General features: G+C 41.6%; 2 protein-coding genes across 4 annotated transcripts in view; both read right to left on the bottom strand.

The window, feature by feature from the left end:
- The window catches only part of TMEM168 (transmembrane protein 168), a 30507-nt gene extending 6195 nt beyond the window's left edge, over nt 1-24312 (bottom strand). The window contains exons 1-4 of one of the 3 annotated variants that reach the window (XM_068169953.1): nt 24203-24312; nt 19492-20758; nt 6457-6599; nt 2312-2586 (exon numbers count right to left, since the gene is read on the bottom strand). In XM_068169953.1, coding sequence (XP_068026054.1) covers nt 2312-2586; nt 6457-6599; nt 19492-20628 — 1555 coding nt within the window. In that variant the 5' untranslated portion in view covers nt 20629-20758; nt 24203-24312. Of the gene's footprint in view, nt 1-2311; nt 2587-6456; nt 6600-19491; nt 20759-21795; nt 22223-24162 lie in introns of those variants that run through there. The other 2 variants (XM_068169969.1, XM_068169959.1) reach the window with 2 other exon arrangements.
- Nucleotides 24313-25541: 1229 nt separating this feature from the next.
- SAMTOR (S-adenosylmethionine sensor upstream of mTORC1) lies at nt 25542-70214 on the bottom strand. The gene is made up of 5 exons (XM_068169944.1): nt 69987-70214; nt 54869-55010; nt 39840-40013; nt 34475-34589; nt 25542-29045 (listed from the first exon to the last, which is right to left on the bottom strand). Exons 1-5 carry the CDS (start codon nt 70168-70170, stop codon nt 28416-28418), a joined length of 1245 nt encoding a protein of 414 aa, XP_068026045.1. The 5' UTR covers nt 70171-70214; the 3' UTR covers nt 25542-28415.
- Nucleotides 70215-72089: the final 1875 nt, after the last annotated feature.

The following is a 72089-nucleotide window of genomic DNA, read 5'->3' as shown; positions in this document are numbered from 1 at the left end:
AAATTACAGGGCTACAACTTCTTCAAAAAGATGCAAACCTGGAAAATTTAGTACCAAAGAAAATCTTAATATACAAACCTACAGCAATGCCTGCATGTGGCACATGACCCCCAAACTTCTGTAGTTCTTTACACCAATTATTTATATAGAAGCAGTTCCCCTTTTCTAGGTAAGCCTTTTGTGTCAATTTGCAGCAAAAATTTCTTTACTTGTTCCCATTTTAAAGGCTTATAAACGAACTTGATGTTAGCATACCTGTGGGTGGGGGGGTACGGGTGATTTCAAAACAGTACTGAATAAAACTACCTAAAGAAAACCATCTCATCCTTCATACACAAACACATACTCGGTTTCTAACCCTACTGACCTCAAACACATAGATTTATCAGCCAGCACAAGGTGTGTAAGAAATCCATGCATCTAGCCACATCCGGCTCTTTGGCAGGTGTCATAGGCACTTAAGCTGACACTTTGAACAACAGAGACAAAGCTTCATTAGCCCAGCTCTTGCCTTTGCCTTCACTCAGAGACCATGACCTCCCAGGTTGCTTCACTGCTCATACTTTATGCATGACCAGTTAACAGTTTCTTGTATATACCACTGTGTTCCATTTCAGCTTCCAACAACAGAGAAATATCTTTAGTAAACTAGTAAATTCAGTAAGCCTCCTTTGTAGGGTGTCATTACAAAGCGAAGGCTACACTGTGACTGCTGAGCCATGTCAGGGCATAAGCCAACAGGAAGACACTACTTTTTCTATTAGCTCTGAATGTTGTTTTTCACTGCTGCCATCTCTGTCCATTCTCTCCAGGGGTCAGAATACACTTCTGGAGCTGGTACAATTACAAAATTAAACAGCCTGTATCTTTTCCATTTATACTTTAAATCACATTCCAGAGCAGTGCTACCTGTATCAGGTTACACTCCTTCATTTATCTAAAATTAATGACAAAAAGGGATGAAAGACATGACAGCTGCCTGTTCCTCTCCTTTATGTGACTACATGTATTTCCATCAGAAACTGAAGATCACAGAATACATCCAGTTGGAAGAGACCTCAAAGACCATCCAGTCCAGTCTTCAACTCAGCACTGAAGGGTCAACACTAAATCATGCCCCTAAGCACCAGGTGCACATGCTGCTTAAACACCTCTAAAGATGGTGACTCTACCACTGCCTTGGGCAGACAAGTCCATTGCTTGATAACCCTCTCAGTGAAGAAGTATTTCCTAACATCCAGCCTAACCCTCGCCTGGTGCAGCCTGAAACCATTTCCTCTAGTGCTGTCACTTGACACCAAGGAGCTCTGTCACGACAGCTGAATAACACTGCATTTACACACAGTAGTTTTCAGCACAGAAACTTTATTTTAAGGGTTACCTTGGCTCTTATCATAAAAATGAAGACAGACTGTAATTAGGGTGCAGTTTCCTGTAGAAGAGACCTGAGCTCCCAGGCTAGCATTGTTCCTCAGCACTGAAACAGGCACTTGGCCTTCAGATGAAAAATGACCAGCGACTGAACATCTCAGCATGACCACATGTAAAGCTCAAATCTGTCTGCACTGTGCAAGAGCACATATCCTGGAGAGACCCTGCTGGCCAAGGACCAGGAGCTCACAGGCAGAATTCTCATCTCACACACATTAACCTCAGAAGCCCAGATCCATACAGAAGGAAAGCAAGGCTAAACTGACGAACGATTTGAAAACTTGAGTAGGTTTATCAAAGAATACAGCTGAGATACAACTGATAAAGAGATCAAAAATGGGCCAGAAAAAGAGGAAACATTGAAGTGAATGCCAACTGTATGACAAGACATTAAACTGTTGCTTTATATATATATATATATATTTATTTATTTATTTATATACATATACATACATACACACACACACATATATATATACACATATATATGTGTATATATATAATGTGTATATATGTATATATATGTGTGTGTATATATAGACATTTATATATATACATTGTAGTCTTAAGGCTACCCAGGGCTTTCTGCACTTCTCCCTTCTCTCCACCAGCAGAGGTAGCCAGCCTGCAACCTTGCCTGTTTTGATGACTCCTTGTATATTACCCTTTCTTTTCTTTCTTTTCTGCCAGCAGCTTATACAAACCTGTTCTCCAACGACTGATGGCTCTTTGCCATTCTAGACTATCATATAATAAAGATGATAAAGATGAGCAAAATTCCCAAGTATTTATAATATAGCATGATTTCCTTAAAGAAAGATATTTAATTTACTTGGAAAGTTTATGAATACCAAAACTATTAATAAAGACATCTCCAAACCTGCCAGTGCCCATTCACCAGAGCTATGTGAGTGACCACTGTAGTATAAAATGTAGGTATCGTGTCTGGGTCCATCTGCTGTACGAAGCTCAAGAAAAGACTTGATCTTGGAGTGAAGGGTATCAAAGGTCAGCCCGCTTGTAGAGTAGTCACAACCGTATGTCTCAATCATGTGATATGCAAAGAATCTTTGGATGGCATTAAGCATGCCAGTAGACCTCAGATTTAACTCTTGCACATGCTCAGGTGGAAGAAGAGTTGGTTGGCCATCAGGACTAAAAAGAAGAAAAACAGCTGTGATTATGATTTGCAATTATCTCATGCTTACAGGATTTCTGGCAACTGGGTAGTTTTCCCCTGTGCATATCCCCTCTGCTATGTAGTAGGAAACAGACTTGAAATGTACAGCTGATAAACAAATCAAAATACTGGAATCTGAGTGAGGGACCACTATCTCCTCTCCCCTTCTGTCACACTTCTTCACTTCATAAAACAGCTCTTCCTCAACCACATGCTATTCCTGCAGCTGAGACACAGAAAGGGAGAGAAAGGAACTTTGACATGAACATGCCAAGTAGGCTTCAAGCAGTTCATTAAGTCCCCCTAAGAGAACACTGCCTTCAGACAGCACTTTTTCACACACAAGAGGGAAGAGCAGGGACAATGAATGCTCTGCACAAAGTATCATGAAAACTGATTTCCAACAAAGACTGAAGAGAAATCCAAGTACACATTTTGCTCACGTATTTGGAATTAATTTCTCTCTGTTCCAAATGAGCCTTTATTCAACACAGTACTTGCACAAATACAGTAATTCTTACTTGTGTGTGCTGTTCAGATGCTGATCTTTCAGCATGAGAAATGTGTTTCAGATCATAGTATCACAGTATCAGTCAGGGTTGGAAGGGACCACAAGGATCATCTAGTTCCAACCCCCCTGCCATGGGCAGGGACACCCCACACTACATCAGGCTGGCCAGAGCCTCATCCAGCCTGGGCTTAAACACCTCCAGGGACGGGGCCTTAACCACCTCCCTGGACAACCCATTCCAGGGTTTCACCACTCTCATGGTGAAGAACCTCCTCCTCACATCCAGCCTGAATCTCCCCACCTCCAGCTTCATTCCATTTCCCCTAGTCCTATCACTACCTGAGATCCTGAGAAGTCCTTCCCCAGCCTTCCTGTAGGCCCCCTTCAGATACTGGAAGGCCACAATTAGGTCACCTCGGAGCCTTCTCTTCTGCAGAGTGAACAGCCCCAACTCCTTCAGTCTGTCCTCATAGGAGAGGTGCTCCAGCCCTCTGATAATGGTATTCACAGATTAGGAAAAAGCTACAAGCTAGACTTGGAACAAACCAGGTATATACAGATGAGTGTATGTATGTATATGAACATGCCTATTTAACAAGAGTACCTAACTTACAAAATGCATTTTATTTGTATTTATATATGTGTGTGCTATATAAAAATACATTAATAAAGATACATATATATATGTACACAAGAATACATATGCTTTCCCTTTTCCAGTCTACATGGCTATTCATTAATCATGACAACAAGAGATTTGTTCTTGCAAGACACCCAGTTATGAGAGAGCTCCTCAGGATGTATTTTTAGAAAAAGAAATGAGTTCATCAGTCTTCAGCCAGTGTAATAATGGTACTGATAAAGAATATGACTGATAGCTGTAACAAACTCATCTCCATTACTCCACTAATACAAAACATGACTTCTGTTTATATATTCATAGGTATATATATATATTTTTTCACGTATTTTGTTTGCAAGTCAGTATATAAAGCTACCTGGTTTCTTTACTGGTCTAATTAAATTTTGCACCTCCTCGTCTGCCTTAATGAAGTCAAATATTCCATTACTATAGCTGTATCAAATATATGGTCATTACTGTTTGTCTCAGCAAGTGAAGACACTGACAGAGCCAAGCTTTGTTAATAAGGAAGTTTAGTTCTGTCAGGTCCTCGATTGGATGGCACTAAACCTCATGTCACAGTATCACAGTACAAGTGGGAAGGGACCTCAAGAAATCTGCCAAAGCAGGAAGGTCAAGAGTATCTTATCATTCAAAAATTAGAGAGAACTGCCAGAGACAGAGCAACACAACAGAACATAACATAAAACATAATGTAACACTAAGCATAATACAGAATCTAACATAACAAGATTTGTAACATAACATGGAACTACATTTTTGCCATGAAAAAAAAACTACGTTGTACGGAATGTTGATATATTCTTTTTTATCCCTAAGAACAGAATACAGAAAGTTAAACAATCGTTAGACTCAATGATCTTAAAGGTCTTTTGCAACCAAAAGGATTCTATGATTCTGATAATCACATATATTAATTTAAGAGTACACAGTCAAAGACTGTAGATCAGCAGCTCAGAAAATTTGTTCATACAGTATTTTATACAAGATCAGTGTGCTAACTTCTGTTTCTTTGCTCATTTTTTAACCTCATCCACTACACATTCTCAAGTTGGGCACCTTTCATAAAATTAGGCAATTCTAGTTTTAAACCTCTCATTTCAACTTACTACTCTGCTTCTCTTGTAACTCAAATATGTAACATCTTTGTGGGTGCCATGGACAGTGGCATTGAGTGCACCCTCAGCAAGTTTGCTGATGACACCAAGCTGTGTGGTGCAGCAGACACGCTGGAGGGAAGGGAGGCCATCCAGAGGGACCTTGACAGGCTGGAGAGGTGGGCACAAGCCAACCTCAGGAGGTTCAATAAGAGCAAGTGCAGGGTCCTGCATCTGGGTCGAGGCAATCCCAGGCACAAATCCAGGCTGGGCAGTGACTGGCTGGAAAGCAGCCCTGAGGAGAGAGACTTGGGGGTGCTGGTGGACAAAAAGCTCAACATGAGCTCTCAGTGTGCACTTGCAGCCCGCAAAGCCAATCAGATCCTAGGCTGCATCAGGAGAAGTGTGGCTAGCAGGTCAAGGGAGGTGATCCTCCCCCTCTACTCAGCCCTGGTGAGAACCCACCTGGAGTACTGTGTCCAGTTCTGGAGCCCCTATTACAAGAGGGATATGGATGTGCTGGAACGTGTCCAGAGAAGGGCCACAAGGATGATCAGAGGGCTGGAGCACCTCTCCTATGAGGACAGACTGAGGGAGTTGGGGCTGTACAGTCTGCAGAAGAGAAGGCTCCGAGGTGATCTAATTGTGGCCTTCCAGTATCTGAAGGGGGCCTACAGGAAGGCTGGGGAGGGACTTCTCAGGATCTCAGGCAGTGATAGGACTCGAGGGAATGGAATTAAGATGGAGGTGGGGAGATTCAGGCTGGATGTGAGGAGGAGGTTCTTCACCATGAGAGTGGTGAAGCCCTGGAATGGGTTGTCCAGGGAGGTGGTCGAGGCCCCATCCCTGGAGGTGTTTAAGACCAGGCTGGATGAGGCTCTGGCCAGCCTGATGTAGTGTGGGGTGTCCCTGCCCATGGCAGGGGGGTTGGAACTAGATGATCCTTGTGGTCCCTTCCAACCCTGAATGAAACTATGATACTATAACTTAGATAGTTCTTGTTTATCATTTACAAAAAAGACATGGACACATAATTTTAATTATATGGCTAAAGTAACATTTGCAAGCTTAAAGCTTGTAAAAAAAAAAACAACACACCAATGGGCAAATAATAATAATAGCACAATCCCTCCACCCTGAAGTATTTCTCACACAGTGACCTTTACATTGGAACAAAAATAAGCTGCAAATTCACAATACCAGTAACTGACGTGTAGTCCACCCACAAATTGCATTTCAATATCCTTTAAATGTAGACACTAACTCATTTAATAGAATTAAAAAACTGTTTTGAAGTCATCTGCCTGGTTGATTAAATCCCCTCATGTGATATATCTGCACTTGGTCAAATGCCCCAATCCTCTGTGTGAGTTACAGACTGTAAACTGCCTATGCATAAAGCATTTGTTGGCTTTCTAAGATTAAAATAAACACGTATACAAAGGTGAAGTTGGAGTTGCTCATTCTTTTTTGAAGATGAGCAAAAGGGGAAAAAAAATCAAAATAATCTATTATTTAAATTTGTATTTCATTATTGAAAAATAGAGCAACAGCACTGCATCACCTCTACACTTACATGAAGGTAAAATTATACCTGCAAAAGCTGGTGGGAATCACAACGGCATATCCAACGCACGTTCCTCCCAGGCAGTTTCCCAGCTCATGGAAAAGCCCATGAGCCATGGATTCCAAAGGCAGAACGATGAGAAATGCACTCATGAAGATCCCATTGGTTGGCTAAAAAGAAAACAGATTTAGGTACTGCATGAAAAATCCTTCCTGTCTCTTGCATACATTCTTATAACTAATGCCCTGTGTTTGATCAGATACAATTGGGTCCCGAAACACGTAAGTTATTGTACCTGTGGTGTACTTAATTTTTCACATATTCACATATTCCTGGAGGAGACTCAGGGGTGACCTTATTGCTGTCTACAGCTACCTAAAGGGAGGTTGTAGACAGGCAGAAGTTGGTCTTTTCTCCCAGGCAGCCAGTACCAGAACCAGAGGACACAGTCTCAGACTGTGCCAGGGGAGGTTTAGGTTGGATGTTAGGAAGAAGTTCTATACAGAGAGAGTGATTGCCCATTGGAATGGGCTGCCTGGGGAGGTGGTGGAGTCACCATCATTGGAGGTGTTCAGGAGGAGGCTTAACAGGGTGCTTGGTTGCATAGTTTAGTTGGTTGGGTGGTGCTGGATGATAGATTGGACACAATGACCTTGAAGGTCTCTTCCAACCTGATCTATTCTATTCTATTCTATTCTATTCTATTCTATTCTATTCTATTCTATTCTATTCTATTCTATTCTATTCTATTCTATTCTATTCTATGGTGAAGTACTCTAAAGACAAATGAAAGGCTTGGGGAGAAAGTGGCTGGTAAAGCAGGGGTCACTCTTCTAAATGGAATGCATCTAAAACCACCAACAGCACAGGACTTAAATTTGAAAGCTCTGATCACAGCTTGGTTTTGCTATTTAAGCAGGAAAATCAAATGCCATCAAACCTCTGTAAGTATCTGCAGAGCGGGAAAGTAAAGTACAACACAGATTATTATGCATACTATATTGCATCATTAAAAATAGAAATTGAACTATTCTTGCTTTTTAATGCCAAGAGTTTTTAAAATATTCTTGGTGGAATATTATGTATCACACAAAAGATGACTTCTGAGAACATTTACGAACATAATTGCAATTAAAAAGACAATTCTTTATCTGCTACATAAATATCAGATGGGAAGGGACATCCACTGCAGCACTTTGCAGCATTCACGCTGCTAGTACCCTACAGTGAGCTTTCCTGTTTTGTAGGGAAAAGGCAGTTTTGGAAGAGATGACACTCACTGCTACATAGATGGTTTCTGTAAAAAACCCAAGAAGCTTCAAAAGTTAAGTCTCAGCCAATAGTATTAGTAAAACAAAAATGGACTTACGAAACGCCAGCTGTCAGTGAGAGGCAGAACAGGTTAATTTTAATTGTTTTAATGTGATGTGAATGGGTTTAATGAGGCATGAAATGCTTTAGGAAAGGTAGAAACAGTATTATGATGCATAATTAACCAAGATTTTAATATCCATGGTGCAGTTATTAAATATTAATGTTTGTTATATAGCAAAGGAAATAAATTCACAGCTACAGATTTCTGTCTTGAGAAGAGTCCCGTGGCTTCTGACCACATCTATTTTTCAGCTGTTTTCTTTGCACAAATCTATAATATTAATAGTTTTAAAAAAAAACTGGATAGTTCCTTATTGTTTAATACTCATTAACACACAGACAAAGCTATTAAGACTATGGAAAGTAAATTATATATGAAAAAATTACACCTTAACCAACTCAGCTCTTATTGGCACGTGGCACCAACCCAAATATATTGTTTTTAAACACATAATTATATTCCTTAGTCTGAAAGAACAACTTCACCCAGCTAGTGTGCTTCCTGGAAGAACATTGCTACTTGTCCCATTTTTTAGAAGTGTCCCATTATACTTCTGACCTATGTGCCCTTGAAATGGTGAAAACAATACTTCTAACCACAAGCAAACACCAGAATCTGATATTAACTGATAACTAGCTGATACCATTATTAATTGATAGCACTATTATCGAATAACTGGTTCTTCTTAACTGATAGCACCATTCTCAGATGCCAACACGTGAGTGAAACCACTAATAAACTGCATCCAGTTCCTACTATATTTTATCCAATTCAGGACAAATTAAAAGTTTGTTTAGAATAAAATAGAATACAATAGAATAGAATAGACCAGACCAGACCAGGTTGGAAGAGACCTTCAAGATCATCGCGTCCAACCCATCAACCAATCCAACCCACCTAAACAACTATCCCATGACACCAAGCACCCTATCAAGTCTCCTCCTGAAAACCTTCAATGATGGTGACTCCACCACCTCCCTGGGCAACCCATTCCAATGAGCAATCACTCTCTCTGTATAGAACTTCTTCCTAACATCCAGCCTAAACCTCCCCTGGCGCAGCCTGAGACTGTGTCCTCTTGTTCTGGTACTGGCTGCCTGGGAGAAGAGACCAACATCTGTCTGTCTACAACCTCCCTTCAGGTAGTTGTAGAGAGCAATAAGGTCACACCTGAGTCTCCTCCTCTCCAGGCTAAGCAATCCCAGCTCCCTCAGCCTCTCCTCATAGGGCTTTTTATTATTTAGCTTTAGTTTATTTAGCTTCTAGTCTCAAGGACATGACATTGAGCAAACATCAAACCATGATACAGAGAGCTTCCCTTTACCCACAGCCCTGCATGCCTTATTATAGAAGTGCAATTAATGTGCTCATTGACTTGCTACAGAACCAGTTCAGATAGAACCAGTCCATCAACAGGTAGTAACACTGGTGTTAACACTACAATCAGACTTCACATGCTGTAGTGTAATTTGATGTTTTGGTGCTAACAGATTGAACCTACAAGAAGCAATGCATGCCTATGCAGCATACTTATTGGAGGTTCACAATTGCTTTTTATATACATCATTTTCTTAGAATATAGAATAAAACAGATTGGAAGAGACCTTCAAGATCATAGCGTCCAACCCTTCAACCAATCCAACCCACATAAACAACTAACCCATGGCACCAAGCACCCCATCAAGTCTCCTCCTGAAAACCTCCAATGACGGCGACTCTACCACCTCCCTGGGCAGCCCATTCCAATGGGCAATCACTCTTTCTGTATAGAACTTCTTCCTAACATCCAACCTAAACCTCCCCTGGCACAGCCTGAGACTGTGTCCTCTTGTTCTGGTACTGGCTGCCTGGGAGAAGAGACCAACATCCGCCTGTCTACAACCCCCCTTCAGGTAGTTGTAGAGAGCAATAAGGTCACCCCTGAGTCTCCTCCTCTCCAGGCTAAACAACCCCAGCTCCCTCAGTCTCTCCTCATTGGGCATGTGTTCCAAACCCCTCACCAACTTCGTTGCCCTTCTCTGGACTCGTTCCAGCAAGTCAACATTCTTCCTGAACTGAGGGGCCCAGAACTACCTCAGGAGGCACTCTGCATCATTCCAGATGATTATACATATTCCTTTCCACATCCCAATCTTGCCTAAACTCAGTCAGGATCCATGATTGAGTAAGCAACTGCAATGTATTCAGGACAAGTGCAGAGAAGCATTCACATAGTGATTCTCAAGTTTTGTGTCACAGAATAAGGATTATCAGAGTAATCTCCCCCAAATCCATACAATTACTTGAAAACACCATAAGACATGAAAGCTGAAAACACTGTAACAATTATGGTACAACCTCAATTTGATTTGCTGTCAATAAGGAGAGAAACCCTAAATATTCTGTAACTGAGACAATGTAACTTTTGTTCCAAACGTATGAGTTTGTTAGAACAAACTGCTCCTACACTGCATTAGTGTTTTGATCATAGTGAGCATATTACAAAATAAAACCCCACAATTGCCACGCTGTTCTAAGCACTGCCTGCATTTCTCCAGTCCCCAACACGCAAGTTACAAATGCCACAGTGTTCTGCAAAAACACAGCTCGAGATTAACGCAAAGATGAATCTTTTCCACTAAACATCTGATTGGGCCCACCTACTGAAAAAATCATTATGTTTGTTGAAAATCTTCCCACTAATATGAAGGTACTGGGCAAGAAAATTCACAAGTACTTGTGAGAGATAAAGCTCCTCTCAGCAATCCATCTTGCTCTGCATCCTGCTTTGAGTTTGTACCAGATATTAAACAGGAATGGGAAATAGGATCTACTGTGTTATGAATAAGCTCAGATCCATCTGAAGTTTCAACTTTGCTTTCATTTAGGGGTCATTTTATATCATGGAGGAGGAAAGTATTGTTAGCATAGATATTTTATGTTTATAGACATCTATCTACTGTAAGGACGCTGATACTTGCTATCAATGCTTTTTTAACAACTTCAATTTAGAAGATCACTAACAAATGTAAGAACGATTCATGATGTTTAGGATAGCTCCGTAACAGGATGACAAATACAAAACAAGTTCAGCACTGCAAAAAAAAATGGCCAGTGGCATTTTAAAATACCTAAACTATAAGAACTCAAAATAGCAAAACATAATTATCTAATTAAGGTAGTAATGACACTAAATCTGATGAGAGGTTCTGCTTTTAAGGTAACAGCTAAGATGCCAGGTGGAGCCTGTCAGTGCTTTACTAAATCCAAAAACTTGGATGGCTGGTCCTTAATGGAGCAGATGGCCATGGATGCGTAGACAGAAAGGGATTTTGATCTTTCATCTGTTCAATCCACTGCCAGTGCACTCAAAACCAGACTGAAAATCTCAGCCTGCAGTACATGCCTTTACTCTGAGCGCCCACTGATTCCAGACGTGCTGCTCAAAAAGCAAACAGACCATCTTGGCAATCCCACTGACAACATGAGAAACCATTTTATCTCTTCATCTTTGTGGGGGTTTTGCCTTTGTCTGTGTTCTTCTAAAGCAGTACTTAGGAAATAGAGTGTGTTCTCATTTCAGATAATGCAGAAAAAGCAAAAACATGAAATCATTCTTGCCTCTGCTGACTGAAATGACAGCCAACAAAAGATGAGTGAGATTCACTGTTAAAATACCTGAAAAATGTAGAGGTAATTTACAATTTTATATTAATGGATAGGACAACTCTAGTACCAAGGACTAAACCGCTGTTGAAAAGTGGAACAATTCTGCAACTGTATTTAAGAATGAAGTACCACTGACATGAAAATAATGAGGAGTTGGAACAAAAAACAACCAACCACAAATACATTAGCTTAAATTGAAAGCCAGATAGAAAGATCTACAGAAGAGCCTTTCTGACATCAACCAGAAATAAATTCCTAAACAGATGTCAACTAAGATTATCACAGAATCACACCAAATGATCGAGATTGGAAAGGGGCTTCTGAAACCCGCCTGATCCAGCCCCCAGCTCAAGGAAGGCCACCTAGAGCAGACTGTCCAGATTCATATGCAACAGACCAAAAACTGAGGAAGCTTAGAATGACGTCTTTTATTCTTTATAAGCAAAAATGATGCCCTTATCCATTACCCAGGTTGAAAAATATTTACCTGTTTTTAAACATCCATATAGACACAGAAGTAAGAAAATATCAAGAAGTTCAGCCTCACCCCTCTGCAGCAGTTCAGAGAAAGCAAAGAAGCGTATGCTCTGTGACAGCAAAAGCTCAGAGCAAAAAAGGGTAATGTGATAACTAATCTAACAAGTATTTGATGGATAGCTTATTCCAAATGAAAACAAGATAGGCATATTACAGGTAAAAAGATGATTAGAGACAAAAAGATGAGTTTTAAAGTTAGAATGTAGATCAACTGCCAGAGGAAACTTCCTTATAAGAGAGCAAAGGAATACTCTCCAGAGAACACTAAATAATCCATACTTCTGACTACTAAAACAGCCCTGGGAAAATCTGGAAAACAGTTTGCAGAAAATAGCTATCACGTTCAGTGGCAGAGAGATTTGATGTGTTATGTTCCCCATCCCTGGCTCCTGTTCAAACCATGGGATGACTTATGCTTTAGTCCACATGCTTTTGCCCCAGCAAAACCAGCAGTGGTTGCTGTCAGGGTAAAAGCATACTAAATGAATTTCTGGTTTTTTAAAAAAGTAACAATATCTGAATTATGAAATTAGTGAGACTTCAACAAGAGGCTTAACACAGAAATCACATTCTTTAGACTAACAAGGAATACTTTATCTTGTCAACTGAGATCCCCTTCATGATCTAGAGCCTCTGAAGTGGGGGTGACAGCAGCAAGGTGTGCTGCCACTGTGCATGTGAGCAGGCAACCTGATGTAGCCCTTAGGACAGGACTGGAGAGGGGGAGAGCCAAGGAGGGATGAGCATCTACTACAGAGGAAGATGGGCAGCAAAAATAAACAGTGAGTTTGAAAAGAAGTTACGAGCAGTGAGCAAGGGGGATGTAGGATCAATCTTAAGAGACGATGAAACAGTTGGAAAAGAGCTGGTACAGATGAGTTGATAAACAGTGAGGCAGAGATATGCAAGTCAAATAGGCAAAGATGGGAAAAACTGATGGTGAGGAAAAGGGGCAACTAAAGATATCTAGACAGAGAAGAAAAAAACCCACAAAACCAGAAGTGGCATGGCTATTTGCAAAGACATGGAAAGAGGCCAGAAGATGTAGCAGGGTCTCTGGGAGTAAAAAAAAAAAGAAAAAAGAAAATTAAACTGGACAAGTAAAGCCTGAGGAGGGCCTGATTTTAAAAATATAGGCCAGAAAGAAAAGCAGGGGAAAATGAAGGAGAAAACCAGGATATGATTTGCATTCAAAATTAATTTGTGCTGTTAACAAAACTATATGGAAGTAAGCATAGATGTTGCTTAAAATTTTTCTTACTATTCAGGAAAAAATAATCTTATTTTTAAGAGCTGTTTTAAAAGTCATTACCTTCAATTTTTTTAAGGCATTGGAAATAAGAGCAAGTGCAGGGTCCTGCATCTGGGTCGAGGCAATCCCAGGCACAAATACAGGCTGGGCAGTAACTGGCTGGAAAGCAGCCCTGAGGAGAGGGACTTGGGGGTGCTGGTGGACAAAAAGCTCAACATGAGCTCTCAGTGTGCACTTGCAGCCCGCAAAGCCAATCAGATCCTGGGCTGCATCAGGAGAAGTGTGGCCAGCAAGTCGAGGGAGGTGATCCTCCCCCTCTACTCAGCCCTGGTGAGACCCCACCTGGAGTACTGTGTCCAGTTCTGGAGCCCCTATTACAAGAGGGATGTGGACATGCTGGAATGTGTCCAGAGAAGGGCCACAAGGATGATCAGAGGGCTGGAGCACCTCTCCTATGAGGACAGACTGAGGGAGTTGGGGCTGTTCAGTCTGCAGAAGAGAAGGCTCCGAGGTGATCTAATTGTGGCCTTCCAGTATCTGAAAGGGGCCTACAGGAAGGCTGGGGAGGGACTTCTCAGGATCTCAGGTAGTGATAGGACTAGGGGGAATAGAATGAAGCTGGAGATGGGGAGATTCAGGCTAGATGTGAGGAGGAGGTTCTTCGCCATGAGAGTGGTGAGACCCTGGAATGGGTTGTCCAGGGAGGTGGTTGAGGCCCCATCCCTGGAGGTGTTTAAGACCAGGCTGGATGAGGCTCTGGCCAGCCTGATCTAGTGTGGGGTGTCCCTGCCCACAGCAGGGGGGTTGGAACTAGATGATCCTTGTGGTCCCTTCCAACCCTGAATGATACTATGATACTATGAAATTGAGCTTACAAGAGACACCATGCAATCACACCACAATCAAGACTACAAAATCACTAACTCTCCCCAAAACAAAACATACTCATACATATAATAAAGCGACTTTTGTTCTATGAAAAAGTTCAAGTTCAGTAGTACTGGTAATTTAGGCACAAGTACTCAAGCATATAATTAATACTATTATTTTACCAACCCATAAAATCCACGGAGTTCAAGAATAATGTACTGAAAGTACTTCATTCCATTACTTGTCTCTGAGACAGTTCATTTTTCTCTCAGTGATATTAGATACAAGTCTTCCAGGGATAATAACTCTCTTTGGCCAGTAATTCAGAAAACTTGTAGCTCTCTTGCTATAGAGCAATTAACAAAATCTGATTTTAAGCTTCTGAGAAAGAGAGTCTGCCAGACCTTTCCAAGACCTTAGCCTGCAAATTTCAGGACCTCCATCTGAAATGTTTTCATCATTTTATTCGCTTCTGAAGGAAGTAATGCTTGAGTCATTTGCATGACTTTGGCTGGATCTTGTCCCATCTAAGAGCCTAATCACAGACAGGCATGTGAGTAACTGCTGAAGTAAGTTAAAGAGTACTATCAATCTGACCAAAATTACTCACACAAATATAGAAGCAGGGGCAGAACACTTCCTGAAGTATTTCTACAGACAGCTCAAGACGTCTTTCTACCCCAGCCAAAGCAAGGATTATTCTCAGACACAGAACATGCCCCAAATAAAACATGTCCCACTGAAAAGCTGTGACTTTATATTTTAATGCAGATATCATTAACAAATTTCTTTTATGTTTCTTGTGCTTCCTCCTGCTCATCTTCCAGTTTCCATCAGATACCATGACCTAATTGCGGCCTTCCAGTATCTGAAGGGGGCCTACAGGAAGGCTGGGGAGGGACTTCTCAGGATGTCAGGTAGCGATAGGACTAGGGGGAATGGAATGAAGCTGGAGGTGGGGAGATTCAGGCTGGAGGTGAGGAGGAGGTTCTTCACCATGAGAGTGGTGAAGCCCTGGAATGGGTTGTCCAGGGAGGTGGTCAAGGCCCCGTCCCTGAAGGTGTTTAAGCCCAGGCTGGATGAGGCTCTGGCCAGCCTGATCTAGTGTGGGGTGTCCCTGCCCATGGCAGGGGGATTGGAACTGGATGATCCTTGTGGTACCTTCCAACCCTGAATGATACTATGATACTATGATGAGTCTGCTCTTCACATTTAGAGCTTGGTCTCTTGAAGAGAGATTCTGCCTTCAGAAGCAAGAGTTGTTCACAAGCACATACTGAAGCAATAGGAGCAGTGACTTTCCACCCTCGCTCACTGCAAGGGCTAAGCTCCCCACAAAGAAAGGTCCTTGGCTAACAGGACTTCCAGCCTCAACAGTTCTGCGTGAGTCACAGAATTACTGTGTGTGCAACCATGAATTAATTGACCTCACTTTAAACACCCTTCCACAAAAGAACATTTGATAGTTTTCTGGCAATTTAAATCAAATAGGGTACTTCCAGGCACTAATTAGCAGACAACTGTCTCTTTGGTTCTTGACCCTGCACACAATTGCGAATGATACGATTCAGACACTACAGTTATTAAAAACATTTAAAAGGCATATATAAATGTGTCTGCAAAGGAGTTTTCCATGAAATAAACCCCGTCCTTTCCATTACCCCATTTCTGGATATAACCTAACATACATACCTGAGCGAAACTTTTATTGATAACACATGCTATGCTCATTATCTACAGCTCTTAGGAAGCACCTTTCCAAGGCTTAGGTTTTAAGTCAATTCTGTTCATTGTATATGAGGTAGAATAGGATAGGACCTGGTTGGAAAACACCTTTGAGATCATCAAGTCCAACCTACCATCCAACACCATCTTACCAACTAAACCATGGCACCAAGTGCCTCATCCAGTCTCTTTTTAAACACCTCCAGTGACGGTGACTCCACCATCAACTGCTGTATCATTAAACAAACTTTCAGTGTATCTTCAGATTGGTGAGAGGTCTCGAGCACAAGCCCTACAAGGAGAGGCTGAGGGAGCTGGGATTGTTTGGCCTAGAGAAGTGGAGGCTCAGGGGAGACCTTATTGCTCTCTACAACTACCTGAAGGGAGGCTGTAGCCGGGAGGAGGTTGGTCCCTTCTCCCAGGCAACCAGCACCAGAACAAGAGGACACAGTCTCAAGCTGTGCCAGGGGAAGTTTAGGCTCGAGGTGAGGAGAACTTCACTGAGAGAGTCATTAGCCACTGGAATGGGCTGCCCAGGGAGGTGGTGGAGTCACCATCCCTGGAGGTGTTCAAGAGGAGATTGGATGTGGCACTTGGTGCCATGGTTTAGTCATGAGGTCTATGGACAGGCTGGACTTGATTATATTTGAGGTCTCGTCCAACCTTGGTGATTCTGTGAGTGAGGAAAGGTATAAATATAAAATGCTTCACCTTCCACGTGACCCTTAGCAAATTTCAAATATAACTAGCTCTCGTTAGAATAACTGCATACTGAGTTGAAATGGTAAAGGCTGAAAACTACTGATCATACACAGATGAAAAATGTTTTAAACAATTTTAAAAGAGCAAAGAATTTTAGGCACTAGTGCCTGAGGAATATGTGGGCATTCCTAAGAATGCAAAGGGAAACAAGTATCGAAAACTTAACTTAAAAAATCCCCATAGTATAAGGACATGAGTGGCTATGCTAGGTTGCACCAAAGACCCCTCTAGAAGAATATCTTTTCTCCAAGCAGGCCAGGTAGATGTCTAGGAGACTATATGGAGAGGCCAAGCATATATTTCCTGAGTACTCCAACCACTGATGGCTCAAGGACTCCCTGAGCTAGAAGTGGTTTCCATATGGCACATAAAGCCCAGTGAATTTGTTCCCATGAACTTGTGCAGCTTCCTCCTGAGCCTCTGCAACCACTTGGTGCACATAGCATGCCCCAACACATAGCCCCTAAGCTAACCCAGTGCTGTATGGAAAACCGTTCTGACCTGACTCCAACTGCTTCCCATCAACTTGATGCCCCTCAACTTTTGCACTGAAATGGATCAGTTAATGTTTCTTACACTTACTTTTTCCTCATATTATGCATATTTTATACAGTCATGATATTCTCATTATTTTTCCTGACTGAAGCACCCTTCCCTCAAAGTAAAGTCTTTCGTGTCTACAACTAATTCTGTTACCCTTCCCCAAACCTTTGCTTGTTTTCTGGTCTATAGGATAGCAAGTAAGAGTTGCAGTTGCTCAAAATGTGGAAGTTATGGATTTATCCAGTGGCATAATGATATCTCCAAGCCTTTTCTGATAATTAATTTGCTTTTTTGATGACTAATAAACACTAAGCTGATGTTTTCATGCAAAACATGAAAGCCCTAAGATCTCTTTCTGCCATGCACTGATGTTTCTTGTTTTCTGCAGCAAAGTTTTCTTAAAACCAAAACCAAACATTCCCCTGAAATCCCAAACCATTAAGTATTTAGGAATAACTATTACTTTTTAAAGAGGACCAGTCTGATTTGTCTCTTTATAAATCACCATAAGGAAAGCACATTTTCACTGGAGAAGTTTGCTTGCTGTGTCACTTTTGAGCTGGTAAGACCTAAACCACATGACTCAAAACTCCAGCAAATGATTCTGAAGCAGTCTTAAGACCTTGAATTCCCCCTACAAAGGAGAAAAACCTTAAACCTCTAGAGAACAAATACTCTACAAAAGGCTAAACTGCATGCATATGAATGAGTGCTTCCTTATTTCCAATTATTTTGAAAACTGACACTATAAAGAAAATACATAAAAGGCCACCGTTTCCTGCAATCACTGTAACAAATGATGCATCCATTCATTAAATTATGTTCTGGCCAGGACTGACAAAGCATTTCATTTGCTGACAACAGATGAAAACAGGCATTGTGGTCACAGAATGCTAAAGGCTGGAAAAAACCTCAAGTCTAACCACCAACTCAACACCACTATGCCCACTAAACCATGTCCTGAAGTGCCAAGCCTGCAGGGTTTTTGAACACTTCTGGGACAGTGACTCCACCACCTCACTGGGTAGCCTATTCCAGTGCCTGACCACTCTCTCAGTGAGGAAATTTTTCCTACTATCCAACCAAAACCTCACCTGGTGCAACCTGAGGCCATTTCCTCTCAATATAAAATGCATGAGGCAAACATCACATCTTCTGAAGTAGGCATTATTTTACTTTGAGACAACTGTATCTATAATCTTATTACTATAAATGCATGTTGGAAAAAATATAAACATTAAATGTAATTATCTATTGAAACTAAATCACTACAATAAAAAACTTAATTTCCTGACAAGTTCTGATGCTTTTCACTTTTGTGAAAAGCACAACTAATCCAAAAGCAAATGGATTATGTAAGTAGATAAATACTTTGCATGCTTTTTTCCCCCTGGAAACATTTAACTCTTCCTATTCTGCCAACATCAAGAAGCTGCTAAGTTCCAGTTGCCTTAACTGGCTAGTGCCAAGGCAGCATGAAGTGATAAATTTGAAGAGCACGCTGGTGAAAGCCAAGGCTTCCAACTTTTTGAGTTGCTGAGCCACAGTACACCATCAAATGTCACAGGAATTTTAAGGAACCAACAATTCACAGTATCACAGTATAACCAAGGTTGGAAGAGACCTCGAGGATCATCGAGTCCAACCTATCAACACAGACCTCATGACTAGACCATGGCACCAAGTGCCACGTCCAATCTCCTCTTGAACACTTCCAGGGACGGTGACTCCACCACCTCCTTGGGCAGCACATTCCAATGATGAACAACTCGCTCAGTGAAGAACTTTCTCCTCACCTCGAGTCTAAACCTCCCCTGGCGCAGCTTGAGACTGTGTCCCCTTGTTCTGGTGCTGGTTGCCTGGGAGAAGAGACCAACCCCCTCCCAGCTACAACCACCTTTCAGGTAGTTGTAGAGGGCAATGAGGTCACCCCTGAGCCTCCTCTTCTCCAGGCTAAACAATCCCAGCTCCCTCAGCCTCTCCTCATAGGGCTTGTGTTCAAGGCCTCTCCCCAGCCTTGTTGCCCTTCTCTGGACACGTTCAAGTGTTTCGATGTCCTTCTTAAACTGAGGGGCCCAGAACTGGACACAGGACTCAAGGTGTGGCCTAACCAGTGCTCAGTACAGGGGCACAATGACCTCCCTGCTCCTGCTGGCCACACTATTCCTAATGCAGGCCAGGATGCCATTGGCCCTCTTGGCCACCTGGGCACACTGCTGGCTCATATTCAGGTGGCTGTCTATCAGTACCCCCAGGTCCCTCTCTGTTTGGGAGCTCTCCAGCCACTCCGACCCCAAATTCACAGGAGCACACTCAAAAGGGAGACCAAGATGCAGAGATGATTACTCACCTGCCAAGAAACAGCCCCTAAAACAGCCGTGGCGACAAGGCTAAAAAATACCAGCTGCTCCGAAATTAAGCAGAAGTGACGCATGCCTTTGGACGCCATAACTCTGTCAAGGCTGTTGTCTTCTGCACGGTGGGTATAGTATACCTTGTGACAGTCATTGAGTTTTGTGTGAAACCCCCAGAGAGTTATAAAAAAAATCACGTGACAGATCATCCAGAAAATTCCAAAAATAGAAAAGCCAGGTATCACAAAATACCAGAGATCCAAATCACGCAGTTTAAAGGCTGCAAGAGTAAAAAAGGTCAGCTCGATGACTCCAACTAGGATGACAGAAATCCTCCTGCAAAATTTACCACGGAATAAGTAGGGCTTCCATCGCTCAGTGACTGAAAGTCCACTGAAGTAAATGTCGAGAAGGGGATCAGCAATCAGGCAGCTGAAGAAACAGGCCAAGGCAAATGGATTTGTGGGGATATGCAGCGATGGGAAGAACAGTAGGGATGCAATGGCTCCAAAAATTACCAAATTTGGTATTGCCCAAAAAGACTTCATACGTAAGTCAATTATCAGCACAGCCAAAGCTATGACCAATAGAATAATGCTCATAGATTTTTCTACCAGCATAGTTGTGCTGGCAATTGCAAATCCAACCAGCTCCAAAAATTCCACTGTTGTCAGCAGAGTCGGTCGATGGTGAACACAACCACAAATTCTCTCAACCAAAGCACATAATATTCTTAAAACAATGGCAGACAGGAGCAAATATTTAGTAGCTTCTTCTTTCACATCTGTTTTAAAGGCAGAATTATTAAGAAAACAGAGAAGGCCAAGCAAAAAACCAAACCAAAGATTGGAGAGACTCAGACTTGCTGTTTCCATTGAAAAATAGTAGTACAGTATGCTGGCAATTCCAAGAACAAAGAGCCCCAGAATAAATATTACCAAAATCAGTGCATCTGCAGTTTTTTCCCATCTGACATAAAGGCCCATACAAATGGCCACCAGTAGGTTGAATCTGGCAAGATAGCCAAGGTATCTGACTGATGAGTGCATGTTCACTTCTTTGTTTGCTTCTTCTAGCCTTGTCATTGCTGCATAGAGACAATGACTAACACAGTAACGCAGTGACCTACACATGTAAACTGCAGTTAGGGGGTTTGACCTACTGGACTGCAAGTAAATGTTAGGGTTTCATTCAACAAACGTAGTGCAGTTGCTGCCTTCTGCAATATCATTTCAGTAACAGTGGTCCAGAGTCACCGAAGTCCTGGAAGAAGAATAAAAAAGTTATCAGTGGCAAATAACTCCTTTTAATCATACACAGCAGAAACATGACACATCCTTTCTCACCAAGGATTTTTAACATCTGAATTACAAAACACATGATAAAGACCAAGTGTGTTGATAAAGATCATTCAAATTGGGGCCATTATTAAAATACAAAATGGGTGCTGCATAAATTTTAGTTCATTGTTTGCACGAGAGGAAAAGGTAAATCAAACCTGGCCCGATCAGTTCCTCCACAAAACTCATCCGTTAGGTATCTGTATTAGATGTGTCTGGGTACCCAAAATATTCCTGTGATATCTATTCTCCTCTAAAATGGTTTAATATTGTTTTAATCATACTTGACCATTACAAGCATATGCTTCACCAAACAATATATTTCATCTTTACATTCGCTAAGTTCTCACTTTACACTAAACCTTTTCGGGACACTTTGTGAGGCTTCATTTTAGTAGTTAAATAGCTACAGGATTTACAAAAAAAGAACTTCACAATCAGTTAACAAGCTTAACCCACAGCTGATAGTGAACAAGGATATTATCACTACCTCCCATTTCATGCAAAGGTACTGGACACATAGATGTATCCACTGATAGGACATTTTCATATACTTTTCATAATCAAAGCCTTCATTTTCATTCCTCCAAGCCACCAATGTGGCAAGAACACTTCTTTTATCAATAGTGCTGGGGCAAGTATAGACACCTTGACTGAAAATCAAACCTTAGACTTTAATCCCTCTTGATTTTTAAATTCTCATTTTTAAAATGGTGGAAAACAAAAGGTAAATGACTGATTTGCTCATAAGCTTTGGTTCATTTGGAGACTGATACCCAGTGCAGAACCTGCTTGAGTGACTGGTGTAGAAACAAACTAGGCCTAAGAAATTCTACTGCTTAAATTACTGAAGTTCAGTAGCATATTTTTCCAAATTATGTTAAAAACTTAACAACACTGCAGATATTACTTGGAAGAACTAAGCAGTAAAAATCTATTTAATTTAACTAGAATACATACCATATAATCAAAGCAAGTGGTCATTACATCATCCCATTGCAAGCTAAAATTCTTTGGACTTCAACTGTGCATTTTCATAGCATCCATTATTATTAACACTTTATACATATAAACTTAATTCTGAGTTGCCTGTATAATATTTCTTCTCTTGCTTCGTAATATACTTACTATTGGTCTCAACCTTTTGTTTGTTTCTACTTCATGTAGGTAACACAGCCCAAAATTAGCTATCATATTCCAGGCTACAATATATCCAGTATCATAGCACTATCTGCAGTCTCACTGTTTCTGGCACTACAGTCAACTTTCTTTCAGGGAGTCATTCATTTCAACTCCTATATGCCCTCCCCATGCCCCTAGTTACCTCTCATTCAAGCCATGAATACAGAAGAACAATTTCCTGTCTCTTTCCAATCCACAGCACTGACATAGAAATCCTCCTAAACTGAAACACATCTGCTGTGCCATCCTGTTATCCCAATTCCTAAGCCTTTCTGGAACTTCTCCAAGCCAATGGGCTAATACTACAAACATTCATTTGGACAACAGCCTCAGAAAAGTCAGCAGGCTGGCCTGTATGCAAAGGGCAGAAGCTCCTGCCCAACTGGCTTAAACATTTTCTGTGGTTGCTAAATGATTTTCTGGTGGGATCATTACACCAGCAAGCTCCCTTGCAGGCAAGCAGTCACTCTGACAAAAAACTACTGACTGGTTCAGCTCATGCCAAGTGGAGTTTTGCTGCCATCACATCGTGAGAAACATGAAAGAGAAGCTCCTCTGCTGCCACCCCACGTGCTGCACCGTGCGCCAGGGAATAGTGTGTGTTAGCAGTGGAAAGTCAAAGTCTTCTCCAGAACAAAGTATGACAGTTCAGAGCACGAATGCAACCTCCTCTTCCTGGCTACATCTTCCAGCCAATTAGCAAAATGGTGTACTAGTGAACTACACTTCTAGTCATGAGCCTTTTCTAAGCAAAACACATTGGCAGCTTCTAATGAAAAGAGGAAAAGGAACATTTTCATGATTAATGTATATTATCACACAGATATTACAAAAAACCTAAGACAGCAACTCAGAGCAATTGTATGAGAAATTTCAGTATCTGAGCTATTATTTTAAAACATGGCTATTTCTTACTTGTTTCTTTTAACACTTCAGTTGTTTAGATAACTCAGGGGTGTGTGGTGTTTGTTTTTTAAATTAATGACTTACAGGAAGGCTGGGGAAGGACTTCTCAGCATCTCAGATAGTGATAGGACTAGGGGGAATGGAATGAAGCTGGAGGTGGGGAGATTCAGGCTGGATGTGAGGAGGAGGTTCTTCACCATGAGAGTGGTGAAGCCCTGGAATGGGTTGTCCAGGGAGGTGGTCGAGGCCCCGTCCCTGGGGGTGTTTAAGAGCAGGCTGGATGAGGCTCTGGCCAGCCTGATCTAGTGTGGGGTGTCCCTGCCCATGGCAGGGGGGTTGGAACTAGATGATCCTTGTGGTCCCTTCCAACCCTGAATGATACTATGATAAGTTTCAGGTTGCAGCATCTGAGTTGTGTATTTGGGCAAATGTCACTTATGTATGTACACCCAGTAGTTTTAAACCACACCAGGAGCCTAGCTATAGACACTAAATATATAAGAACTAAAAATAATAGAATTCCCAAAATGGTTTTTACCATAATTCGTCTAAGAAAGTAAATTTGGTAGTCTAACTGTAGCTGACTTAAGGCCCTAGTGAGGCCTATCTGAAATACTGGCTCACTTTCCTCCAGTTTTATTCTTCCATTTTAGTGCATATTAAAAACAGACAAAAAAACCAAAAAATCCCACCCACAACAACAACAAATCCTAAAACAAACAACATCCCAAACCACAAAAACCCCACACTAAAACCCGGAGACCCTTTTCTTAAAGCTACAAGTCGTACTTAGCTAACACATTATTACAGTAAGCCTTACGGATGAAGGACTCCGTTAGTTCTCAAAAGTCAATACTGAACTCCTACTACGGATTACCGCTCTCACACATGTGAGAAGCGAGCACACGGCCGAAGCACCAGTTGCTGGGCTGCAACGGCCAGGCAAGTTTAATGACGGCATTTGGCCCCGGAGGAGCGGGCGCTGCTAGCCGCGGGGCTACCGTGGCACTGCCGCTCCTCATATGCTCCTGAAGCTTCTCTAAGCAGCCGGCCCCCGCCCCACCAGGCTCTGAGCCTACCCAGGGAGGCCGCGTCCCCCCCGAGGCTGTCCACCGGGCCGCCCCGGCTCCCCTTGCCCCCCGCCTCGCCGCAGTGACAGGGCTCCGCTCCATGCGCATGGCGCAAGGACAAGCCCAGCCTAAGTCCCCCGGAACCGCGGGCCCCCGCCCTGCTCCTGACCCATGAGAGGTGGCCCAGCAGCGGTCTCATCCGCAGTCACCTCAACAGGCGTCCCGGAAACTTCCCGTCCCAGGCGCAGTTCCGCCGCCATGTTGAGACTGAAGGAGGTGTCCCCGCTACGGGCCGCGCCGAGGCTCAAACGCCGCCGCGGCCGTCTAGGTTCCCGCGCCTGCCCTGCACCTGCGCTAGGGGTCGAAGCCGTCGGTGTGAGAGTAGCCGCGTCGATCGGCCAGAGTAGCGGTGTAGCAGTGGTCCTGTCTCTCTCCCTTTCAGGGATTTCAGCAGCATCCAGATGACAGGGCAAGAGTGAAAGCACGTTCTCCCCTTCCCCCCATTAGAAAATGCAAGGTTAAGAGGCAGGAAGAATGGAAGAAAAAAAAAAAACCAAAAAAACCCCAAATAAAACCACTCCCCCCCACCCCAAACAAAACCAAACCAAACCTCCAAAACCCCAACAAAAATACAAACCCGAACTTAGAAACACTGTCAAGTGGTGCTTAGCAGAGATAAAGCTGTGCTTCTATTAGCACTGCAAGACAGACCGGGCGCTCGTTAGGCTTCCCCATCATTTGCTAGCAGGAGTGACCTTCTCTGCAAAGGACTCCCATCTCAGACTTCATATGCTTCCCAAAGGCCAGTTTTCACCACCCTTGTATCATACAGAAAGCGTATCCACACTTCACGCTTGAAATACACGTTTTGTGTTATCCCTGGCAGGGTCATGGGCAAGATCGGGAAGTTTGTGGCTGCAAATAGGTCCATTGCTTAAATGGGCAAAACAAGGGTGGGTGGAGTCTCAAACAAGGTTTGACAGCTACTGCACAGGGGCTCTTTGAACTGCTAGAGCACCAGCCTGTCCTGTATTCCTGATTCCTTCATCACAACCCCCCAAGCCAAGAAGCACTAGAGCTGACTGGCAGCAGCTGGATGCTCAAAAATCAACTTTGGCAGTCTTTCCCTGTTTCACAAACAGGGAAAGAGGACTGTTGCTGATCCATGGAGATATAATTAACAGACTTAGAAAAATGACACTTTTAAAGAAAGTGGGCAGTCTCCCTGGAGCAGAAGAGGACAGAAAGATTCTGCAGAAAGCAATACTGAGAACAGCTGTAACATCTCATTTTCTATCTTCATTATCAAGTATGAGAGCAGAATACTTAACATAGTGTAGAAAAACACAGCAATGATCTCAGAGGGCCAACATAGTAGAGAAGAAATTAAGAACATCTAGAAAGAGGGAAACTGCATTAGAGAGTGGCTGCATCATAAATGGGCAGGCAGAAAGCATTGTTCAGGATCATCTGGAGGAACTCCAACATCCCTTCTATAAAGCAAAGGCCACAACTGAGATGCAGAAGCTGAAACTGAAGTATCATATTTAACACCTTCACTATAATTGTTTATAAAATAAACCAAATTACTTCACCCCCCAGTAAGGAAAATAACTATGTACTGGTTACACTGGATTTCAGCATAAATTAATTGCACAGGGACAGAAAAATGCACATTCATACTCCAAAGAAACAATGTTTAAAAGGTTTTCAGGTGTGGCATTTTCTTTTTTTTTTTCTTTAATAAATGTGCTTTGTTCACAAAAAGTAGTGACATAAAGACAACAGAAATGCAAATACACCCCTCCTTTTCCTCTCCAGCACCTTAAGAACAAGAGATCTCTTGCACAGTCATAATTTTCAAATATGACAAAAACATCCTTCTTGCACCAAAGCCAAATATTCAACAACTGCTGGCATCACCATTTTATTATTCAGGGAGGTATAAGTCTGTAAATCCCACTTCCTTCCCCCAACACAATCTACTGTCCCTTGGAAAGAAAAAAAAAAAAACAAACCCAAAACCAAACCCCAAACAAAACAAACATAGCAGCAAGAAAACCAAGCTGGACAAATCTCAGGTCCCTTAACCACAATGTTGTTACCAACGTGCCAAAAGGCTTAAATTTGAAGCGTTGCTTTTTTATTTTGGGGAATCAATTTTGGTATGAATTGCTTTTTGTGTGTGTGTGCATCACAAACCAATTTGCATCAACCAGTGCCAACATGTTAGCTGGCATGTAAGTTTTCAGAAGTATCAGTTAAAATGTTAAGTACACACAGATTAAGCTTTTATAATCAGTTGAGTTTATAGCACCAGTATTTTATCTTCAACATGAGCACTGCTGGAGTCAGTAGTTAACTGGGAAGAAGAAAGGCTTTGAATGACAAATATTTTAGTGAAAATGAAGTGGTAAAATACTGGTTGCAAATTCTGACTTAAAACTGCTCTAGGTGATCATGCTCTGGTAGGGGGGTTGGACTAGATGATATTTTGAGGTCCCTTCCAACCCCTAACATTCTGTGAAAACCAATTTTGAAGCCATTGTATATTTCATTAGAGGAGTATTCTCTAAACAACTATGATACTTGGATACTTTTATATCTAAACGTGGTTTGGGTTGGTTGGTTTGTTTTTCACACATCAAGATGTTTGGTTTGTATGCATCATTCAGATTAAACAGCAAATTTGAATTGGGTATTGGGGGATGCTGTAAGTTTAAGGGAGACACAAAAAAACTTGTGCTAAGGAATAAAGCATTGCAGCCCAGACAACTTTATGTAGGAAACTCTAAAAGAACAACAGGTAGGTCAGACTGTAATACTTGCAGTGCAAAGCTTAAGTGGAAGGAGTAAGTTCCATTTTTGTAGCAATCACTGAAATCCACACTGGTGTCTGGTAACTTCTGTATTATAAATACAACACTCTGTCAATATGATGTAAGGTGTGTATTTTCATCACAACCACCTGTGAAACTTCCATTTTCTACCTTTTTGCTGAAGTCAGTCTTTCAAATCATGACATGGCACCTAGTTTGAACCATTTTTTATTAGGCACTTACATATAGATTTAACAGCCTAACATACAAATCTGAAAATTCTGGCCTTTATCTTTAAATAGAGGGAAACCTAAGCTAAACTAATACTGAATCCTCTATTTTTACCACTGAATAGAATTGCCTTTTTCTTCTTTATTTTCACCTGCAAAGCCTCACAGATTTATTACACAAGTTCAAAAAAAAACTTAATAGATGTAAAACTTCTGCTCCATCTCCTTACACTGCAGCCCTCTCTTCAGGCAGCTAGGGAGTTTTTATTTAACCAAACAGAAGATTTTGGGGTCCAAATAAACAAACAGTGTATATTAATTTCACTTGTGTGGTATGAATACATGGCCTTGTGCAAATGTGTGGTAATCTTGGAAAACTCAGATACTATAATTATGTTCCTCTTTACAAAATTGGTTTGCAGTTACCATGTAACCTGGGAGGTCTACAAATAAGGACCATTAAAGGAAAAAGGTTGCTTGTTTTTAAAACGCATAAATAAACTATTTTAAAACATGACAAAACCCCCAATGTCTCCCAAACCCAGAGTTTGAAAAGAATACACATTGCCACCACTGGGGAAATACTGTTACTTGTTAGTGCTTGTACGCTCATGAGACTGCAAAACATGTTCCAGCTATGAAGTGAAACATGATTGTTTAGACGTACCATACCCCTCGGGGCAGGGGTAACCTCTTCAGAAATCTCATGTCTAACTGCTATTTATGCAACAAAATTACACAGTATGTATAACAATGGATTAATAGTCTAGTGTTTTGGTGTTCTCAGTTTGCTGTTGTCTCCAGAGGGCTGCAATAAAGAAAAATCAAATGTGCAAGTATTACAGTTTCTCCAGCCCAGGCTCACCGAGAATGAAACAAATTTGGGAAAAAGAAGCTTTGTTCCATAAAAAGGGACATGTAACCACATGTCTTAACCTATCTGCACATTTAATTATAAAGTGCAAGTTATTTCTTCCTATGCATACTTCTCAGAATCCCACCAACTCCAGTGCCTTAAGCTCAACCACATTTGGTTAAAATATCAAAACACCATTTAGCAAATTAAATAGAATTCACACTTCACAGCACTAAAGAAAAGAATGGTACCTTTCTGGAAAACAAAAAATTAGTGATACAAATCTAAAGAAAGTAACAGCAATTTATGCTATGACAGGAGTCATTTGCATAAAACTTGTATTTTTTTCACTTTCATACAAGAATAAATTTTAAAATTCAAAAGTAGAAAAAAATAGCAAACTCTGTAAACCTTTGCATTTTCTTTATGCAAACCATTTTTGTGTGTTGAGCCCGTGTTAGTATAGCAAAATTAGTTAAGCAAGAGAATTGACTGAAAGGGCATTTCAACAACTACATTAACTTAGAAGCAATATAGGATCTTCTAGCTCATAGAAAGGAATTGAACTAGACTGGCTTTCTCCAGAGTCTGAGTCATAAGGAGCATCAGGTAGCTCCATAAAACCGTAAGCTAGCTGTTCGTCTTCTGTATCCGATCGAACATAACAGGAAGTGTTTGAATAATCTTCATCTTCTATACTGTTGAAATCCTGTGGGATATACAACATTCCAGGATAGTTCCTGCTAACCAAGTCACTTGTTGTTTGCAGGGAAGTTTTCCTAAATGCCATCAGGTGCATATGCGAAAACTTGGAATACTTGAAGCGTTTAAAACCTAAAGACTCTATGGCAATTTTCCAGCTCTTCATCATCATAGCCCGGCGATTCTGATGGGATGAATCAGGAGTTATGACAAGCAACAAGCCATTTAATACGAGCAGTTCATGTGCCTTCTTGCAGCATATCCATCGTTGATAGGGTGATGGAAAGTAAGAAAGGAGGAGGGAGAAAACAACAACATGGAACAGTTCTCCAGGTAGAGAATCAATGGGATTTTTCAGTTGCTTAAGAAAGGCGTCTATAGCATCTTGTGCCAGCTGGAGAGGTTGCTGAATTTGAAGATTTAAGAAGTCACATTTGTATACACTCTGGTGAAATATAAAAGAAGAAAAAAAGGAAACCAAACAAACATCAAGGTTAGTTTTCAGAGCAAACAACAGGTGAAATCCACAGAAAAATCAATGACAAGCTCTCTGCTCCCTTGAGAAAATGTCAAGCCTGATGAACACACTTCCTGCTATTAAATCGCTCTAAAGTAACAATTTAACACCTATTGCTAGCTTTCAGTCACAAGGCAAAATGATAGATGTGTAGTAATTTACTACACATTTGATAGCTGAGAACTGGTAATTAAAAAAAAGACAGACATTTAGCCCAAGCAGAACAAAGTTTCAAATAAACAATCTCAACAAATGATCTAAGAAGAAATTACTAAGAATAATATTATGCTATTCACTACATTCAAGTTTTGCTGCTTTATAATCATCAAAACCTGGGGCCAGGTTGTTTCCTAAAAGGTTGTAAGATACAAGGTTTTGACATGCTAGCAACAAAAACTGCTACTGATGCCTGGAGAACGTGCAATGAATGACAGATACTCTAAACAGGTAAGAGAACACATTCTGAGTAGCACATTTGAAAGGCAGATTTCAACCTGTTGCATTTTCATACCACAAAAATATTTACAGCACATTTTATGAAACAATATTGTAAAAAAATAATCACTGTAACACTATTACAAAGGCAATCAAAAGCACTTGCTATGCAGAGCCATTTCCAAGTAGAAGCAAATGTTATTCCTGCTTATATAAAACCACCTTCTCTTCCAAAAATATGCAGTAAATTAGAAAAAGCAATCAATCTTCAAAAACATCTGTGATTTATTTTTTAGTAGCTTTCCATCTTGGCTTCCAATATGCAAAAATCCAAAGTGCTGCAATATTTGGCTATACTCAAGAAATTTTACTTGCAGCCATTGCACCTGCAGGGCTATATTCTGCTTCCTTGTAACACTTTCAACAGAAAATGAACAGTAGTAATATCGTTGTATCCTCTAGTAAAAGGGCTTTGAAGAGTAATTTTTCAGGATAACATGCTAACTTAAAGTAAAAAGGTTATACATATACAGTCATCTAGAGAAGGGCCCCAAGGATGATCAGAGGGCTGGAACACCTTTCTTATGAGAACAGGCTGAGTGGGTTGGGGTTGTTCAGTTTGGAGAAGAGAAGGCTCTGAGGAGATCTTATTGTGGCTTCAAATACCTGAAGGGGGCCTGCAAGAAAGTTGGTGAGGGACTTTCTAGGGTGTCAGGTAGTAATAGGACTAGAGGGAAGGAATCCAAGCTAGGAGAGGGGAGACTTAGATTAGCTATCAGGAAAAAGTTCTTGACGATAAGGACAGCAAGACACTGGAACAGGCTGCCCAGGGAGGTGGTGGAAGCCCCATCCCTGCATGTTTTTAAAGCCAGGCTGAATGTGGCTCTGGGCAGCCTGATCTAGTGGAAGTTGTTCCTGCCCACAGCAAGGGGGGTTGGAACTAGGTGATCCTTGTAGTCCTTTTCAACCCTGACAATTCTGGGAAAAAACTGAAGTGAAGTATTTCTTAGTAGTGAAAAACAAAATAGTAAAGTAGCAGTAACATTAAAGACAATTTCAAGACTGAAGTATAGTTTCAATGGAATCTGAACTCTGCAGGCAGTTTTAAAACAAACTGTTGCTGAACTGGAAATTGATACTAAACTCTAGGTATACCATTCTTGAGCTAATGGTAAAGTCCTTCTCAACACTGAAACAGCAGACATTTCAGTGCATCCACTGACATATTCATACTTGTTTATTCTGATTTTTAATTCTGGTACTTTTGTTTCAGACTGCAATTACTCTAATACAGCAACTGTGGCATATTCAGCATGTCTTGCAGCAGTATGAACCTGTATTTAGATTTTCTCACAGTTCAGATTGTCCCTTCATTCCCATTTTGCCATCTTTGCCCCCCCCCCCCCCTTTTTTTTTTTGTTTGAAATTTAGATAAATTAAACTCCTCTAAGAAAATAACTACTGCTAATTGAGCTCTGGAATATCTGTGTTATGAGCTGAATGTTTGAAAGAATAGTCAACAAAACACAGTGTTAAGAAGGAACCTATTCTGCTTATCCCAATTTTGGTTTCCCTCCTCCTAGTTTCTAACACTGCATGTTTACCCTCAGTGTACCTTACACAGACACTGAAAATGAGTGAATTATGATAAAGAGCATACTAATATTTTCTTGTTGCAGTTCCCCTCCCGCTCAAAACAAAACCTTTTAATGGAAATATATCTCCATATTTGTATCTGTTAAAGTTTACATTCTTTTATAAAAGAAAGACTCTAAATATTTTGAAGACATCCATTTTTTTATTCCATAACTAAGATTTCAGTTCCTCTCCTAGTTTTTCCACATCCTTATTCCTCAAATTAGCTGAAGTATTTTACTCAGCCACTTAGTCTATATCCACAGAATTTCTATATGCAGGAAGTGAATGAATCTGTTTTTACTGAAGAAGGAATTATTTAATCCTCTACTCAACATTATTCAGGAATTTGACTTCCGAAGGAGCGCCTATGCTTGAATGCATTTCAAAATGTATCTTGGTGTCTTACCTAAAAGATCTGCTAAACAGGAGATTTTACCAGTAGTTTTATTGTCAGCTTCTACCACTAAGTTATCAGATCAATTTTTTAGGTCAGAAGACAACATTAGCTACCATAAGAACCCTCTGGCTGTTATTCTGAAATCTTGTATCAGCCCAGGCAACTGCTGGCCTAAAGAGAAATTTATTCAGGACGTTATGGTGCTGATGCAGCCACAAGTAGTCATCTTGAATACACCACAGCTTACTAAGCCTGTTTTGAAGCTGGGCCTAAACCAATTGCAGCAGACGTATTTGAGTGCACAAACTGTACCCCGCATCACTCCCAAGAATGCTTGCTAGATAGGTTGCAAAGTGCCCTGGACATACCAAAGTAACCAAGAGAATGGAAGTAAGAGAAGCTGGTGAGCCTGAGACAGGCCTCAGAATAATTACTTTGGTCTGCATAGTAGTGCTCTATGGACTTCCTGTCATCAAACTATGGCACTATGACAGATGACAAGAAATCAATTATCACTTCCTAGTACTGAGAGCCTGAAGAACTGGCTAGTACACAGAAATTGTGCATTGCACCCTGTTGTCTGGCCTGGATAACTCTCATTCCTCCGTTACATCTACAGAAGTCACTGTATGTTTAAATTGATTTTCATAAGAACAAAAGTAATTTTCTTATGAAAACAGCAAATTAAGAGTAGACAGCAAAATACTAGCTATGCACCCCCCCAAAATAAGTTAGATTCATCTCACGTAACTTCAGGTGCCTAGACTCCCATTATAGTCACTGAAGAGCTAGTCAACACAGCCCACAAAGGTCAGAACACAACTGCTCATTATGAAACATCAGATGTTTAGGTGTCACTGGCTATTTGTAATAGATCTCCATTGACTGTAATTGCAATTTAGAACCCCTGGTCTAAACACCCACGATCTATGCATATTAGCTGAAATGTACTGGTAATTTAGTACCATTTTAAATGCCACAGGCTACCACTTTAGTCGTATGTATCTCCTTTACATCCTCTGTCACATTCAACATCCCTATGCAGACATCCTACAGCCTTTTAAGTGACGGAAGGCAATCATGTCTGGGCAACTGATGCCTGTCCTTCAAATTGGACAAGATGGTGTCACAGTATCAGTCAGGATCGGAAGGGACCACAAGGATTATCCAGTTCCAACCCCCCTGCCATGGGCAGGGACACCCCACACTAGATCAGGCTGCCCAGAGCCTCGTCCAGCCTGGGCTTAAACACCTCCAGGGATGGGGCCTCGACCACCTCCCTGGACAACCCATTCCAGGGTTTCACCACTCTCATGGTGAAGAACCTCCTCCTCACACCTAGCCTGAATCTCCCCACCTCCAGCTTCATTCCATTCCCCCTAGTCCTATCACTGCCTGAAGTGTCCACTTTTAAGGTTTTTTGTGTGTGTGTGTGTTAATTAAACCTAACACTGCATTGCTTTAAACAGCAATTTATCAGGCTCAGATTTTTTTCAAGAATATCCTTCATTACATCTAAATGAACCCAGAAATACAAACTGTTAATGGACTAAACCTGGTAAACACAACAAAATACTGTGCATTTAGCTAGTGAACCATGCTGCAGGAAACAAGAGAACATTACTTTCAAGCTAAATGTATTACTGTACACTTCTCAAATCTACACTTCCAAAGAGGATTACCTCAGGCCACTGATTTTTAAACTGTAACTGACCGAGATGTGAAGATGTGTATGGCCAAAGGTTTTTTTTCCCCTCTTTTCTGTCAGAAATGTGATCCTTTCTCTATCATTTCATTTCACTGTCATTTTTCTTGGTTGAAAAATGCTAATACGACTGACAAAAGTTTGTTAAAGATAGAACATACAATTATAGCAGAATTAATGCATTTCAGAACCTTACTATCTAGAGAAAAAAAAATGAAGGAATTTACCCCAGAAGTTCTGAGGAATTTGTCCTCAGGATTGCAGAAGTTCAGTATTTCTAGCAATACACAGAATTACCACCTTACAGCACACTTGTACTTACTACAGCTCCTCAGAAAAACTCATCATATTCAGTCACTGATTATTTCCTTCTGTCAGTGAATGTAGCTTCTGAGACACCCATGGCCTAAGTATAAGCCTACTCGATTTTCATTTATGCCTTTTAAGATGCAAGGATTCATCTGAAACATCATTAAAGGTGGCTCGAGTACTGTGTCCAGTTCTGGGCCCCTCACTTTTGGAAAGATGTTGACTTGCTGGAACAAGTCCAGAGAAGGGCAACAAAGTTGGTGAGGGGCTTGGAACACAAGCCCTATGAGGAGAGGCTGAGGGAGCTGGGGCTGCTTCACCTGGAGAGGAGGAGACTCAGGGGTGACCTTATTGCTCTCTACAACTACCTGAAGGGGGGTTGTAAACAGGCAGAGGTTCAGAGTTTGGTCTCTTCTCCCAGGCAGCCAGCACCAGAACAAGAGGACACAGTCTCAGGCTGCGCCAGGGGAAGTTCAGGCTGGAGGTCAGGAGGAAGTTTTACACAGAGAGAGTGATTGCCCATTGGAATGGACTGCCCGGGGAGGTGGTGGAGTCGCCGTCACTGGAGGTGTTCAGGAGGAGACTTGACAGGGTGCTTGGTTACATGGGTTAGTTGATTAGGTGGTGTTGGATGATAGGTTGGACGAGATGATCTTGAAGGTCTCTTCCAACCTGGTTTATTCTATTCTATTCTACATTTTAGAGCCTGTTCATAGGAAAAGGTGGAGGGTAGGAGTGCCACAATTACTATTAAAGCACAGGTATTTAGGATACATACTTAAGTATTAAACATACTTTTATTTTTTCCCCACAGTCACTTTGAAGCATTCTAAAATATTTGAGAATAAAATGTTAAATTCAAACATTACATACCTCAACAGCTGGAACAATATCTATGCCAACTGTCAGAAATTCTTCAAACTTCAGAAATGGATTAAAGCAGCTACCAACATCAAGTAATCTGATCTTCCCCAAGGAGTGGAGTAATCTAAGAAGCAGCAAAAACCCAGTTTTATCAATATTATTTTTCAAGTTATAGCCTGAATTACCATTTCAGATAGCTAATGCAAAAAAATTCTCACAGAGCACCAGAGTAACAACCCATAGAAGCAAACACCTTATCTGAATTGCTGGGACACCTATAGAACTGAGCTCCAGAAGTAAAGCAGATGGTCCTCAAGTGGAAGAATTGTGTTCAGAACAGCTGTACTTGTAATAAGAAACTAAAATGGCAACTTGCACATTCACCAGATAGGCTTTGTGTTTCCTACTTACCTTTTTTGTGGTATTTATTGCCACTGGAATCACACAGGTCACCAGAGTTAAAAGTTTCTAAGTTTAAAAGAGAAACTGGCAACATGATGACTCACCTACTTTTAAGTCCCATTTTAAAGGGCATATGAAATCAAGTGCTAGAATTGGTTTAACAAAGACAAAAGAATATAATGATATTCCTAGGTCAAAAAACAAAAGCTATCACCCCCTTTCCTGCCCTCCATTTAGCTATTCCCTACAAAAACTCTAAAACAGTTTAATTGCTTTATGTTAGCTAATTATTTTTTTTTTCAGTGAATGAGTGCTGGAGATTTGCTTCAACTCTAGTTTTAGTGGATGCTGTGAAACAATTAGATCAGTGCATGAAGAGCCACAAATCGACTGCTCAAGTTATGGGGAAGTTATTCTAAACATCTAAATGAACGGAAGTTTTCCCTCAAAATTACTTGTGAAAAACAGTCTATGCCATGTCAGGCAATCAATTTACTTCTGTAGTATCCAAAAGGTTTTTAATGAGAAATAGTAAAAAATAGCCACGCTCTTGAACTCGAACTGTGCAAGAGCCAGAAACACTTTTCCACACTGATGAACAACAGATTGAAGGCATTGTCAATACAGTGCAAACTCACTCTGACAGGTATGCCACATCCAAGGAGCCTTGTAGTCAAAGTTCAATGCAAATGTACTTTGAAGCCTTAAAAGTGGCAACGATTCAGATGCTCACTTGTGTCTAGACTTCCTGTTGCTTGTCACGTTTTGCTGCCTCAGGTGCAATGAATTGCTTAGAAGAAATTCTCAAGTTGCCAGTTATCAGTACTAACAGGACCCTAGTTAGGTGCTTGAAATAATTTTGAAGCTCTTCAGAAGCATTTAGATTCAGTCACTGAATGTATACAGAGAGCACAGAGCACCAATTCAGATGGCCTGAAGATCACTGGCCCAGATACCTACTTTTTCAGTACTGTAACACCTAGGTCAGATTCCTCAGTGAGACTGTAACTGTATAATCTAGGTGACTATCACTGATCAGTGAGCCAGTCTCTTTGAAATGTAGTCTTGCTGAATTCATTGATAATCACCCCTGTTTCCTAATGACTTTCAGTCAAAAGGGAGCAAGGGAAGTTCTTTGCCACTGGATGTAATCTTCCACGTACATCTTGAATCCACAATTCTTCAATGCAATAGTGTACAGACAGAAGAAGAAAGTGGGAATATTAAAGGAACTGTTAAAGCAGTGTACATAACCTGGGAAATGAGTGCATTTTATATATATATATGCAACACTTGGTTATTTCAAGAACTTTACTAAATGAACTGCAGCTCTCTATTATCCATCTTTAAAAATGCACTTACTACTCAACTAAATGCTGTGCAGGTAAGTGTTATTTTCTCTTGGAAGTCTATAGAAATAGAGCAGTTACATGATCATAAGGAAAGTCATTTTATCTCTGCAATTAATCACTTTCAGTGCTGATCTCCTAAGTTTACAGTTTTAAATTACTCTGTTATTTATCAAGGATGGGAGGGGGAAAACATCCAGAAGCCTTATGCTGCTGTCAGAAAACCAGAACAAAGCCATGCATCTGGATTCTCAGTAGTAATGCTGGTATGCCTCAAGAAAAAATAATACATACCTAATATCCAATGGGAAGGTCTAGCCTGCTCTGATACATATAAAAGTAAGAATGTTAAGTTGTACCTTAAGAGACAGTCAAACTAACACCTGAGAAGGATCCATACTTTTTGCAATGGATTGTGATGCAGTTGTGTTTTTTACCATTGCAGAGCAAAAGCAAGACTGGTTAACTTGGTGGAAGAAGAGGAGAAACAATACTTAAAAGAAGAAGAAAGAATGGACCGATTTTGTTGAAGGGAGGAACTGTTAAACAGCAGATAAGAGCCACTTTTATCTTGCAAGACTGAGCCACTTTAATGTCCAGCTTCACAACAGCTGCAGTTGTAACATTAGAGACGTAAGAACTCATTCTGGAATGGAAAAAAGTACTGTGAACAATATATTACTTTTTCATACAGATGAAAGTGAAAAGGGACTGCTCACATTAGTTATTTTTGTAATACTCACCAACGTTCATTTGCCAAAGAGGTGAGCAAGAGCAAATGGGTTCAAAGCAGGTGTGTGACTTTCTGAGTTGAAGTAAACTTTGCACTTCTGATTCTTATGTTTCCTACCTTTAAGAGCTGGCTGAGTGCTTCCTACTTCTCTCCTTATCTTCCAGCATCTTTTTTATTATCTCTGGAACTTTTTATTCCTAAGATAGCTTTGCTTTTTACCAAAGTACAACCTCTCTAAAATGGCTTGCCAGTAAACGTAAGCTCTGACAGAGCTGCTCCTACTTAAGAAATCTGTTTTTAATACTGCTTGAGAAATTATTATATATGGGAAGAACAAAATTGCCTTTATACTTACTGAAGCAAAACAAGAACTAACTAATCAATGCAAGCACAGTAGAAAAGTATTTCAGGAGGGAAATATGCTTTGTGCAATACACAATCCATTTTCATTCTGATTCTATAAACTCTGTAGTTTCTTCTCTAAGGCACAGAGGAAGAAAATGAATTTTGATTTCTCTGTGCAGTAACTTAGAAGAGCTATGCCTTGATGCTTTACAGCCTGTACAGCTACTAGAAACCTTACTACCATTTGTTGCTTACTCAGGTAAATGTTATAATTCTTGCCTTTGCCAGCTATGTATTTATAGTTAAATGTAAAGTTTAAGAATGAAGATAAAAAAAACCATCATGACTCACTCTATTAACAAATACTCCTATAATTATTTAATAAAAACTTCTCTATTAACTACTTTCTATATACATTAGTCAGAACAAAAGGTAAGGCTACAGACTACTGGTAGCAAGAAGAAACTCATGTGAAGTTAGCTTTGCAATGGCCATTATAAACTGTACAAAGTATGAAGACAGAGCATGTGCAAAGAGAGAGCTAGTGCTTTATCATGACAAGGCCTCACACTGGAAGACAAATCAACTTCAGTGTATGATCAACAAACCCTATTGATTTTAACAAGGAAGTGCCAAACTGCTATTTACAGTAATGCTAAAATTATGTGTTAACTAATGCCAGCATTATTGAGATGTTACAAGGTATTAGTATATCATCAGCCCTTTGTGCAAAAGCACCTAGCAGTTCTCATTATAAAAGGTATTCATTTTGAGGCTGACTTAGCAAAATGAGGACTGAAAAGGAGTCTCTAGGGGAAGTCAGTTTCTGAGAAGCCAATTATGTTCATTTTGGAACCATCTGTTTTGCCTTGTCATAATAGGACAATGAGGAAAACATTCTCATTCTGCAAGTAACTATTCATCTACATAGGCACTGGGAATCTTAAAGCCTTTTGCAAGTTACTTTGCAAACATGAGAAACTACAAAAGATACCAGCTCATAAGGGAAGACACATCTGCTCATAATACTACTAACGTTTGTTTCTTTTCTAACCAATACGATATCTTAAAAACTAAGCACCCATTACAGAAGACATGCTACAATAATGAAGAAGGAAAGTAAAAAAATCACAGAACAGAAGATAGACCACACTACTGCAGACAGTTGTAAGAGATGGTCTATAAAGAGTTACAACTGTTTCAGGTTAAGGACTAACTGCCCTACCATAGAGATAAAATTCCCCCAGAGGACCAGAGAGCCCAAAGGGGAGGGCAGTCTGTCCCAGAGGGTGGACACAGGATATTGTAATTTGTTATTCCATCCCATAATCCTGCATCTCCCTATATAAGGAGACCTCCCAGCCTGTTCTCTCTCTCTCCCCTCACTCCCACGCAGCAGTCACATGCCTAAGGCCTGGTGGGTGGGAATCTATTTCTTGCTGTGTAGCCAAAGTCTGCTTTGGGCCTGTCTTGGTGGGGGCAGTGAATGTTACGGGGGAGGTTTGACTGGTTGAGGTCTGGGGGGCCTAGCTTGGGAGCTAGGCCTGAGCTGATTTTGATTGTGTGTGTGTATATATATCCTTTTGCCCTTGTACCTTTTGTATTTGATTTACATTTGTAAATAGCATTTTTATTTATCCTCCAATTCTGTGCGAGTGTGTTTTGCTCCTTTGGGGTAAATTTGTTCTGTCCTCAATCCAGAGCTGTCTCAGCTCAAACCAAGACAATGATGCAAGCCATAAGTGTGAAATTTAATCATAATAGACTTTGGCATTCGTTATTCCATTATACTTGCAAAATATTAAATTCTTTCCATCGCACATGGAATAGCCATAAACATGATCCAGCTTATTTAGACCAAAAAATAAAGGAAAGAAAGAAAGAAAGAAAGGAGGGTGTGACTGTAACTAAAATAATAAAGCTACCCCTGAATGCCAAAGATAAAATTCTCACTTGAGTGAAGGTTAAAAACAAAATTAACACTGTTGTTAGGAAAATACCTCAAGGATACGATAATTTCTGCAGAGCCAGTCATCAGAAAGCTAGCACATTTAAAATCAAGAGTTATAATTCAAAATTGCTTTTAAAGTGTGTAATTGGAATCAAGAGTTTCTCTGCAATTATTTATGAAGAGAAAGTTTTAAGTACCCTGATATTTACATTTGGCACTTCGTACTTACATAAGCAATTGACTTCAACAGTGCTGAACAACCATTAGACTCTAACTTAATTAACGTCTCCCTTATTTCACCTCAAGGTTTAATATAAATCGCATTGCACGCCAATGACATACTGCAGTGAAATTACTCTAACACTTAAATGAAGATGACTAAGTTGTCATTCTCAAGCAAATTTTTAATGGCATCCACCAAAATATACTACAACATAAATACTACTTGAAATGTATATACTGTCATGAAAATGCCCTTTCTCAGCTATTAAAAATACATCAGATTGATCTAATGTGCAATGGGAGAAAAATGTCCAGGTAAGTCGTATCACACAGAGCAGGGGAAAAGAAGTCTGGAGAACAAGTAGAACTTACTCTTCTGTTATAGCTTCATGATTTGTCAAGCCAGCATCTGGCAAGGGATCTTCAATCTTGGGAGCCTGGGGAACATTTAAAGCTGGAGTGGTCTTAGAAGCAAGAAGAGCTCTTTTTTCATCTTTCTCAAGTGCTTTTCTTTTCCCACCGTTCTGAAAATATTCTCGGCATACACTGAAAAGACAAAAAGAGAAATTTCCCAGAAGAGCAGAATGCTGATTTTTGTCATTAATACAGATAAAAAGCAAGACAGAGGTTTAAGAGATACAAGCACTGTCAGCTTTTAAACAAATCGATTTTACTGCAACTTTGGTAAATCAGCTTTGGGAAAGATGTGATACACCCAAAGACACACTTGATGACAAGTGGTATTTTATTGCCAAAAATTAGGCCATAAGTCACAGCTGAGTAAACATCCAAAATAGCTCTGTCTGGATAGGCCTTTAGAGAAAACAGCAGAAGTCTTGTCAGAACATCACCAGAGGATAAACTTCAGCTGCCACCTGAACACCACAGGTCTCCACTAAGGTGCAAAGATTAATGATCATAGTGGCTTTTGAAACATCTGCATCTTGTAAAACATGTAATGTGGGGGAAATGAAACATAATCCTTGCTAATGAGATAGCTTACATACAACAGTTCTTAATATTAATTAACTCTGCCTGGAGTGTTTATTGGTTTTAAGTAGCAGATAATTGCAGTGCCTGTACTACTGTAGAAGATTACTTTAGCTTTCAATTTTTTACCCATTTTGCTAATAGGAGCCAGAACAAAATAATCTGGTCATACTTGAACAGAAACACTAACCACCTTACACAGATGAATGGTATCAAGAAAGTTAAATTGCAGCCAGCAGTCAGCATTAGTGTACAAAAACCAAGCATCATTTGAGAGAACCTGAACTTTGTCCACAAAATACACCTTGAATTGGAAATAATTTGTGGCCGTGAAATTAGAAAGCCTGACTCACCCTGCACAAAGCAGTACTTTTATTTAGATATGCCAACCCAGTACTTGAGTGGAAAGGCTAACAGAAAAAGCACTCGTTTGAATGACGGTGTTTTAACAACCTATTTTATGATGCTTTCTTAGAGTTCACTAAATTTTCCTCTAGCAAAGCTGCAGAAGTTTGAAGGAAACATTCCAGAAAACAAATTCAAGTTTAGTTTTAATAACACCTTACACAAAGCAGGATCAAGATAACATAGTACTTCACATCACAGACTCGGGAAAGGATGCCTTGGTATGATGCTGCATTTAAACCCGCGAGACAGACCTTATATATGGGTTGGTCGTATTATAAGCACCAAATATATCCAGCCTCCCCACCACACAAGATGTGAAGAAAAACAAAAAAGGCATTTGAGTTGAGTTTCTTAAAGCAAAACAAATACTATCAAAGGCATAGAGGCCAAAGATGCTATACTCCAAGATGGTAGCAAACGACCACCTTGAGTCAGTAAATGCATAATTACAGTAGCACATTATGTCCAGGTTACTAACTCTTGCCATGAGGGGGAAAAAGTAAATCACCCTGCACATATTTCTGTGCTGACAGACTTACAGAATCATAGAACCAACAAGGTTGGAAATGACCTCAAAACCATCAAGTCCAACCTGTCACCCAAGACCTCATGACTACTAGACCATGGCACCAAGTCCCACGCCCAATGCCCTCTTGAACACCTCCAGGGATGGCAACTTCACCACCTCCCTGGGCAGCCCCTTCCAATGGCTAACAACTTTCTCTGTGAAGAATTTTCTCCTCACCTCAAGCCTAAACTTCCCCTGGTGCAGCTTGAGACTGTGTCCTCTTGTTCTGGTGTTAGTTGCCTGGGAGAAGAGACCAATCCCTTCTGGCTACAACCACGCTTCAGGTAGTTGTAGACAGCAATAAGGTCTCCCCTGAGCCTCCTCTTCTCTGGGCTAAACAACCCCAGCTCCATCAGCTTCTCCTCATAGGGCTTGTGCTCGAGGCCTCTTGCCAGCCTCAAGATTAAAACTGACCTAAATCTCAAAGCACAATCAAGTTTTACTTGCTCAAGCAGGCCCTAAGCATTCTTGTAACTCAACATAAAAAGCCTAAAATGCAGATAGTATTCTCAGAGAACAAAACTCAAGCTCTATGAAAAATAAACTCAGTAAATATCAGATTTATAATCAACAAGTTTAGTTACTTGTTCCTCAGTAACAATCAACAAGCTTAGTTACCATTTCTCAGTAACCAAAGCTATTTTTAGACCAAAGAGAAGCTCAGTGGAATATAGAAATAAAATCTGCTTCTTAACATTATGGAGTAAGATCACACAGAGAGGCATGAATAGCCAGCCAGGCTGCAATCCGCCTGGACACATGCAGCAAAACAATACCAATTCCATCCATTAGAGAATGCATGCATGGAAAGACAACAGTTCTAAAATTAACGAACTAGCAGGAGCTGGTCACTTAATAAAGAGATCAAAAATAGGAGCGCAGCCATTTAGGTTGGGTGCCTCCATAAAAGAAACCATAGAGTTGAGACCTCCAGTGTCCAGACTGCCCAGCCCAGTGGGTGGACACAGGAAATAGTGTATTTCTACACTATTGTCTTTCTCTTTCTTCCCTCTGTGCTCCCATGGGAGAGACACTCTCTTATCTGGCAATGATGGGGAAGGATCCCAAGCCTCTTTGGCCTGCATAATGTTTTCTTCCTGCACAACCTTGGCCTGTTTAGGCCTAACACCAGGGTAAAAAGAGGGGGCAGTTCAAGACTGGCCAGCCTGAAACCAGCCTAGAAATGGGGGAGAGGAAAGAAAGAACCCTGGGGGTTTTGGTGAACCCCAGGTGGGGAGAAGGGGAGTGTTGGGTTTTTGGTCTGGTGTAAAGGAACCTGGCTATGCTCACCACTATGCTTTATAGTTTTTATAGTTTTTGTAGTGTATGAATCGCTTTTCCATTTAAACTTTCCATTATTATCCAATCCATTTGTGTGTTATTCTTTTGCCCCTTGTGGAGCAATAGAGCAATCTGTCTCGCTCTAATCTAGGACAGTCATTCAACAGAAAAGACCCCTGTAAAAGCATCTGAATTATTGATGGTATGCTAATAAAAGTTTACTTCACACTACATGGTATTATTTGTTTACAAGCATATGCTCGGTTTAGAGCAATTTAGTAATGTGTCATGTAGTCAAAGAAATCAATTCAGAAAAAAGGTATTATTTTCCTTACTGTCTGCTTCCTTACTACTTTGTTAGCATCTCCCACTCTATTTTTATTCTTTTTTCTCATTACATTTCTTAAAACATCCAGAATCAATGGCAGTTTAAATAGTGTTGCACTGCCATTGAAGCTAATATGTAAGTCAATGTATCAGGAAGTTCACAACCTTGGGAGAAAGTATTGGGGTTTTTTTCCTCTTCAAGTATTGATGTTATCAAGCTTTCAAATGACTAGAAGCTGGTATCTTGCCAAGATTAACACTTCAGAGCTACTGCAGAGGAGAACCACCTGCCTGTAAAGCGAAGTGTAATTCTTGTCACAGAGAAGTCATTTCCTCCTATTTTTGGTACTGGTGAAAATAGTGAAAGCCCTGATTCTTTCTACCTCTGTCTATCATGTCAACTGAGTTGTTCTAATTCTGTGTTCTCCTTAACTGACCTTCCTTGTCTGCATGTAAGACACTAAAGTCAACCATGAGGAAAAGCATCTTCTACTCCTGGGTTTTCACTGGTGGACACAGGGATCAGAGCCACAGAACTGCCCAAGATTGGGTAAAAATCTTCATATTCAGAGCCCAGTCTACGTGCCAATGCAGTACCACAAGGAACTAAAAGAACCCAAACAAATCCACCTAGTCAGACAAAAAAACCCACAAAACCAACACAGAATATTGCACTCATTACCATTGAGTCTTGTCTCCATTTTATACCTTTTTGAAGTTACAGTGATTGGAGCAGGATTACTACATGCTGTACTTTTGGCTCCCAAAGCCTCGGAAGAGCTGTTTGTGTATTCCCTTTATGGAAGCCACCTCACACCTACCATGGTGTATCAGTGAGCAGATGGGCTGTCACTGCCAGTAGCTAGCCAGAGGCAATGCGCTCTATGGTTTACTCCATGTAACTTGTTGATGTGGCCATATTTGACTTCACAGCCATTAAAAGCCATCACTGATCCCACTGTGGCTTTGAGCATGCCGTTATGTAAGGTTCTACACTTAACTGTCTCAAACAAGGAGCACAGCATCTTGGAATTATCTACAAACTGACATTTTTAATTGACATTTAATCATTCAGTCTTTGATGACACAGTATTAGCTCTACAATTACCATGCTCGTTTGTAAAGGACAGTGCGACGTAAATGCTGCCTGAGCTAACACGCGCTGCGTGCTAACACAAACTGCAAAACAAACATTTCAGGTCTAAACTGTTTAAGTTTGCTGGCAGAGTTAATTGTCCAGTTCATGGCTTTGCTTTTAAAAAAATAAAATAATTTAAAAACGAAGATATCATCTAGGCATTTCCTCAGTGAAATTTGTTTTCCTTGCTTCAAATCTCAAACAGTAAACAACCTGTTCAAGTTGACCCTCCTGCTCTGCCATCTGGGCTGGATATGTGTAAGAAGTTGCAGCAAAATCCAGTGTGAATACATATTTATCTTTTAATACTTTCCAGCAATGGAAAAAGCTTCATTTTCCAATACAGTGACCAAAATCAAGGGTTTCAATAGAATACAAAAGAAAATAAGGGGAGGGGGATTTTGGAATTGCCAAAGAAACATCATATGAAATGTAAGGGGCATGATAGAATCAGTAGTAGTTCTTGTCAAGTAATGAAAAGCAACTAAATTAAAGCTGGTGTGGTCAGCTTTTATCATGGCAGAAAAGAGTTTCTGATAGCTTATGAATGCTTGATGCTTTCAAACAGCCAGTTTTGCAGGTTAAGAATTGACACAGTCCATCTCTCTCCTCTTCTGTTTTGTAATGAGGAAGAGGGGAGCTTCACTTAGGATCCTTACAATATTTACTAACCAAAATTTAGTACTGAAGTTCAGTGAAGTTACAGAAAAATAAAGTCTGGTCTTCTCATCGTGGTTTCTGCATGCAAAATGTTTCTCCCCTCCTCCCACACAGTATGGAATAAGTTTATTAATGTCAACAGACAGAGCTGCTGGCCAAAAGGAAAAAAAACCTGTAGACCTCTCCAAGTTTAACCCACCTGCACCCAACTCTCAAAGAAAAATCAAGAAAGGGGGAATTCTCAACTGTGCATGCAGATTAATTATACCTAGAACACAGAATAGTTTCCTGTAGACTGGAAAATGTTTTGTGATTGTCATGCATAGCCAACATCAAGTAAAGGAAATCTGTATTTGGCAGCAGGCTTCTCAATGTAAAGAAGGGATTTCAAACATTATTTCATTCAATAATGCAAACCCAAACAGAATCAGTTGTATCAGACACCTTCTATTCTTGAGGATCCTCTAAGAGATTACTCAGCCATCTTCTTTTGACTAGACAACTCTAGTTTCTAGAAAAAAAATCCAAGGCTTTTATGGGGGGTGGGGAAAGAAATTAAATCAGTTCAGCTGATGTTTGGGGTTTTTTTTATGCAGTGGCCAAGGTGGCATTTAGGCTGAGCATAATGCTAAATAAACTCAGAGAAGCAATTTACATATCTTGTCGACAATCTCCAGCATGTTATTTGCCTGTATTTCAAAAGCATCCCATGACTGTTTCATATTCAGCTTGTGGCTGAACCCAAATGCTTTTCCAGAAGACTGACACAACCAATTACTCCCTGGTCTGCATTTGTATGGTTGACAGTATTTAGTACATTTAGCAACACTGTTAATTTTAATCCCACTCTCAGAGCGACAATACTTTTGTTTGTTCTCATTTGTCAATTTAACAAACATTCTGGCAAATTGCTAATAAAAGTATTGATTAGTAATGATGCAGAGATAGACAACTGATAGGAGTCCTTCTCAGTAAATCTCATTTTTAAGAGAAAGCAGTACTGAAGAAAAGGACTTGGGGGTGCTTGTAGATGAGAAGCTCAGCATGAGCCGCCAGTCTATACTTGAAACCCAGAAAGCCAACCGTATCATAGAATTGTTAGGGTTGGAAGGGACCTCAAGAATCACCTAGTTCCAACCCCCCTGCCATGGGCAGGGACTCCTCACACTGGATCAGGTTGCTCAGAGCCACCTCTAGCTTGGCCTTATAAACAGGTAGGGATGGGACTTCCACCACCTCCCTGGGCAATCTGTTCCAGTGCCTCACCACCCTCATGGGGAACAACTTCTTCCTAACATCCAATCTGAATCTACCCATTTCTATTTTTTTATTCCATTCCCCTAGTCCTATCCCTACCTGACACCCTAAAAAGACCCTCCCCCCAGCTTTCTTGTAGGCCCCCTTAAGATACTGGAAGGCCACAATTAGGTGTCCTCTGTGCCTTCTCTTCTCCAGACTAAACAGCCCCAACTCCCTCAGTCTGTCCTCATAGGAGATGTGCTCCAGCCCTCTGCTCATCCTTGTGGCCCTTCTCTAGACAAGCTGCAGCATGTTCAGATCCTTCCTGTAATAGTGGCTCCAGAACTGGACACAGTATTCCAGGTGGGGTATCACCAGAGTAGAGGGGGAGAATCACCTCCCTTACTCTACTGGCTATGCTTCTCTTGATGTAGCCCAAGATGTGATTGGCTTTCTGGGCTGCAAGTGCACACTGGTGGCTCAGGTTGAGCTTCTCATCCACCAGCACCCCCAAGTCTTTTTCTTCAGGGCTACTCTCAAGCCAGATGCTGCTCAGCTTGGGATGTGCTTGGGATGGCCCTGACCCAGATGCAGGAGATTGCACTTGGTCTTGTTGAACCTCATGAGGCTGTCATGTATCCTGGGCTGCATCAAGAGCATAGACAGCAGGTCAAGGGAGATGATTTTTTCTCCCTCTCTGCTGCTCTCATGAGACCCCACCTGGAGTACTGTGTCCATTTCTGGAACTCTTATTACAAGATACGGACGTACTGGAGCATGTCCAGACAAGGGCCAGAAGGATGATCAGGGGGCTAGAGCACCTTTCTTATAAGAACAGGCTGAGATAGTTTGGGTTGTTCAGTTTAGAGAAGAGAAGGCTCCGAGGAAACCTTATTGTGGCCTTCCAATATCTGAAGAGGGCTTACAAGAAAGCTGGTGAGGGACCTTCTAGGGTATCAAGTAGCGATAGGACTAGGAAGAATGGATCCAAGCTAGTGGAGGGGAGATTTAGATTAGATGTTAGGAAGAACTTCTTCACCCTAAGGATGATGAGACACTGGAACAAGTTGCCCAGGGAGGTGGTGGGAGCCCCATCCCTGCATGTTTTTAAGGCCAAGCTGGATGTGGCTGTGGGCAACCTGATCTAGTGGAAGGTGTCTCTGCCCATAGCAGAGGGGTTGGAACTAGATGATCCTTGTGGTTCCTTCCAACCCTGACAATTTTGTGATTCTGTGAATAGAAGCTTCTAACATCTATTCCCTGGGAGTTTTTCCAAATAGTCCTGCATTCATCTGACAGTAACTTCATCACATTTTGCTTGTGAAACAGTCAAAAAATGAACAAATCTATAGATAGATGAGGTCTAGATTGTGCTTTTTCATGACAGTTAACTGTGCAGATCTGGGGTTTTGTTATTAAAAACAAAAAGCCAAGTCAACACAAGTCTTAACACAGATGCAAAGGCAACAGAAAGAAGCAAACCTGCTGGTCCAGCTTATTTTGTTCTAGCTAGAACCAGAACAGGCTGGCATTCACTGTTCATACAAAGGTTCACCAGCCTACCTATGCCAGCAAAAACTGAGAGTTAGGACAATTGTTCATGGTAAATATCATCTTACCCTGTTTTGGTTTACAGTATAAGTTTTGTAACTTAAATGAAAGAGAAACAGAAGTGTTCATTTCCATATATCACTTGCTACTCTGTATTCAGTTTTCTAAAGATATAAACAGAGAGCAAAGGAAGGAGAGCCATGTTGCCCAGGCCCTTTATACCACTCATAGGGACACTAACCTTCATCCATTAGGGCTAGAAGTTTTAATACCAACTCTCCTCACCACTCTCCACAATTAATAGTTGTATAATGCTGCCCTGACACAATAAACAAAACTGGCCCTGTACAATGTGTGGGATAATTGACACATTCTGTCATGTACTGCTTTCCCTTTTGAACAGTTTCTAAAGCTCAGATCTGTGCTTGTTTAATAACTAATGAAGAAGCAAATTATGACATCTTAGGCCATCTGATTTAATGTCAGAACAAGCATTATTCTACTGTCTTCAAATAAATAACTAGAAAGACTCTTGAAAGAAGAACACTGCAAGAAAAATGTTAGTCTTGATCCTGAGAAGTGCACATGGCTTCTCTAGTGATTATTCAGCATTCTCTAACATACTTTATCAGGTACTAGCCCATAAGAGAATACTGGGAAAATGAAGGAAATAAAAAAGGTTGTTAAAAAAAATCAAACCAAGCCAACAACAAACTTCTCAGTTTCAGACCTCTGAAAACATGTCCCTTCAAATTCAAACTAAAATCCAGCCCATTCTTTCTTCAGGAGGGATGCACCAATGATTCTAAATTATTTTCCAACATTCCATTCCATAACTAAATTTCATCCAACATATCAGCCACCTTTCTGCTGTCATGGTGACACAGCTAAAGCATTGAGAAAAGCTTTCACAGAAGTCTCAAGTTTTGTCACATGCAGTTATGCTCCCAGACACAAGGAGGAGTAACAACAATAGAACAGAATAAACCAGGTTGGAAGAGACCTTCAAGATCATCGCGTCCAACCCATCAACCAATCCAACACACCCAAACAGCTAACCCATGGCATCAAGCACCCCATCAAGTCTCCTCCTGAAAACCTTCAATGACAGTGACTCCACCACCTCCCCAGGCAGCCCATTCCAATGGGCAATCACTCTCTCTGTATAGAACTTCTTCCTAACATCCAACCTAAACCTCCCCTGGCGCAGCCTGAGACTGTGTCCTCTTGTTCTGGTAGTGGCTGCCTGGGAGAAAAGACCAACATCCGCCTGTCTACAACCTCCCTTCAGGTAGTTGTAGAGAGCAGTAAGGTCACCCCTGAGTCTCCTCCTCTGCAGGCTAAGCAACCCCAGCTCCCTCAGCCTCTCCTCATAGGGCTTGTGTTCCAAACCCCTCACCAACTTCGTTGCCCTTCTCTGGACACACTCCAGCAAGTCAACATCCTTCCTAAACTGAGGGGCCCAGAACTGGACACAGTACTCGAGGTGCAGCCTAACCAGTGCAGTATACAGGGGCAGAATGACCTCCCTGCTCCTGCTGGCCACACTGTTCTTGATGCAGGCCAGGATACCATTGGCCCTCTTGGCTGCCTGGGCACATGTTCAGCCTGCCATCGACCTGCCATCAGTCTGGCCCACCACTTGGCCCTTTGAGAAGGTAAAAAAATAAATAAATTGTAGTACACAAAGTCAGTCTCACATGTTCTGGTGTATAGCCCTTCAGGTCTTGGTTTAAACCAAGCCACACAGAATTGTTATGCATCCCTCTTTCTACTGATGTAAAACTCCTGACCCCTTGTCTTTACAGACTGAAAAGGTACACACTTTAATTGAAGTTTTTTACTGAGAGCATTTTAGTATCTCTTACAGAGTGGATTGTACTATTGAGTTCATGATGCAAGGCCCAAACTGGACACTTACATAATCACACAATAGTAGGAGAATTGGAAGAGACCTCCAGAGATCATCTAGCCCATGCCCATGGCTAAAGCAGGTATGCCTAAATGCTTAGGCTGCAAATCTTGTAGGAACTATAAACAGAAACCCAGTGAGACAGAGTCCAAAACTTTCACTACACAGGCCACTGACTGTTCCTCTCCTGTTCACTAGGAACATTATCCTACAGGGTAACTGGCAAGCTTGCCACACACTAAGGAAATACTGTTTAGCTTAAATAAAATTAAATGCATATAGAATAGAATCACAGAATATATATATTGGGGGATCATCCAGTCCAACCCTCCACCCAGTAAAGTAGGGTCAACACTAAACCATGTGCCTAAGCACCATGTCCACACTGCTTGAACACCCGCCAGGGACGTGACTCCACCGCTGCCCTGGGCAGACCATTCCAATGTTTGACAACCCTTTCCATCAAGAAACATTTCCTAATATCCAGCCTACAAGTCCCATGGTGCAGCTTGTAATCCTGTCACTTGTAATCAAGAAGAGGCTGGCCCCCTCCTCACTCCAATTTCCTTTCAGGTAGTTGTTGAGAGTGATAAGGTCTCTCCTCAGCCAACTCTTCCCAGACTGAACAACCCCAGGTCCCTCAGATGCTCCTCGTAGGTCATGTGCTCCAGGCCCTTCACAAGCCTCTTACCCTTCTCTGGACACACTCCAGCACCTCAACATCCTTTCTACAGGGAGGGGCCCAGAAGTGAACACAGTACTTAAGGTATGGCCTCACCAGTGCTGAGTACGGGGGGATGATCACCTCCCTGTTGCTGCTGGCCACTGTATTTCTAACACAAGCCAGGACGTTGTTGACTTTCCTGACCACCTGGGCACGCTGCTAACTCATATTCAGTCAATTATCAACCAATACCCCCAGGTCCCTCTCCAAGTTGCAGCTTTCCAACTGCACATCCCCAAGCCTATAGCTTGTCGGGGGGTTGTTGTGATGCAGGTGCAAGACCTGGCACTTGGCCCATCAGTCTAACCTGTCCAGACCCCACTGTAAAGCTTCCCTACCCTCTATCAGATTGACATAGCCACCCAGCTTGGTGTCATCAGCAAACTTATTGCAGATGCACTCAATGCCCTCATACAGATCATTAATAAAGATATTAAAGAGGACAGGCCCAACTACTGATCTCTGGGGGACACCACTAATGACTGGGCACTAGCCAGATTTAACTCCATTCACCACCACTCTTTGGGCCTGGTCATCAACAATTTTTTTTATCCAGTGCAGAGTGCACTTATCCAGGCCTTGTGCCATGAGTTTCTGAAGGAGAATGCTGTGGGAGACAGCATCAAAGGCTTTACCAAAGTCCAGGAGGCAATGTCCATAGCCCTTCCCTCTTCCACTAGGTGGGTCACCTTATTGCAGAAGGAGATCAGATAAGTCAGACAGGACCTGCCTTTCATAAACCCATGCTGACTGGCCTGATCACCTGGTTGTCTTGCAAGAGCCATATTAATAGCACTCAGGATGACCTGTTCCATAATGTTTCCTGGCACTGAGGTCAGACTGACAGGCCTCTAGTTACCTGGATCATCCTTTTGGGTGACAAATGCTGAGGCAGCTCAGCCTTCTCATTGTCTTTGGTCACCAGGTTCCCTCTTACATACAGTAGGGGGTGTACATTCTCCCTAGCCCTTTTACTGTCAACATACTTATGAAAGCACTTTCTGTTCTCATTAATGACACTGGCCAGACTGAGTTCTAGTTGAACTTTGACCTAATTTTCTCCCTACATATCCTTGCAAGAGCTTTGTACTCTTCCTGAGTTGCCTGCCCCTTTTCCCATAGCCATTCCTTTTCTTCACGAGTTCTACCTGAAGCTCTTTGCTCAGCCAGGCCTAGTTTTACCTATTAGCTGACAATCAATTTCTAAGAAAATATCAGACAGTGTGTTCTGTGGGAATCTGCCCTGGGTCCACTGCAATTAGTTTTTTTCCACAGATAACCTGAACATGGGAACAGTCAGTACTCCTCTTAACTGATCTGCAAACAATGCCAAGCTGGGGGGCAGGGGGAAGAGGTGCTACAAGAAATGGCAGTATTAGAACTCAGTATGATTCAAGGGAGTGTAATTTAGTGAAAAGAAACAAATGTCAGCGTTTCCACAGAACTGTTGAATAGCACAAATACAAGAAGACAGCTAACAACTGAGGAAGCCTGTAAAAAAGAGGCAGTTGCAGATCACAATCAAGCATAAATAACACCACATCAATAATTAACCCTTTAAAAGCAAATTTCAAAAAGGTACAGAAAACTCAAACAAGGTGAACAGTATATTGAGGTTATAGTGAACTCTCATGTAGTATTTTTTATTTATCCCTGACAAGGCCATGGGCACTTTGGAATTCCTTACAAAGGATTCACCACTCTTGTTACTGGGACAAGGATACAAAAAAACATATCCAGAAAAGGGTCTATAACAAAAGACTTAACTATGTGGGCATTTTTAAAGCTAAATGGTATTAGACTGATATATAATAATTGATATTACATCCAGTTCTGGAGCCCCTATTATAAGAGGGATATGGATGTGCTGGAATGTGTCCAGAGAAGGGCCACGAGGACGATCAGAGGGCTGGAGCACCTCTCCTGTGAGGACAGACTGAAGGAGTTGGGGCTGTTCAGTCTGCAGAAGAGAAGGCTCCAAGGTGACCTAATTGTGGCCTTCCAGTATCTGAAGGGGGCCTACAAGAAGGCTGGGGAGGGACTTCTCAGGATATCAGGTAGTGATAGGACTAGGGGGAATGGAATGAAGCTGGAGGTGGGGAGATTCAGGCTGGATGTGAGGAGGAAGTTCTTCACCATGAGAGTGGTGAAGCCCTGGAATGGGTTGTCCAGGGAGGTGGTCGAGGCCCCATCCCTGGAGGTGTTTAAGCCTAGGCTGGATGAGGCTCTGGCCAGCCTGATGTAGTGTGGGGTGTCCCTGCCCATGGCAGGGAGGGTGAAATTAGATGATCCTTGTAGTCCCTTCCAATCCTGACTGATACTATGATAAAGGAATGGTTTTCAAATATTTAAATCTATGAGAGAAAAAGAGACCTGCTTGTTATTACTTGCTCCATTTCCAGAAGCCATTGAACAGCTCATGCTGCCACCAGAAGGTACCCTACATCAACTGTTTCACTATGATTTCTCCTTCCTTTTTATTTTATGGGCTCAACAGATCCATGTAATGAATTACAATGTACTGATTCCACACCTGCTGCTCTTTGCAGCCTTTTGCTCAGCACTTCGCAGCACTCCCTGCAGGACCTAGACTGGTATGCAAGAACACTTTTGCTCATCTAAAGTAATTTCCAAAGGCAGGACCACTGACACATTCTCTTCCCAATTAGACTGCAATGATATTATTCTGCTGTACAGATTCCATGGTACACCCTGCATACCAAACGCATGCAGGAATCCTGACTGACAGTTTTCCTTTCTTTTTGAGTTTCTTCTTCCTCAAGGATTGAAATAGTTTCCTGACATTACAATTGGGATAACCCCTCAAAAATTTAAACTTGAGAAACCATTTAGAATAAACCTTTATTAGAATAAACCAAACCAGGTTGGAAGAGACCTTCAAGATCATCGTGTCCAACCCATCAACCAATCCAACCCACCCAAACAGCTAACCCATGGCACCAAGCACCCCATCAAGTCTCCTTCTGAACACCTTCAATGACGGCGACTCCACCACCTCCCCAGGCAGCCCATTCCATAGCGCAATCACTCTTTCTGTATAGAACTTCTTCCTAACATCCAACCTGAACCTCCCCTGGCGCAGCTTGAGACTGTGTCCTCTTGTTCTGGTACTGGGTGCCTGGGAGAAGAGACCATCATCAGCCTGTCTACAACCTCCCTTCAGGTAGTTGTAGAGAGTGATAAGGTCACCCCTAAGTCTCCTCTTCTCCAGGCTAAGCAGCCCCAGCTCCCTCAGCCTCTCCTCATAGGGCTTGTGTTCCAAACCCCTCACCAACTTTGTTGCTCTTCTCTGGACTCGTTCCAGCAAGTCAACATCCTTCCTAAACTGAGGGGCCCAGAACTGGACACAGTACTCGAGGTGTGGCCTAACCAGTGCAGTGTACAGGGGCAGAATGACCTCCCTGCTCCTGCTGGCCACACTGTTCTTGATGCAGGCCAGGATGCCATTGGCCTTCTTGGCTGCCTGGGCACACTGCAGGCTCATGTTAAGCCTACCATCAACCAGCACCCCCAGATCCCTCTCTGCCTGGCTGCTCTCTAGCCACTCTGACCCCAGCCTGTAGCACTGCATGGGGTTGTTGTGGCCAATGTGCAGAACCCGGCATTTGGATGTGTTAAATCTCATGCCGTTGGATTCTGCCCATCTGTCCAGCCTGTCCAGGTCTCTCTGCAGAGCCTCTCTACCCTCCAGCAGATCAACTCTTGCCCCCAGCTTGGTGTCGTCAGCAAATTTACTGATGATGGACTCAATGCCCTCATCCAGATCATCAATAAAGATGTTAAAGAGCACAGGGCCCAGCACTGATCCTTGGGGCACACCACTAGTGACTGGTTGCCAGCTGGATGTGGCACCATTCACCACCACTCTCTGGGCTCGGCCCTCCAGCCAGTTCCTAACCCATCGCAGTGTGCTCCCGTCCAAGCCATGGGCTGACAGCTTGGCCAGCAGTTTGCTATGGGGGACGGTGTCAAAGGCCTTGCTGAGGTCCAGGTAGACTACATCAACAGGCCTCCCCACATCCACCAGGCGGGTCACCTGATCATAGAAGGAGATCAGGTTGGTCAGGCAGGACCTGCCCTTCCTAAATCCATGCTGGCTAGGCCTGATCCCTTGGCCAGGTTTCACAGAGATTAAAGTCTGTTGTAGATTCTGACTTGGAAATTAAGCACCAGAGATTTGTATTTAGAGATCAACTACTATTATACACAAAGCCCAAACTAAACCCCTACAAATTAAACCTGAGCTATACCTGCTGCATTTGTTCAGTTTAGGTTCAAATGTATGCAAAAATTCAAAGGTTTATTTACAAACAGCTTCAGTATTAGGTGGTGGTGGGGGAAATGGTTTGTTGAAGATACTTTCAAAAAGTGTTACCTCTAACAAAACACTACACAAGACATTTCCTTAGCCACTTGGAATAGTGGAAAAAATATTCAGTTCAGGAAGCAAAAAATCATTGATGTGTTGTAGACCAAATCATAAACTTTGGTAAAAAAGGATAAAACAATGCTTAAGTCTTGCATTCTAATTAATTGCAAGTACATGCCTGCAATTGTATCTTTCAAATACATGAAGGTTTACCTGCAACACCATTCAATTCGGCCTTCCCCTTCACAAGTTTTTGCCCAGTGATTATCCGCAAGGTTTTTCATTGCCACAGCATATTCACACAGAGTTTCCTCATCCTCGCAGTGCTCACGCCAGATCTTATCAAAGTCTCCCACTAAGCAAAAACAACAACAGAAAAATTGCACATTAGATACAAAGCATCTCGTTATCTCCATGGCAAAATCCCCATCTTGCAATTGAAAGAAGTTACCCAGAGATTACTTTACCTGCTTGTAACAAAAAACAAGGTCACCTTTCTCTAGCCAAACACGAAATTCCAGGGTTTGGACAAGGAAGGAGCTATTGGATACTTGAGAAGATAGCAATATTCTGAGTACACTGCTTCTGTTCAGCTCGTTCTGCAAAAGTCAAGTTCCCAGGAAGTTTCACTTTAAAGTTTCTGTGCATGAGCATTAGTGGGACAAACATTTTAGATATGAAAGGTTTCCCAGGAGCTTTCATGATCATGGCAAATACTGTGATATTACATGTAAAAATGCTGAAAATGAAGTTTAACCCAGAATGCTGACTTCTTTGGATACACTGGAAAGAAATTCAGGCCTTTCCTGATGTCTGCCTAATCTAGCCAGCTCTAAGGAATTAGTTTCTAGGGAAGAGTACTGAAGAATGAAACCAACTACAGTCACAAAATCACAAACCTGTCTACTGATCCTAGGAACAGATTTATGTCAACAATCCTCACCTTGCTGAAGAAAACCTTGCACAATAAGTTTACTTCAAAGTATTTAAATGGGGTGATTTCCTTTCTTTTGGTGCTATCTATCCACTTCTAGCTGACTTTACATAACAGACTGCTAAACAAAAACAAGATAAATGGTAGTCATGGCTAGCCACAATTCCTATTGTGGTTTCTACACCATGCAAACCCTTGTTTTACCTTACTAAAAAGACATTTCTGCCCTAAGAAAGAAAAATACACACTCACTGCTATGACCTTCATTAATGCTTTTTTGTGTTTCTTCATTACATATGTGCACACATCTAATATAAACATAAATTTGCAGAATAAAAATTATCTACTGATTTTGCACCCACAGGCTGATACAGCTATGTTTTACCAAGGTTTCAAGAGCAGAGCTATGCATTAAGCTTTGAGACATCCTTTTCACAAGAAGGTTACAGAAGCAATTTTTGTAGCACCTTCACATTACAGAAAAAAAACAACCAAAAACCTATATCAAGCATAAACAAATTATTAATGTCTGCTAAAGCCTCTAAGTAATTTACACTATGACCTGTCCTTCTCTTACCAGTGAAAGGTGTCTGTTTCTAACCCACTAATAGCAACTGTTAATTGTAGCAAAGTTCTAATTAGCAGTAAATAACAGATTTCTTCCACTGGCAATCTTTTTATTTTCACTCCTTGCATGAGCAAAGTAGTAACAATTCCTCATCTCTCCCATCCTCCATTTACAGCAAGATTGGGTACAATGGACAAGTATAGACAGTTACACACGTACAAGATTTAAACTACCCATCCAGGTTACTCCCTTTTAAGTTTGGTTTAGGGATGTCACAGCAATTTTCTCTTCAAAACAATCACCTAGCACACCTGTACAATCATCAAAGTGAGTCATATTTAAAACCAGGTGTTTATACTCCCTTGTGTGAGATGGTAGTTTTGATGGAAGGGAGAGGCCATGATTTAGTTTTTAACAAAACAGGGAAGCTATACAAGAAATCACCTATTCTGCTTTCTGTTCAAAAAGCATAGATGAGAAAGTTATTAGACTGGAAGAAAAGAAAACAAAACAAAGGTAGCCTTATATTTGAAGGGTGTCCCTCATTATTTCCCAAATAATCCAAGTTTGGAGAGATATGCTTTATAAGATACTGATATGGTTGCTAACTGACCACTATAACAGATGAACACCCTGGTCGCAGGTGGGACCCCACAGGGGTTTGTGCAAAAAACCTGTAGGTCACAAAACCTGTAAGTCACTTTTCCAGAGCTTTCAGGAGTGCCTTATGTAGAGGCAATCATGCAGGACAGAAAATACTCTACTGATGACAGAGAGCAACAAATAAATGGTATAGAAAGTAACCTACCAGCAAAGCAGACAAAACAAATACAGCTCTCATGAATCGTTGTTTCTGGTGTCCAAGTGCCAAACTTACACAGCACCAAGCCAGAAAGCACTAGCTTAGATCAAAGTGTATTCTCAGTAGCCAATTAATTCCAGTGCAAATTAGATAAAGTTTCAAAGTTCCTCTGCCACAGTCCACTGAATCTTACTGCATGCTCCAGACAACTGTGAAACATACAGCTTGAAGAATACACAGATAATTACAAAGGAAGAGAAGTAAATAAAAGAACACTTCTGAGAGGAAATCTCACAAATACAAACCACCAATAGTGCTGTTCTTTTAGTCAGTTACTTAATTTTGTCTATTCTTAAGCAATTACTCTATTTTCAAATAACCATTTTTCCCTAAAACTTGTGAAACCAAACAGATGAGGAAGAGAAAACATGCAAAGATCAGATGTTCTTAAGTAGCCATTCCTTTATCAAAGTAGTGATGTCTCCTAATGCTGCATTCTGCTCTCATAGCAACTCCTGTTTCCTTGTGAACAAAGCACAGATTTGCACCTCTCTGAAAGTCAGATGAGGGTCAAAGAGTTCACAGATAAGGGATTTTAAATTTAGATATGTAGCAACAGACATGGAGGTGGCTAACAGCAGTCTGGGATATGAACTTTGGGTTACAACAGAGCTGTCTATGACAGTAACAGCTTCTTGGCACTAAGCTGTCATGAAAATAAAACTGAAAGATACAGACTATTAGGAAAGACATGCGGAACAAAAGTGAAACATTTATCACAAAGCAACTCTGTCACACATTCCATATCAAGTAATTTCTGGTACTTGTGATTTGTTTTCATCTACCAATACAGCCAGTCTGGAGATACAGAAAATGGTAAGGTGGAACAGATACAGCTCAGCTTCTGAGAAACACCTAAACAGAGGGAAAGAAAAGCCGCATGAAAGCAGGAGATGACAGACCTCCTCAAAATCATGAGTGACAGACAAAATGTAAATATGGAACAATTTCTGGTTTGTTTAAGATTAGAAGATATTCAGGAAAAACATAAGGCAACTTCAAAGCAGAAAAAAAAAAAAACCAAAACCAAAAAACCTTCACAGAATAAGCAAGCAAGCATATGGTGATACTCCAGCAGCACACCTAGAATAGAATAGAATAGAATAGAATAGAATAGAATAGAATAGAATAGAATAGAATAGAATAGAATAGAATAGAATAGAATAGAATAGAATAGAATAGAATAATAAACCAGGTTGGAAGAGACCTTCAAGATCATTGCGTCCAACCCATCAACCAATCCAATCCACCTAAACAACTAAACCATGGCACCAAGCACCCCATCAAGTCTCCTCCTGAGCACCTCCAATGATGGTGACTCCACCACCTCCCCGGGCAGCCCATTCCAATGGGCAATCACTCTGTATAGAACTTCTTCCTAACATCCAACCTAAACCTCCCCTGGCACAGCCTGACACGGTGTCCTCTTGTTCTGGTGCTGGCTGCCTGGGAGAAGAGACCAACCTCTGCCTGTCTACAACCCCCCTTCAGGTAGTTGTAGAGAGTGATAAGGTCACCCCTGAGACTCCTCCTCTCCAGGCTAAGCAACCCCAGTTCCCTCAGTCTCTCCTCATAAGGCTTGTGTTCCAAACCCCTCACCAACTTTGTTGCCCTTCTCTGGACTCATTCCAGCAAGTCAACATCCTTCCTAAACTGAGGGGCCCAGAACTGGACACAGTACTCGAGGTGCGGCCTAACCAGTGCAGTGTACAGGGGCAGAATGACCTCCCTGCTCCTGCTGGCCACACTGTTCTTGATGCAGGCCAGGATGCCATTGGCCCTCCTGGCTGCCTGGGCACACTGCAGGCTCATGTTCAGCCTACCATCAACCAGCACCCCCAGGTCCCTCTCTGCCTGGCTGCTCTCCAGCCACTTTGACCCCAGCCTGTAGCACTGCATGGGATTGTTGTGGCCAATGTGCAGAACCCGGCACTTGGATGTGTTAAATCTCATGCCCTTGGACTCTGCCCATCTGTCCAGCCTGTCGAGGTCTCTCTGCAGAGCCTCTCTACCCTCCAGCAGATCAACTCTTGCCCCCAGCTTGGTGTCGTCAGCCAATTTACTGATGATGGACTCAATGCCCTCATCCAGATCATCAATAAAGATGTTAAAGAGCACAGGGCCCAGCACTGATCCTTGGGGCACACCACCACTGACTGGCCGCCAGCTGGATGTGGCACCATTCACCACCACTCTCTGGGCTCGGCCCTCCAGCCAGTTCCTAACCCATCGCAGTGTGCTCCCGTCCAAGCCATGGGCTGACAGCTTGGCCAGGAGTTTGCTATGGGGGACGGTGTCAAAGGCCTTGCTGAGGTCCAGGTAGACTACATCCACAGGCCTCCCCACATCCACCAGGCAGGTCACCTGCTCATAGAAGGAGATCAGGTTGGTCAGGCAGGACCTGCCCTTCCTAAATCCATGCTGGCTGGGCCTGATCGCTTGGCCATCCTGTGAGTGCTGTGTGATTGCACTCAGGATGACCTGTTCCATAATCTTGCCTGGCACTGAGGTCAGGCTGACAGGCCTGTAATTCCCTGGTTCATCCAACCGGCCCTTCTTGTGGATGGACACCACGTTGGCCAGCTTCCAGTCTTCTGGGACCTCTCCAGTGAGCCAGGACTGATGATGGAGAGTGGCTTAGCCAGCTCATCTGCCAGCTCTCTCAGCACCCTAGGATGGATCCCATCTGGTCCCATGGACTTGTGGGGATCCAAGCAGCTGAGGAGAGCTCCAACTATCTGCTCCTGGAACATAGGGAAACTATGCAGCTCCCTGGCTCCTCCTGCCAGCTCTGCAGGCCAGCTGTCTGGAAGACATTCTGTCCTGCTAGTAAAAATTGAGGCAAAGAAGGTGTTAAGTACCTCTGCCTTTTCCTCATCCTTTGATACAATGTTTCCCTCCATGTCCACCAAGGAGTGAAGGTTGTCCTTTCCCTTCCTCTTGCTATTAATGTATTTATAGAAGGACTTTTTGTTGTCCTTCACAGTAGAGGCCAGTTTAAGCTCCAAATGTGCTTTTGCCTCTCTAATTTTCTTCCTACATGATCTAGCAACATCCTTAAACATTCTGTGGGTTGCCTCACCTTTCTTCCAAAGATGATACCACCTCTTTTTTTCCCCTTAGTTCTATTAAAAGTTCATTACCCATCCAGGCTGGCCGTCTGCCCCGGTGGTTCATCTTCCGGCACATTGGCACAGCCTGTTCCTGCGCCTTCAAGAGTTCTTCCTTGAAGCAGGTCCAGCTCTCCTGGACCCCTTTATTTTTAAGGGCTTTATCCCAAGGAACCCTCTGAGTTAGTTCCTTGAGTAACCTGAAGTCTGCCCTTCGGAAGTCTAAGCATCTGCTGTTGACCCAGTGTCAGTGCTGGATTGGTAAGATGTCAATTTACCTGCTCTTTGATTAATGTAAGCTCCAGAAGAATGGCAGATAAAGCATCGTAAGACACTGGCACCATTGTGTAGGGACTTTAAAAGAATGGTCTGAAGTCCTGTTTACCTTGAGCAAGTACTACTGGTTTGGTTTGTTTTTTTCCTCATTCTTCTTTGGGGTGAGCTTTGAGAAGGCACAGACAGGTGTCCTTGATTTATGGGAACTTTAATTCCAGAATCATGCCCCAATTCTCAGTTGAAAATGCAAATAATGCTTCCAATCTGTTAAGATTTTGAGGTAGTGACTACAATAGATCTCACAGAATCCGTTTTCAAGCTGATACACAGAACATAGTAGCGCTATGTATTTATTTTTTCAAGCAATACCATGTAATCCACTGTGTATTAATTTTTTAAACAGTACATTATGATCAATGTGCAAACATTTATTTATGAATCATTGCTGGTGTAACCAAAAAGGGCTGTTGAATGTGCAGGAAGGTTTCATGGCAAAACTAATGGTTACTAAAGAAAGAAATAAAGTCTTCTGTTGAGCAATTAATAAGGCTGTAAATTAAACAGAAGTTCGTGGCAGGCTAATCTAAAGGAAAAAACCAACCAAGCAAACAAAAATTTTGCATCTTCCACCATATCAAAGTTAATATTTGATTTTGTACATTAAACTTTGCATCTCGCATACTCATGACCAAACCATAATACAGAGTTTAAGGCTACTCAACACTCAGCTATGCACTTGGAGATCACCTTTTATGTGATTTAAAACCTGTTTTGAGCACTGACTCTTCAGAGATCTTCATACATTTCAGCCCTCCATTAAGGAATCAGCTACACCAACATCCAGCTGAAAGGCATGACTGGCAAGACTGGCTCATTACAGGAGTTTTGCACATCTCTCAAATCACTGAAGTGGCTTATTTAAAAAATATCTAATGTTTGCTCTCCTCTCTATGTGGAATCATCCAAAAAAATAACCTATACTTTGCCTTGAAGACTAAGTATTCCTTTAAAAATTAAAAACCCCAAAGCCCACCTCTTTCTACCAATTCTGAGAACAAATGAGTGAGCAACTTGCAGGTTCTTTGTAACACAGCCTTCTATAATGCAGTGACAAAAATTCAATAGTATTTACCTAAAACAGATTAATTCCTCTAAACAGTTTCTACCCACATTAACATTGCCCACAAAATAGCCAAATTGGACAAAGCACAGAGTAATCAGTAGTTGCTGAATTCTGTAACAAAGAGAACAGGTCAGGCATGTAGAAGTTATTTTTAAGTGATCCTAATTACAAGATAGTTTTAATTGTAGGTAACCTAACAAAGACTTAAAGTTAGCTGTAAGTTTCAACAACAGAAAACACTTTTAATGAAGAAGAAGGAATCATATAAGCTGAGTAAGAACTCTCCTCATTCCATATTTATTTAGAAGATGTCAAAGGTCCCCAGGATGGCATGAGAAGACAACCTTCACTAATCTTGGTGGGACAATCCCACACCATAGCTCTTTTTTTCAGGCACTCTATTTTTAAGAACAAAAATCCAGCTTGCTTTTGTCCACCTTCCCCACCTCCTTTTTCTTTTTTTTTTTAAAGATATTTCTTTATAGAGTATTAAACAGAACTGTCATTTAAGGTATGTTTATGAAACACTTATTCTTCAACATCTGACAGAACAAATCATATCAATTGGTATTTTAAACAAAACAACAATGTATACGAAAGAAACAGAGCTCAGTTTTGCTTGAGGCAGTATTTTTCATTTCAGAATGGGACAGAACCTTGAACAACTGATTTCAATCATTCTATCAAGCAATAAAATAGTTAAGTCATATAGACTTAAAAGTACTATCTGCATCCACCAGACAAGTTTTGCAATTGTTGTTTTCCCCTTAGTTCTACTGGCACTTAAGAAGAACAGTGCAGTCATCTCTGACAATCTTAAAACCAAGTACAAAATATTTCATCCATCTCTGAACAAGATCTTGCATCCCAAAATGTAACTGACACCATGTACTTGAGCTTCAGGTAGATGCAACATGGGTTTAGATCTTAATCAACAATTTCCCCCAAGACAAACAGTATTTTAAACACTTGAAGACTGGAATTAGAACAGTCATTATTTCAAGAAGGAAAACTGCAATTTTCTGAGATAAATTGATAATGTAAAAATCAAATTCAACCCACTCCCATTCAATACTTCTATTTAACAGCTTATTGCTTTCCTATGTACACCTTTTATGGCTCTGGTGGAGGAGAAAATAGGCCCAATACATTAACTAACAAAGACAGAATCATAAGTGACATCTTCACACTTGTACAGCAGTAATTAATAAAGTTCCTTGAATTTTCTCATTATAAAACCCAAACCTATCCCCAAAATTAACAGGTGCCCATGACAATGCTGGATAAATTCAGACAACAGGCTGAAGGCCACAGTAACACTTCACAAGATCTTTGAGCCTTCATAGTTGTTGATGGCAACGCACTGCAAAACTGAAAAAAACCCATCTCATTTTCAGCTTCTTAAGACTGCCTCGCACTTCCTGGAAACAATAAACTACTTTCTACAACATTTGAAATAGTAAATGGGAAAAGCAACCCTATGCTGTTCACTAGGCTAAAGCTGAAACCAAACTCCCGTTACTAAATGTCGTCATTAACGGTGAACATCAGTTGAAGCTTAGCTGTACTACTGAATGTCTAGACACTGTGGCAATGATTAACAAAATTAATTACGTGTGGAATATCAACTAATAATATGCTATTTACAGCTTTCAGCGTCTACAGGATAAATTAAATTCAATGAACATCAGACTTAGTAAAACAGCACATCCAGTATTTTTGTGAAAGACAACATTAGGTATTTGGCATCACTTTTACAATTTTACATGTCTAAATACAGAACATGAACCTCAGCTCGGACAAAGGTCAAGCAACATTTTTCTTGTCTTGTCTGACTAGTGTTTGCTTCACAATTCTTGCAATTAATTTGAAATACTTCACACTAAAAACCTTCTTTTAAAAAGTGCAAGAATTTAATTTTCTTTCTCTCAATGTTCCTCTCTTCTACTCATATAGAAAGGATTCATTTGATCAAGTGTGGACTTTTACAACTGACTTATCAGGTAAACTTCCTATCTGTTTACACCAGACAGACCCCCAGGACACAATTAATCCACTGTTTAAAGCATCTACTAAGGGTCAGCTTTTATCACTGTAAAGAGTGATCTATGTCTCAGACCTGCTATAAATTTCTGATGGCTGTAACACAAACAGTGGGTAGCCTATTTGTGATAGTTTAAGCAATTATGCCCCCCAGGTGTTGAATCTACTCCACTGGAAGCGATCTCCCCTCTCTCCTCTTACCCAAACCTGGCTTTCCAGGATGAACTACGTGCTGCACTTTAATGACACCAACACAGAGATGAACAGTTTAGCAGAAACTACTGATTTGTGCAAATGCAGAAGCAAAAATCAGAAGCAGCTGAGGACCATTATGCTGACCCTCTAACAGTAAGACCATCTTCCCTGCCAAAGCAATAAAGGAGCAGTGAAGAAGGTTACATATAGCTGTTTGTTCAGTGGATACAAGCCTGCTGTAGTCAGTCCATTTGTGGGCTAACTAAACAGTACCAATGAATAAAGCCCCTCTAGCTGTAAAATATTATGGGATTTCTAAAGAACATTTCCCTGCAAAACTGTGGTGTGCAAACTGTAAGGGCAAACCTATCTTAAGGCTCATGTCATAAAATAGCACTAATTTAATGTAAAGGAATTCAGTTTATATTGCTTCAAAATGTAACAGTTACAAAATGTCTCTCTTCCCAGAAGTCAATGCAAGCGGGAAGAGACAAATGCAGACTTTGAAAACTTAGGTTTATTTTGACAGTAAGCCTCTTACATTTAACAAATGAGTAACAAGAAGTAACAAATGTTAACTTTCTGCATAGAGTTCAGTGGCAAAGTTTTCTTGTCCTGTGAAAAATGTCAGTATTTCAAAACACTTCCTGTTTCACATCAGGAAGAACTTAAGTTCTCTCAAGGTTTTAAATGAAAAACATGAGAGAGGAAGAGATCATAAAGCAACTGATTTCAGAAACAACAATTCTCACATGAAAGTCTAAACCGCCTACCTAAGGCTGCTACTTACTGTCAGATAGGGTCCTGTAAATTCTAATTTTCTGGATTTGAAAAACCTCTTAAATACTATTTATTTCATTGAAGTCTCAACAAATCTTTCTTTTAAGGAATCAAACTACCACCTACAAATGTTTCTATGAGCTTCTGTGATATAGTAACTAGTATCAGAATCACCCAGAACTGGTATTTGTCCTAAGAGCCTTAACAAGCGTACAGAAGGAAGAGAGAATGTTTTAGTGTACACACAGCAAACTTTCATAAAATACCTTTACAGACACCTCAGCAAATTTTTTTCCACTTGCACTCGATACAGGATTTGCAGGGAGAAGCAGAGTGTCCTGTAAATCAACTTTTCAGACTACATACAAAACCATACGTAACCGAGGGCTATGCGGCACGGAAAATGTTTACTTGATAAATACAGCTCTGAATGATTACAAAGGTAATAAAGAACTCAGAGAAAAAGGCTGCCTCTGCATCAAGTGTAGGGATTTTTATCTCAGTAAAAATTAAACCTATTTGGCTGCTACAAGCAACTGGAAAGAAACAAATAATCACATAGCAGATGTTCACACTGCAGATGTTCAATAGATCAAGTTTTTCCTACAAAACATTAAATCTGCTTTTAGAAGCCTGTCAGGTCTGATGGATATCAGCATCCATGCAATATATGCTACATACATGCAACCCATGGCTACATGTGCCTAAAAGATTAATAGACAAAAAGTCTCTAAAATTTGGGGTCACCTATGGTACCAGGCAATAGAACCATGAGCAAGAGACTAAATAAAAAATTGGGTTTCCCCCAATCTCCATATTGTAATAGGCTAGTAGGAGAAATTAAAATCTCATGAAAAAGTACTGAAATTAGGGGTTTAGTGCTTATTTCAAACGTGCAGGACCCAGAAGTTTCTCCTAAGTGAATAACTGAGCACTTGAAAGCTGCTTCAGCTTTTGGCTTTTACCCTAGTGTGTAAGGCAGTTAAGATTAATTCATTTGGACAGGAAACAGAAGTAAAACTTCAGAAAAAATTGAATCTTATGCTAATGAGATACACTCCTAAGTGAAAACACTACAGCTCATTGTTCTTTGTTCTCACATAAAAATGTTTTCTTCATGAAGTTTATAGGCTAACCTAAGTATTTTTAGGAACCACTGGACATGTTTTCTTTGTCTGTATTACTGTCTTAAAGTAGCCTGAAACAAATTGTTCACAATTAGCTAATTTGATTGACATTAAATCAGTGAGGACAAGAACCAACCACTGTAATTAAAATACATATGTATTTCTTTTTCCTCTGCATTAGAAAACTCACATCAATTTGCTAAACTTCTTTAAACCACTTAAAAAAAATATATGACATAATGCCACCACAGGATGCACAGTGGAGAAGAGAGTATCCTACAATTGCAAAATACCAAATCTGTCATGGGTTTTATGAGTGCATGCTTCTCTTCTCTATTTAGGGAGGGTGTAAGGGAACAAAAGAAAAGAGAGTATGGAAAAAAAGAAGGGAAAAAAAAAGAAGAAGAAAGGAGGAAAAAAATAGATATATTCCTACTAGAAAGTAATACTAGATTAGCGACAACCCAAACACAGGAAAAGGTACTAGTCACAAAGTGTAAAGGTTGTTGAACAAAACAAACAAACAACAATTCACTGCAGGCTTGGGGAAGAGTGGCTGGAAAGCAGCCTGGTGAAAAGGGATCCGGGGCAGATGAGCATGAGCCAGCAAGTGTGCCCAAGTGGCCAAGGCCAACAGCATCCTGGCCTGTATCAAAAACAGTGTCCAGCAGGAGTAGGGAAATGATCACGCTCCGGTACTCAGCCCTGGTGAGGCCCGGCTTGAGTACTGTATTCAGTTCTGGGTGCCACAATATAGGAAAGGCATCCTGGAGGGAGTCCAGAGAAGAGCAACAAGGCTGGTGAAGGGTTTGGAGGGCATGCTGTACAAGGAGTGGCTGAGGGAACTCAGGTTGTTTCAGTATAGAGAAGGGAAGGCCGAGATTTTATTGCTCTCTACAACTACCTGAAAGGAGGTTGTAGTGAGGCTGGTGTTGGTCTCTACTCCCAAGCAACCAGCAACAGAAAGAGAAGAAATGGGCTTAAGTTGTGGCAGAGGAAGTTTAGATTGGATATTAGGAAAAATTTCTTTACTGGAAGAGTGGTGAGGCATTGGAACAGGCTGCCCAGGGTGATGGTGGAGTTGCCATTACTGGAGGTGTTCAAGAAGCATACAGATGTGGCACTTCAGGATATAGTTTAATGGTCATGGTAGTTGAGTTACAGTTGGACTTGATCTTAAAGGTCTTTTCCAACCTTAATGATTCTATGATTTGATGCAAACTTTAAAGAATTTAAGCTGAGCCACATTGAACATGGAAAATGCTTATAGCAAGTACACCGGAATGCTCTGGGACTACAGTATGACATGAGCCACAGCAGGGAAGTATGTGCAAAATCTATCCACCACATTTACAATCAAAAGTGGTTCCACAAATGCAGGATTTCAAAAAAAAAAAAAAAGAAGGAAAAAAAAAAAGGCAAGATTCAGCTCAGTTATAGCTTTTCACTAAGTTAAAAATAAGAAACTAACAACAACCAATGAAAAACTTCAAACTCTTTAGATGATATGAAGCTGACTAAACTTAAATTCAGGAAAGAGGGCAACTGTTGTGGGAAATGAAACAAAATGATACCAATTGCACCAGTCACAAGCAAGGCAGATAATATACTGGCTTGCCTTTTACAATTGCTCATTGAAACTCAAGGCTTGCTAACATCAGCAAGGCAAATGAATTCTCAAACAAATCAGATTATTGAAATCAAGCCTGTATAACTTCTATCAACAAACATCTCTGTGTCTCAAGGAAGCATCGATTTCCCTTCAACACTTCTAACAGGAGACAGTAACTGAAGATCCTATTACCAAAGGCTTGCTTTCTTATGCACCCTGTGCAACATAATTGTATAGCTTTCAGAAGGATACTTGACATGCCTTTTCCTCTAGTGAAGTTAATATGCAATTCTACTTCAGTATCTACAAAGCAACAGCAATTCTAGTACTGTTTGCTTGTGTAGACAAAATGGAAACTAGCTTCATAGAACTCTAGAAAACTTGAAGCACAGTGAGAAAACCTCAAACCCTCAGAAAACCAAACCAAAGAATGCCAATACTCTGGAATAATACAGGTAGTTATGTTTATGTTCCATATGGAGGTGGGTGTACTGCACTATAGAGAGAAGAGACTATCCCTGTATAAGCAGCTGTTAGCATATAACCAAGGATACATCTTTCACCTTATTTTTTTCATACCACATTATTATTCAATTTGTACTGAGAAATTACAGATGATTTCTTGCTTTCCTGCTTCTCTTTAGCAAACTGTCAATTTTTACTTCATCAGGACAATGTACTTGCCAGTTGGTGTCTCAGAGTATTAGAAAACAAACAAAAATCCCAAGATCCTTCAGAGGTCAATCAATTACAATTTCAGAATGACATCAAAGGCATTGAGAAAGGAGATTCTCAAGCCTGCTTTTAGAAGCATAGAGAAATGGGGGGAGAAAAGACTACAAAAATACAATTTTGCAGTTGAAACAACCAGATTCATTAAATATTAGACTACTAACCACTATCAACTTGTAAAGACCACCTACTAGTGGATGAGTAGACAATGGGTGGAGTTCACATTGTTGCATAGAGGTGACCAATGTTTGAGTTCTAACTCTCTCCATGAAAATACATACAATATTGCTCATTTACAGTGACTAAAAAAAAATCACCAAATTTTGCACTAACACACGCTTTACAGGACATACAAGGTAAGTTTAAAGTACTATTTGTTCTTTTGCTTAACCACTTATATTGAATCAACACATAAAACACAACTTATCCTTGCATACTAACTTGCTCTTTGCTGAGAATTAGGCTTACATAGGCTTCCAGGTAATTTAGGCTCCCATATGAAAAGTATTTAGTTGTTACAGAGATCGCTCACATTTCTTTTTTCAAGTTAATAGTTTCAATGTTTGTCTGTCCTAAGCTACAGGCACTCTGAAATAACAGAGAAATACGAACTCCTCAACTGTTCCTTCATCTCAATATCAGAACAAGCGAGAGCTTCCCTCCAGTTTTGGCTCACCAAGGCCAAAATAAACAGTGGCTCTTGATCACCATCTGTATAGCTAGATTTCTCTGCGCAAATTCCATGGACAGGCTTCTGAAGTCCAGAAAGCAGAACGACATTGTTATTGTAACAGAAGTGTCATACACAGACATAGAGGGGAGACAAGAACTAGTGCCTACAACAGGAAAGGTTCCAACTTTCTAAGTGTCTTTCTTGAGACAAACACCAGCTCAGCAGCGAGCTGTGGAGACACTGAATGAATGGATGCATTTTTTGTAAGCTGTGTATAAAGAAGATTGAAGAGATCATTATAATCAACCTAAGGAGGTAACAAATCTCAGCTCTGACACTCATCTGAAGGCATTTCTAGGTTTTGAGCATTCCAGTGCCACCCGTAAGAACTTTGCATAAGGGTGTTAAGACTGACGACAAAGTAGATTTTTCAAGGACTTCCCTGTTGTGCTTAGTGCTCCAGCCCACACTATCCCTCCACGAATCAAAGGCAAGAGGCATAAACAGTTCACAAAGCCCGGGCTTCTCCAGCTCACCATTCAATATCTCCTGGCATTCACGAGCTACTGTCCTCCCCACTCCTGTAGAATGCCAGGCTGTAAAACACTGCCTTTCTGCAAGCTGTTTGTGGTGAAAGGCCTCGCTGCAGCTATGAGCAATCAGATGTCACAAGGAGCGGTAAGACAGGGCCACACGACCCCATGTCCATACACAGCTGCTGCGCACCTTTAGACAAGCTCACGTTTTCATCTCGCAGCATTATTCGTGCACTCCAATCCTCTCCTCCTATATCCCATGGGAAAAGCTCCTAGAGATGCGCCGTGAGCCTTTCCGAGCCGGGAAGGGGTCTCCGCTGCCTAGAGACGGCGGGAAGCGGCAAGACCTCGGCAAACCCGACCGGGGCTCCTCGGCGGGGCTCCGGCGCCCCCGGTCGCCTGGGGAGGAGTAGCAAGCCCGGAGCTGCTCAAAGCCGCGGCTCCCGGCCCCCCATCCCCCCCTCTCCCGACACACCCCCTTCGGCAGCGGTCTGCGGCCCAGCCGGCCCGAGCCGCTCTGGCAGCGGCTGGGGGCACAGGGCCACCCCGTCGCGCCCGCCCGCGGGGAACACCCCCATCCGCGCGGAGACCCCCAGGGGGGCGGTTCCCCCTCCTCCCGCCACGGCACAACAGCTCGCCGTCGGACACTACACACCCCCCCGCGGTTCTCCTCCCAGCCCGTCCCGGCTCCCACGTTGAGGGGAGCCTGGTGGACCGGCCTGGGCGGCGCGGAGGGGTCGGCCCCCTCCCCCGTGGTTACCTTCCCGGTACTTCTTGCGCAGCCGCCGGTGGACGCTCTTCACCACCCCCGAGAGCTTTTCCTGCTCCAGCTTCCGCTCCTGCTCCGGGGGTGGCGGCGGCAGGGGAGCAGCAGCAACGGCAGCAACGGCGGCCTCGCCGGGCCGGAGCAGAGGCCGAGGCTGGGGCTGTGGAACGGCCTCCATGGTGTTACCGCTGCTCCGCTGCGCGCAGCCCGGCCAGGAGAGAAGGAGGCGTGAGCACCGGGCGCTATGGCAGGGCGGGCATGCGCCTCGTCCGCCCCGGACCGCCCCGCACGGCATGCCGGGAGATGGAGTCTTCAGCCGCTCCCGCCTCCCAATGGCCGCGCCTCCGCCGGTTGGCACCGGGGCTCAACGATGGTGCCATTCGGTGATGACTGGCGTCTAGTGTCGTCTCTCGGCCGTGAGGGCATGGGGTTGGCCGCACCTCGGAGGCTTCGTCTTGGCTATTGCCAGCGGTCCTTTCCGCAGCCCATATCCGGAATAGGTCACCCTGCGGTGCTTCATAAAGTAGTGGGAAATTAAAGATCCAGAGGAAGCACAACTTCCATTGCAGTGCTTCAGCGGGGGCTTCTCTCTACTCTCTCCATTACCCCAGTTCACAAGATACCCTAGAGACCCCCCCGTAAAAGATTTGCGTGTGAGTCTTTCCAAAGTAAGGTAGTAAACCCCATTCCCCACTTACAAAAGGCCTTGTAGAAACAAACTGAATTCTAAAGGATATCTTGGTAGGTTTGTGGCCGTGGATGTTTGAAGAGCACAGTACACACTTTTTTTTCTGTCTTAATGGAGCTGCTGGGTCCTCTTCACAACCGTTTCTGATGTTACTTGGGCAGAAATACACCACCGCTGCCAGAATGACATCTGCAGCCAGCAAAACTGTCCCTTACAGGGGAAGATCTTCATTTGTAGCTTTCTTTGTCCAGCTTCAATCTTTCACATAACCCAAAGTACTTCAGTTCTCAATTCCACTCTTTGTTGGAAGTAGGATAGACAAAACCACTTCTCATGAGACCACAGCAGCGAAATCTGCTGTGAAGTTTCGTGTTTGTTTGACTTGGCAGGAAGCAGCTGATTGTTTTCTCTGAAGATGTTCAAAAACACTAAGGAGATGATTGCAGCTTCAATTACATCAGTGACAAATCTGGCTTGGGTAGAGTCAAGATTTCATCCTAATGAGAAATCAGTGACACATGCAACTTTATGCGGTGGGGTGCATAACAGCTCCTTATCAGCACTGTGTCCATCCTGCCAAAAAGATTTTACAGCTAATGGCAGAGCACAATTTTCTTCTGGTTCTCTGATAAACTTCCCCTTGAAGGTGCAGTTATAAAGACAAGACAGCAATATGCAAACAAAATCTTTTCCTCACTACTGACTGCAAAGACATCCCTTTTTCTCTTCACTCTGGGTGATGCAGGTGAACACTGCATCTCACCCATCGCCCTGAAATGGGATTGCACAGTACAACTGAAGGTCCAGCTTTTTCAGTATGGCTGTTTTGCAGTGAGTACTTTAAACAGTTCTCTATAGTTTGGCGCTTCCATTGCTATATTTATATGCCATTGTGCATTTTATTTTCAGAATGTTTCAGTTTGTTTGCTTGTTTGTTTTTCTCAAAATAAAGGAGGACGATGGAAGGATAATTTGGATTGAGTTATTCTTTGAGTTACATTTTTTAGTTTTGAAACTAAAAGAAATAATCATGTGCTAATGAATAAAACCTCATTATATAGGAGAAGAGTTGGTGCTGGGGTTAATGATAGCTTGTGAAATATTTCTATTTTTATATGCAAGTCCCCATAAGAAAAATAGAGATGGTATGAAAAGAGATTACACTGATAAGTACCAGGAACCTTTTGGGTTAAAGAGGGTACACAGTGGTCAATGTTCCTATCACGTTTACTTAGTGTAGGATTTGGGGAAGCACAGAATGAAGATGAAAAGCATGAGCCAGTCATCTATGTGCAGCATGATGCTTGGAGAGCACTGAAGGAGACTTTTCAGAAGAGAAGGAGTACTAGAGTTACGGGAGATGGAGGCATCTGGAGGACGCCTAACAAATATGGCTGTGGTATCACTCC

The sequence above is a fragment of the Melanerpes formicivorus genome, unplaced genomic scaffold (assembly GCF_026170545.1).
Source record: "Melanerpes formicivorus ecotype bairdi unplaced genomic scaffold, bMelFor1.0.p_v2 SCAF_3, whole genome shotgun sequence".
Lineage (NCBI taxonomy): Eukaryota > Metazoa > Chordata > Aves > Piciformes > Picidae > Melanerpes > Melanerpes formicivorus.
Note: the sequence above shows the minus strand (reverse complement) of the source record. Positions and strands in the feature narration are given on the sequence as shown.

What these genes read in the sequence shown, in the direction of transcription:
- SAMTOR (XM_068169944.1), bottom strand. Translation starts at nt 70,170, where the DNA reads ATGGAGGCCGTTCCACAGCCCCAGCCTCGGCCTCTGCTCCGGCCCGGC. An exon ending in CGAATTGAATGGTGTTGCAG is followed by an intron (nt 40,014 to 54,868) that starts GTAAACCTTCAT and finishes TTGTCTTTTCAG; the next exon opens with TGTATGCCGAGAATATTTTC. An exon ending in CATGAAGCTATAACAGAAGA is followed by an intron (nt 34,590 to 39,839) that starts GTAAGTTCTACT and finishes GCTGCTTCTTAG; the next exon opens with ATTACTCCACTCCTTGGGGA.